Source organism: Mytilus californianus, unplaced genomic scaffold, assembly GCF_021869535.1.
Source record: "Mytilus californianus isolate M0D057914Y unplaced genomic scaffold, xbMytCali1.0.p SCAF_4, whole genome shotgun sequence".
In the NCBI taxonomy this organism is placed as follows: Eukaryota; Metazoa; Mollusca; class Bivalvia; order Mytilida; family Mytilidae; genus Mytilus; species Mytilus californianus.
This window is the reverse complement of record NW_026262690.1, coordinates 83,953,821-84,025,909: the sequence shown is the minus strand read 5'-3', so window position 1 is coordinate 84,025,909 and position 72,089 is coordinate 83,953,821. Positions and strand designations below refer to the sequence as shown.

General features: G+C 32.5%; 2 protein-coding genes across 3 annotated transcripts; one reads left to right on the top strand and one right to left on the bottom strand.

Moving 5' to 3' along the window:
• Window positions 1-13,832: 13,832 nt before the first annotated feature.
• LOC127737115 (solute carrier organic anion transporter family member 4A1-like) lies at window positions 13,833-36,044 on the top strand. Its single transcript, XM_052247648.1, has 14 exons — window positions 13,833-13,838; window positions 21,118-21,159; window positions 21,401-21,450; window positions 21,784-22,100; window positions 22,968-23,165; window positions 25,532-25,634; window positions 26,135-26,262; window positions 26,703-26,827; window positions 27,865-28,003; window positions 29,203-29,407; window positions 30,316-30,448; window positions 32,616-32,776; window positions 33,249-33,313; window positions 34,314-36,044. The coding sequence occupies exons 1-14, from the start codon at window positions 13,833-13,835 to the stop codon at window positions 34,679-34,681; spliced, it is 2,040 nt and encodes a 679-aa protein (XP_052103608.1). The 3' UTR covers window positions 34,682-36,044.
• On the bottom strand, window positions 35,720-60,845 carry LOC127738729 (solute carrier organic anion transporter family member 4A1-like). 2 transcript variants are annotated; one of them, XM_052250068.1, is made up of 15 exons: window positions 60,653-60,845; window positions 53,716-53,802; window positions 52,582-52,656; window positions 51,499-51,548; window positions 50,155-50,471; window positions 49,494-49,691; window positions 49,047-49,152; window positions 47,151-47,272; window positions 44,845-44,930; window positions 44,060-44,198; window positions 42,233-42,431; window positions 41,893-42,028; window positions 40,992-41,173; window positions 39,062-39,126; window positions 35,720-37,555 (listed from the first exon to the last, which is right to left on the bottom strand). In XM_052250068.1, the coding sequence occupies exons 1-15, from the start codon at window positions 60,659-60,661 to the stop codon at window positions 37,317-37,319; spliced, it is 2,010 nt and encodes a 669-aa protein (XP_052106028.1). In that variant the 5' UTR covers window positions 60,662-60,845; the 3' UTR covers window positions 35,720-37,316. The 2 variants fall into 2 exon arrangements, 1 of the variants encoding a protein (XP_052106028.1); XR_008000153.1 differs by lacking the exons at window positions 35,720-37,555; window positions 39,062-39,126 and having other exon boundaries at window positions 41,034-41,173; window positions 42,334-42,431.
• Between the last annotated feature and the right edge of the window lie 11,244 nt (window positions 60,846-72,089).

Here is a 72,089-nt window from a genome sequence, read left to right as displayed (position 1 = left end):
ACTGGTCTTTGGCTGTTTATCAAGAAGTTGAGAAATAAAAATAAAATTTCAAACAAAAGGATAAAATTCGGACGTGGTCTTGAACTTGTCTCTTTGGCACATTCCCCGTTTCCATTCTCAATTTCATATCTTAACTGGTCTTTATCATTCGTTTGATATGTTTGAGCTTTTGATTTTGCCATTTAATACTTTCCATTTTGAATTTTCTTTGGAGTTCGGTAGTTTTGTTATTTTACTCTTTATATTGTTACCTTCTCTTTTTACGCTCTTAATTTCTCTTTGTTGTTTTGTTGCCTCCTTTTTCAATGATCTTTGCTGGTCTTTGTATCGTTACTTCTCTTTCAACGCTCTTTATTTATCTTTTCCTTTTGTTTTGTTGCCTCCTTTTTCAATGCTCTTTACTTGTCTTTGTATTGTTGCCTCCTTTTTTAATACCCTTAACTGGTCTTTTTTGTATTGGTGCATCCTTTTTAATGCTTTTATTAGTAACTTATCTTTGTATTGTTGCCTCCTTTTTAATGCTCTTAACTGGTTTTTGTATTGTTGCCTCCTTTTTAATGCTCTTTACTGGTCTTTGTATTGTTGCCTCCTTTTTAATGCTCTTAACTAGTCTTTGTATTGTTGTCTCCTTTTTAATGATCTTTACTTGTCTTTGTATTGTTGTCTCCTTTTTAATGATCTTTACTTGTCTTTGTATTGTTGCTCCTTTTTAATGATCTTTACTTGTCTTTGTATTGTTGCTCCTTTTTGATGATCTTTACTGGTCTTTGTATAAATGTCTGCTTTCATATTATCTTTACTGGTCTTTGTATTGTTGCCTCCCTTTAAATGCTCTTAACTGGTCTTATAATTGTTGCCTCCGTTTTAATGCTCTCTACTTGTCTTTGTTTTGTTGTCTCCTTTTTAATGATCTTTACTGGTCTGTGTTGTTTGTTTCCTAAACTTTTAGACTTTTTATTACAATCTAAAGTAATTAATCAAAATGTTATAAAAATGCTAATATGTTGCGTTATTCACTATAGCTTGTGAAAGAGCGAAAGAATAGGTTAGAATGTCATACTTTTGAAAATTTTGTCCGGGCAAGTATAACATAAGATCTGATTTCGGTTTTTGATACCAGTCTTTTAAAAATCTCCACGGGTGGTCATGGATTTTTTTTTAACTATACACGTATAAGTGCACCAGGAAATCATAAATTATATTTAATGTTGTCTCTCTTACTGAATAAGATAAAGTAGTCGTTTAATCGCATGTTCAGTGGGGATCACTTCTAACCTCTCATCAAATCTGTCAGGAGAACTGTTCTAGGACAGTATGTAGAACTGTCATCCTGACAACTTTTAGACAGTTCTAGATAGAACAGTTCTAACCTAGAACTAATTTGGTCAGTTCTACCTAGAACTGATTTAGACAGTTCTACCTAGAACTGATCCTGACAGTTCTACCCTAGAACAGTTTTAGACAGTTATACCTAGAACTGACCAAATCTTTGTCAGTTCTACGACTAGAACAGTTCTACGGCTAGAACAGTTCTACGACTAGAACAGTTCTACGGCTAGAACAGTTCTACGACTAGAACAGTTCTACGATTAAAACTGATTTGGTCAGTTCTACGGCTAGAATTGATTTAGTCAGTTCTGTCCATAGAACAGTTTTAAGAACTCTTTGTCTTAAATATAAATAAGTCAAAAGAATATAATATATATTAAAAAGTTGCATTGACATCATTTAGAACTGTTCTACAATCCTGACAGGTTTGGTCAGTTCTACGACTAGAACAGTTTTAGACAGTTCTGCTGATAGTTCTACGGTTAGAACTGATTTAGTCAGTTCTGCTGACAGTTCTACGGTTAGAACTGATTTGGTCAGTTCTGCTGACAGTTCTACGACTAGAACTGATTTGGACAGTTCTACCTAGAACAGTTTTAGACAGTTCTACCCTAGAACTGATCCTGACAGTTCTACCTAGAACTGATTCTGACAGTTCTACTTGGAACAGTTCTAGGGTAGAACTGTTCTAGGTAGAACAGTTCTATGACAGATTATTCTGACAGTTCTAATGAGAGGTTAGAAGTGATCTCCACTGTATGATAGCAAGTAAAATTTTAAATCCGTCGTGTTCCATTAACCGAAAACGATAATTCTACATAAAGAAGCCAATAAATTATATCGTATTCTTGTTTCGTAAACTATGTATTTAGTTTTGTGCGATTTGAATTACTGTAAATTTATTAAACTCTGACATCCATACAATATTTTTAAAAAAGCTATCAAAACTTCTTATAAGTTTTGCAATGTAAAACTATCTGTAACAGGGTGAAAATGTGAATATAAAAATGTGGTATGATTGCCGATGAGACAACTATCCACCAAAGACCAAAGAACAGAGATTTGATCTACAAGTCAACTACAGGTCACCTTTTGGTCTTCAACAATGAGCAAAAACCATACCGTATAGTAAGCTTAAATATATTCAAATATAAAAAATATCAGAACTCAAACTCAGAAACTGCAAATTATCAAAAATAGAAATATAATTACTTTATACTTTTAAAGTCACCAAAAATAATATTAGGTGTTCTCCTCATTACAATTTTGCAATAGCATTTCTGTAAATAATAAAATGTTCCTTTATTTTACCACTTCTTATTTAGTAACGAGAAACGCAAAGAGGGCTGGAGTGGAAGACGAATTTTTGATACTATAAGTTGTAATGCTGTAAACTATGACAAAGCTTTGGTTCAAGTTTCAAATTTATACCCCGAATAGTTTAAAAGATTTCACTTTATTTTGGATAATAAGAATAACATTTTCTACCTTGCATATATTTTGGCCAAGGACAAAAACTCTTCGGTGCAGATAACTGTAATAGTTAAAAAAAAATAATTCATGGGTGCTTAAATTTATATTGATATTACCACGGATTGGCCCTATATGCAAAATATTTTACTACAAGCGACAGCGATGATTAAAGTATCGGCATAAAGGGTGAATCCGTGGTAAAGTAAATAGAAATTTCAACCCAAATGAATTATTTCTATTCTTATAGGACAATTACAATATTTTTTTTTATCGAACCGCTCTAGATAAATGCAATTATTTGCTGTTCTGGTAATTTTTAAATGAGTGTCCTTTTAAATGCGGTTAGAATGTTCGTAGCTCACAACTACGGTTAATTACCAATTTCTTAAAATAAGAAACTTTAGAAGACTTTTACATAAGTAGCTAGTAAAAGACATTTTTGTTAAAAAATACCCTTAGTTTTAGTACATTTGTTCTACCTTATGCATTGTCGCAAAAATAGTCTACGACATTTAGTTCATACACATCTAAAACGAACGGTAAAACATCCCATCGCTTCCTTGGAATAAACGGATCTTCTTCACAGTTAGAACATGACATTGGTTGAGTATTCCTCTGTACGGCTGTATTTTGTTGTTTTTTTAGTTCTTTTGCAAAATATGCAAATTAAAAATCACCTGTTGTTCTACTAAATTTCAATTATCATTATCCTATTTAAAAGTTATGAAGATAAACGTTTATATATTATCTTTATAGTAGGTATATTTAAATATACATTGTCATCTGTATCTAGCTACTGCATAAACATAAGAACAATAAAAGTGTCAAGAGACGTGTCCTAGTGCTCTTGTGTCAAGAAGAAATAAAATCATTCCTACTTATGATAACAAACAATGCGCATAACTGTTTGCTTTAGAGAAATTAAATTCAAAAATAGAAATTGAATAACTTCTGCTACGTAGAAAAGTACACCCTTCAGGCCAAGTTGACCTTAAACGATCTTGGCTGCAGTTTGGTTTATGTGTTCTTAGGTTTTAATGTTCCTACATGTTTTGTTTTTTTTTTTACATTCCTTACCACACATTTGACATGAGTCCATCTGGTGCAGGTAGCTCAATAAATCAGGTTCCTTGTTTTAATTGAAATTGGTATTGTTCGTTTTTCTTTATAACTAAAAAGCATTAACTGCATTGGATAAAAGACCTCTCACATCAGCTTGTTGAATTTATGCTAAAGAGGGTCATCCGTTTGGAAGTGTAGGATGCATAAATACGCAGCCACGTCCGGTTGAAATGGAGACATTAAATCCAATTCTCTTTATAGCCTACTATACGGTTTGGGTTCTGTTCGTTGTTGAAATCCATAGAATTTTTTAATAATTTGTCAAAATTTAGTTTTTATCATGCTTTTTTCCAAAATATAATAAAAAGTATGGCTCACCAGATTTCTTTTCACGCTACAGGTTGTGTAAAATTGTCAGATTTTGTATAGATTATGCATTGAAAATCCAATTTTGTGTGATAAAAAGAAAGCTTCACCATATAATTTTAAGATTAAATGTGAGAAGATAGCTCTTATAACATGCTTTCAGATAAGAAAAAGAAAAAGAAACTAGAGGCTCTAAAGAGCCTGTGTCGCTCACCTTGGTCTATGTGCATATTAAACAAAGGACACAGATGGATTCATGACAAAATTGTGTTTTGGTGATGGTGATGTGTTTGTAGATCTTACTTTACTGAACATTCTTGCTCCTTACTATTATCTATATCTATAATGAACTTGGCCCGGTAGTTACAGTGGAAAATACTTTGTAAAAATTTACAAAAATTTACAAAATTTATGAAAATTGTAAAAAATTGACTATAAAGGGCAATAACTCCTTAAGGGGTCAATTGACAATTTTGGTCATGTTGCCTTATTTGTAGATCTAACTTTGCTGTACATTATTGCTGTAAACAGTTTATCTCTATCTATAACAATATTCAAGATAATAACCAAAAGCTGCAAAATTTTCTTAAAATTACCAATTCAGGGGCAGCAACCCAACAACGGGTTGCCTGATTGGTCTGAAAATTTCAGGGCAGATAGATCTTGACCTAATGAACAATTTTATTCCTCATCAGATTTGCTCTAAATGCTTTGGTTTCAGAGATATGAGCCAAAAACTGCATTTTACCCTATGTACTATTTTTTAACCATGTCGGCCATCTTGGTTCGCGGGCGGGGTCATCGGACACATTTTTTAAACTACATACCCTAATGATGATTGTGGACAAGTTTGGTTAAATTTGTCTTAGTAGTTTCAGAGGAGAAGATTTTTGTAAAAAATTACAAAAAATTACGAAAAATGGTTAAAAATTGACTATAAAGGGCAATAACTCCTTAAGGGGTCAACTGACCATTTTGGTCAAGTTGACTTATTTGTAGATCTTACTTTGCTGAACATTATTGCTGTTTACAGTTTATCTCTATCTATAATAATGTTCAAGATAATAACCAAAAACTGCAAAATTTCCTTAAAATTGCCAATTCAGGGGCAGCAACCCAACAACGGGTTGCCTGATTGGTCTGAAAATTTCAAGGCAGATAGATCTTGACCTAATGAACAATTTTATCCTCATCAGATTTGCTCTTAATGCTTTTGTTTCAGAGATATGAGCCAAAAACTGCATTTTACCCTATGTACTATTTTTTAGCCATGTCGGCCATCTTGGTTCGCGGGCGGGGTCATCGGACACATTTTTTAAACTAGATACCCTAATGATGATTGTAGACAAGTTTGGTTAAATTTGTCTTAGTAGTTTCAGAGGAGAAGATTTTTGTAAAAGATTACAAAAATTTACGAAAAATGGTTAAAAATTGACTATAAAGGGCAATAACTCCTTAAGGGGTCAAATGACCATTTTGGTCAAGTTGACTTATTTGTAGGTCTTACTTTGCTGAACATTATTGCTGTTTACAGTTTATCTCTATCTATAATAATGTTCAAGATAATAACAAAAAACGGCAAAATTTCCTTAAAATTACCAATTCAGGGGCAGCAACCCAACAACGGGTTGTCCGATTCATCTGAAAATTTCAGGGCAGATAGATCTTGACCTGATAAACAATTTTACCCCATGTCAGATTTGCTCTAAATGCTTTGGTTTCAGAGATATAAGCCAAAATCTACATTTTACCCCTATGTTCTATTTTTAGCCATGGCGGCCATCTTGGTTGGTTGGCCGGGTCACGGGACACATTTTTTAAACTAGATACCCCAATGATGATTGTGACCAAGTTTGGTCAAATTTGGCCCAGTAGTTTCAGAGGAGAAGATTTTTGTAAAAGTATACGGACGACGGACGCAGGACGACGGACGACGGACGCCAAGTGATGAGAAAAGCTCACTTGACCTTTCAGGTCAGGTGAGCTAATAATGGGGTCACCGGACTTGTTTTCTTGCTACATATTAAAATAGGTAAATTCACAACACTTTCTATTATAAAAATTACTTTATCTGAGTTATCGCCCCTACTATCTGAGTTATCTCCCCTTATGTGTCAAAATTGAAAAGAAATGAATCAAACAAAAATATTGTGTTTTTTAGAAAATACAGCCGTAAATATGATAAAACACATAATTTACTATATTAACATGGAAAGTCTTACACATGAATCATATTTGAATACATACTACTCTTAAATTTGCACATTTCATTAAAGATCTAGACCAATTGTTATCTGCTACTTCAGAATCCAAGATGGAGGAAGACACCCAAGCGACCTTAATCGCCCTAACACCTTCATCCAAGGGCAGTATGTTTTAATTATTATACTGAATTCATGATATAATATGATTCAAGTGTGCACTATTATTATTAAAAGGACAATTGTAAAAAAATAAAGTCATAAATTAAGATAGTTTATTAATAACTGTAATGACTTTAATTGCGCGTAACGTAACGTTATACTTTAGTGTTCCGTAAGTAATGTCACATCCTTGGTTACTTTATTATGCGTTCTTATATAGATTCTAATATACGTTCCACTGTCATTTTTTTCAATAAAAACAAAAAACGACGGAAATGATGTAGAAATAAGAATCGGTAAACCTTGACCGTAGCGGGTGTTAATAGTTCCGAATCGGCAAACCTCGGGCTCAGGCGGGTGTTAATTTTAGGCATTAACACCCGTTGCTAATATTATCACATGTTGATATGGGTGGGCGGGGCTTATGAAAGGTTAGTGAAAATTAACAAATGCCGCCTGTCCAATGAAATATATGGATGATATAAGAAATTTGCATAAAGTATAATAAGACAAGATAACTTCATTTTGGCACATCACATTAAAAATCATCCTTAGCAGTTTTTAATATAATTTACTTTGTGTCTAGGCCTAGGGATTCAATATGATCATTGGCAACTTTCGGCTACAAAACGTTTTGGATTCTAGATTGCGGCCAAGGGTTTCCTAAATCTTTTAGGTCCGAAAAATGCACAAAATCATCGTTTTGTGACAATATATCCAAAATGTGCTGAAATTGAAGCATGAATTGTACTCTAATGAAGATATTTGTTTAACGAAGTATTAATTTAAGACTTCTGAAATAAATCCATTTAAGAACCAAATTATGGCCATTTTGAAATTAAATGATAAAGTTGAAATTCAAGGCCATATTTGGTTTAAAGTGAACCTTGTCCTTTGCTGGACAGCGGATGCTATCTCGTTCTGCACACTTTTTTGTCTTGTTAATATATAATAGGCCTACTTAAATCTTTTATTGATGTGTGAGGAGCTTTAGTTTTTGTACAGTTTTTACCTACACTTATGTTTCTACATTCTTTCGTGGCAGGGGGGTATTTTGTGGATAAAACCTTCATTTACATCTGTTGCTACCTACCGATTATCTGGTTGTCAGCATATTGATATCAGCTGCGAGTCACAAATGAAGCTTTTTGACGTGTTCAAAAAGGCTTCATATTGTGTCGAGCAGCTGAAATTTTACAAAATAAATATGATGAAAATCTGATAACATGTATTTTGCATGATAGAAACAAGTGTTTATCTTTGTCAAACTAATCAACGTCGGTCCATTCATTACGTCGCTGAAATGTCCGGGTCAAAGCTATTTAGGCCGGGGTAATGTATTTGACGTCACAAAGCCGCGATATGCAATTTTATGAAGAGCTGAGCAGAGTGATACAGACAGGACAGTGGGAACACCGAGAAGCAGGCTTATATTATACGTCTTCGTGCACAATTATTTTCTGCATTATATGTGGCGGAATATTGCCGATTATTTCCTATCAAACTCCTTTCCAGAATTTTTTCTGTAAGTCATAAGTATTACTCTTTATTATAAGTACCACCATGCAAAATAATATAGTGTATCATGTGCAAAATAATATAGTGTATCATAAACAGATTAATGATTAAGAACAATTATTACAAGGTATCTATCAGTGGTACTTTCTCACAGAAGAGAAAGAGAGAATTCGAAGTTTGCAGAGAATATGCAACCAGGTCAGTGATCCCTCGTACCTGTCAACACTTCAAGTAATTCTTTAATAAAATTATATTGATGTAGTCGTCGTAATAAAGTCATTTATATGTGGTTTATGCTTGTCAAGAAAATTCACATAGATCAGCGAAATGTCCTCATCTCAAGTTCACCCCACTGATGAAGAGAACCAAGAGGTAATTATTTATTTCTGTTGCTGAAATTAAGGTTAAGTTTATATCTGTTAATTATTAAATCTTAATAAAAATCAATATTTAAATACTATTTCAACTCATTTAATCAAGACTGTAGTGGTTTTGGATTGTGTAATTATTTAATTACTTGGAACTAAGGTTCCAACTCTCTCGGGCAAAGGTGATATCAGATAACTTTGGCTATACAGATCCTGGCAAGCTTATATTTTTATACACCTTTGCTTTCATATGTTTGGGTTTGTGGTAAAGATAAACCAAAATCAGCGCTTCGGACGCATGCAGTTTATAAAATGTTCTTTCCGTTTTGGACACATGCAATTTCAAAAAGAAATCACCGATTTTCATTGCTACTGTCTCAATTTGATTACCAATAATTGTATTTATCAAAAAAAAAAAAGCTATTCATATAGTGCACACGGAGGAATTATGCTCCGTGGGAATCGGATCCAGATTTTACCTACCCATTATTACAAACTTTTAATTATTTGCTCCCCGGGATTCGGATCCCTCCGCGGATTAAGTATCGGGATACCTGGGGTGCGCTCGGTTGGCGTGTTCTGAACAGGTTCCATCTGTTCAGAATCCAGACGTCAATCGAACGATTTGGACCGGATGTATCTCACTGCTGGTGAACTCGGCCTAAACCAAACTCGGCCTATAGCAAACTCGGACCATAACAAATTCGGCCTGTTGTTATTCATTAACAAAATCAAAATGAACAACTCGGCAAATGAATTGTAGCTTGTGTTTTTTATTTTTTATTGTTTTATCTTTTATTTAATTTTACTTAATCTATAACAATATATACGAATTTACGAGATGATAATAAATAATTTGAATTTTCTATTGGCAAGACATAATTGCAACTGACTTCACTAATCCGTAGGCTGCATCTTTTGGCCTTTCCAATCAAAACATGACATTTTTTAGAGTCCAAATAAAAATTTCTTACTTCAAAGTCGTCATAATTATCAATATACGAAAAAGACATCTGACGGCCACTATAAAGTGTTATTCTGACAGAAAAAGAGAGTTTTATTGCATAGTTTCCCTTAAAATAATGCTTATATGATCAAATACGTTGATATATATTGAACCAATGATTTGTATAGTCTTTATACTATACAAATCCTTGATTGAACTGATTATCAATTTGCAGTTTTTATTTCACTGAAAGCTAAAGATTAGTGTATCTTTACCTTTCAGTTCCCTTCATCGCCATTTTGAATTCTGTCTGCACCTAATATATTTTTGGCACACTTGGAACGCGTTCAGAACACAGTTCTGTCTTGTTTTATTGAACATCAGGTTGATTCCTTGCATTCCGATCGTCTGGAACTCGCCAACCGAGCGCACCCCTGGTGTGTAGTGATAGTTTTCAGATTGTTAAACCATTATAATGCAATTGTTCATTAGAGTCTTAACCGAAAAATTTATTTTGTGGAAAATGCTGGAAAGTATATGTTCGATGAAAAACATTATTTATAAAGTAAACGTGTAAAACCGATATCTTCATTGCGCACGATAAGTATGCAAATAGGGATATGTGGTAACGAGATAACCAACCACCACTAAACAAAGAACGAGCATGTAAACAACAACTTGTCTCTCGTCTTAATTTTGAGTTTTGAATGCCACTCATGGTATCTACCGCTTCTTTATTAAAATGAAAAATAAACAATTCAAACGCGATAGCTAACGGCCTGATTTAAGTATATAACTTAAAACGAAAAACTAATATTATGACAAGCGGCAATCAAACGACCATCACTGTCTACAGTCTCCTGGCTTGGGACAGGCACGTTAGCGTTCACCAAGTAAGCGCAAGACCAATTTTTAGGGAAACAAGCAGATAAAACAGTAAAGAGCACCAAAAACTAGAATGGAGCCTAACAGAAAAAGTAAATTGTAGATGTCTTAGGTCAGCTCTGTCTTGGATTTTGTTAAATTTTTCGGTTGATTTTTTTTTTAATTTACGATAAAAATGTGTTATTTTATCATGTTAGTATCGAGGCAATGGCGTGATCTACTGTTGCACCAATATAGCGCTAGTAATGTACATGAAATTTATTAACTCTGGTATAAATTTTGTTAGTTTTTATTATAAAGGTATGCTTCGGTGGGTTTTGTGTTATCATTATGAAACCACAACGTCGTGTATGTAATAACATAAACGGTTAAACTTTTACTGCAGCAGATACGCATTTGGACGATTATTGTCTCTTTATTGATGCTCGAGACCAAAATAATTTGAAAATCAAAAACCTAATACAAAACAATGAGGAGCTTATAAATACAAAAATGACCAAAATTATACCTCAACCCGGACGACTTATCAAATTAAGCTATGCATTAGTTTAAATTTGTTTTAAACAATTCAACTGGTTCCTTTGCTGATGATTCGATAGAATCTTGGTACAAACACGTTATATAAAAATAAGATTTCGTATGATGCCAATGAAACAATATTTGCTACTGGACGTTAAGCAACCAACAATCAATCAATCAACCAATGAGACAACTATCCACCAAAGACCAAAGGACGTAAATGTAAGCCACTTCAGGTCTCCGTATACCTTCTTAACGGAAACTATTCTTACAACAGAGTTTACTAAAGCGTCTAATTTATTGGCCACAACCATGCATAATTCAACATGCCAAATATCATTATCATAATCAAAGACCAACGCAAATTAAAATAGTGTTTAAGGCCATCATACAATAAACCACAAGAATAGAATTATATGTCAATGTAAGAGCAAAACAACGACACCAAAAACCAGAACACTTGTAGAGATCAATGTATACAGTCTTCAACAATAAACAGGTGTCATTATAATGTATCAAGCTCTAAATTTGATGATTTTTTTCGCATCAAGTCTTAATAGTTCTAAATAAACTTAACAAAGATTGTCAAATATCTTCAATCAACACCATTAAGATATTACAGAAGGTAATCATTGACTATGTTCCTGAGTTAGGACAGGTACACGAACAAATGTCGGGGTTAAATTATGTGTTTTATATCTCAAACTTTCCTCAAATGTGGACAAATGAAAGGTAGAATGGTATATCAAAGAACAAACAACAAAGGTCAGTACAGGAAAAAGAAAACTGAATTCTATGATAGACGTATAGTGACAAGCATATATTATCAACTACCATTCATCGTTTTCAAGTTACAGCTACATGCAATCATTGATTACTAAAAAAAGCCAGAATTTTATATTCTTATAAAACTCTGAAACCTTTAAAGAAGTGTTTACATCTAAACACCACAAGTTGACTGAGACATTGAAATAAAGTCATACCCAGACCTCTCCCGCCCCGCATGAATAAACTTACTAAAGTGGGGCATCAGTTTAACTGTGACGGATGTAAAAAATACATAGTCACGTCCGGTCAGAATTGAGATCTTAAATTCTGTGCTCAATGTAGGGTTAGTGCCACATTCTCTTCACGTTTAAGAACACTTGCTACATTCATCTGAATGGTCCGTAGGAGACAAGTTGCAAGGTTAAATTTCTTACCCTATCCAATACACCTTAATTTTCCAGTGAAAATTCAAATTTCTAGGCCTTCTACCTAGTCAACCTACCTTTCAGACTCTACATTTTGATTTTTTTTCTCGTCATGACTAGGCATGAAAAATTTGCTATTGGACGCAAAGCAAGCAACGATCAAACTTTAAAGAAATCATAAAGATTCCTGTTGTATAATCAATATCAATAAAAGCACATGAACACCGTGTCCATAGAAACCATTTTTTTTTTAGATTGTGTTTATGATCTCTCTGTGTACATGTATATATCGTAGGTATACCCCTGGGTACACTGTCCGTGCTTCGGTGTTGGTTGTTGTCTCGTAATCTATAAATACTGTTTCTGGTTGAAGTTGTAACTAATGTAGTTGAGCGATGTAATGTATATGGCTGAAAAAGCATGAAATATTAAATGACACATATTTAATTCTTAGTTTCTTTATTTTACTTTTTACATATTTTTTTTCTGGAGATACCAATAATTTGAAAAATTTGTCGATAGTTTGTCAAAATAATAAACATTTTTGTATTCTATTTTTTAATATTTCAGTGTCAATTCAATACATTTTCCTGGTAAATTAAAAACAATTGTCTTTCATTTGTCAAATTAGGAAACATTTTTGCAATATTTTCTTTTAATATTTGTTAAATTCAATATATTTTCATGGTAAATTTATTAAAAATATTTTTGCACATTTTCCTCGATTTGATAGTAGAATTAAGTATCTTTTATAAAATTTGATAGGTAAATTAAGGTAAAAAATAAGACTATAATTCAGAAATAAACTATAATTGTTAAAGCAACAAAACACTTTATGTTTTTATAAACCTGCAATTAAATGTGGGCAAACCAGGATGACACCAAGTATACATACACCTGTTCCATTATGTAATTGTTATAGTATGTAAATGAGAAGACTTCATATTAAACTTGTGCCTCATCCTTTACTTCTCTGATTAATACAATAGTTATAAACAAATAACGAAACATCCAATACTGGGTGAATAATCCTCTCAGAGACCAAGTCAAGCAACATGCTGTATCCAACTGTAAGTTTTTACTTTTTCTTCTGAACACAAACTGAATATAAATATGCACTTTATAAAAAAAATGAAAACAACACCTTTTAAATTGCATGCGTCCGAATTGCTTTTCTTGACTAACCTTCATTATGAACGTTCACAGCCGAATATTTGAAATCCAAGGATGTAGCTAAAGTGGAAAGATCAACCTTTAGCTATCATAAACTCCTCGGTACTTTTCAATGTTAAAGTTGATTTCCTAAATGCGATAATATTAAAATAAAAAAGAGAAGTGCGAATTGGTAATTGCCACTAGTCAAATCAAACATTGTTGGCCTAGATTAGGGCTTGTGTTTATTTTCAGGGTATCAGATGCTTGAGTATATAAAGGAATTTTAAAATCGGTATAATAAAGATTTTTAGTTGTTTGAATATAAAAGCCTCCCAAAAATTATATGAGCATTTAATTATATTTTGACCACAAACCAAAAATTATTGTCCACTTAGAATGATACAGTGTACATTAAACGTAGATAATCAAATATTGACAATTTTACTTTGGAATTCAAGATTTTATGGACTCAGGCTATTCTTAAAGACATCGGTTTGTAATTAAATGATGAAAATAAAATATTTGTACAAATATACTAAAGAACGTATAAATATTTATCTATTCTGTACCTTTTGAATTTTGTATAAGTATGCAAATGAGACAACTCGCGAGGTTCACCTGTGATACCTGACAAATTGTAATTTGAAACGTCACGATGAAGGTAAGACATCTTTTTCTTACAAAACTTGAAGAGCATCAGATATTTCTCAGATTTCTTATGTTTACATTTCCGAAGAAAAAGATATAGAATTAATACATCGGAAATTCGGAAATTTAACACTAAAGATTTAATGCCCCCAAAAAATTTAAAAAAAATAAAACTATCTAAATGATATGATACTAAAAAGGAAATGACTCAAGTAATACGTTTTATGTTTAATATTTAATTACATAATTCTAGTTTAGGACAGACAGCTTTTATGATTAATGAAATATCATGTTATTTTTTTGATAAAATAAAAATCTTAAAAATGTATTTTACCTTTAAATTTATTTACTTTATTCTATCAATATCTTCAGAAAATTTGGATATTCTTTTCTAATCGTCCATATATTTGTGTATTTTGGCAATTGTAGTGGTGTTCAAGGACAAAAAATCAGCCTAACGGCATCTCCTCATTTTTATACTTATCAATTACAAAAATAAAAAAACATGTGACAAACCCCTTCTTGGAATGAGATGATGATTAATTACTCAATTTGGATTTATATTTTTTCGGTTCGAGTTAACTGTGTTCTTGCTAAAAGTGCTTCATTCGCTGCTATATATTGATATGTTTTCTCGTTTGGATTGTTTTACATTTGTCATTCCGGGGCCTTTTATAGCTGACTATGTGGTATGGGTTTTGCTTTTTGTTGAAGGCCGTATGGTGACCTATAGTTGTAAACTTCGATGTCATCTGGTCTCTGGTGGAGAGTTGTCTAAATGGCAATCATACCACATCTTCTTGTTTTCATATGTGACGTTTATGAGACTACACTCATACAGAAATGGTGAAAATTGCAAGGGTTGGAGTAAATTTAGATTTGCAAATTAAACAGTTGTTGTTATTCGTATATCTTCGAAAATTGTATTCTCAATATAAAAATAAGGAGATACGGAATGCTTGCCAAGGAGATAACTATCCACCACAGTTTCATTTCTCGTCACCGCATTTTCTATCCTGACAGATATGTCTGTTTAAATAACTTTCAATGCATCATTTTAAAGTATATGTCATAAATTAAGACCCATCATAAATGAAAGTACCACTTATGTTCAAGAGCAATTATTCATTTATATGTGCCATACTATCAGAATGTTGAATATTTAAACAATCACAAGTTCATTGCTTCTGTTTATAAAAGCTATCTTCGAATATTTTTGTGACCGCAGCTTCTCATTGTATTCATGAAATGTTATACTGACCCTTCTGCAAAAAGCTGCAAACAAAATAAGCAAATTCATAAAAATAAAAAAAAAAACATTATAAGGAAAACCTGAATCGAATTAATTCAGAAAATCAAATTTTATCCTCGTAAGTTACATCTGCAGTCTGAGCATCTTTGTGAATTATGCCTGGACCAATCAGAAGTCTAAAATAATGACAATCCCATAATGCAACATCATTGTTTCCGTTGCATAAGAAATAGTATCGATTGATTATTGTTTGCTAAACGTCCAGTGGCATATATTGCATGCATGTTTAGGACCAGAACAAATTACCAATACATACAATATTATAGGTATGTCATTTGACTGACCAGGATAAAGGTTGGGAAATATGGACTGCCACTAGACAATGTGGGTATATTGGATAAGGATAGAAATTTAGCCTTACAATAGTCCACCTACGGGCCCTTCTAAGAGCTGTTGCAGGGGTTCTTAACATGCAGAGATCATGACACTCTCTCTATTCGAGGTATCGGATTTAACGTCCCCATTCTGTCCGGACGTGGCTGTGAATTTATACATCCTGCACATCCAATACGGACCCCCACTTTGGCAAGTGTTTACTGCCGGTCGGAAGAAGACCAAGAGATGCTCATATTTCTATATATAACCAAAGCAACTTTACTATTTAAGTTGTTAATTTTTTTGTGTATAATCATTCAATAAAATATTTAACGTTATCTCTTAATATTCATATGTATTTCAAAAGTTGAATCATACTATTTATATCATGATTCCATTTTATTAAAATAAACAAATTTTTTTAAACATATAATAGTTGGTCCTCTTTAGTGGTGAAGAATGTTTTAAAGCAATTTATAAAATATTTGGAACATTCTCTAAAAAAGTTCACGAAACAGTAAATACGAAATACCTACATAAATTGACTCTATGATTACTTTTCGTATTATCTACTTGTTAATGATATTTCAGTCTGATAGTAATCACTGTCAATACAGCTGCAACGATATGCTTAGTTTCCGCTTGATAGTGAAACCTTCTTGCTTTAAGTCAATGGTCATTTGGCACTATCTATGAATAATATAGATTAAAAGTAAAGGTAAAGATCGTTCAACACCCACGACAATGTCTCACCGGTAAAACAGGCAAAAATAATAATTTTATATAAAGACTTGGCATATACTGTGATCTTATATTTTCTTATAATTTTTTGAGAAAAAAAAGGTTTTTCACTTGGGTTTATATTTTTTGAATAAAATAAAAACATTTATAAGCGTGTATATAATTAAAAAGTAGAACGATACCAGTGGTTTACGATATGGGCCCACGACATTTGATAATGATTGTTTTATCAATAAAGCAAGACCTAAGACTTTAAAGTTGTGTAACACCTACATTTGTCATGAAATAGCAGTTCCTTCATGATATAAGTTTCAAATGGAAAAAGTATTCTGTAATATTTCCACTGGTTGTTCCTGACGGAATGAAGGGTATAAAATATTTGTTCCAACATGAATAGATATGATGGCATTGTTTATGACAAAGTTTGCAGGGAAACTGTTTCTGATAAGCGGAATAAATATTCTTTGACACATTTACTAAAATGAAACTAAATGTTTGAAATGCATTAACAAAACACATTGTGCATGTTACTAGTACTCATACAGCCAAAAAAGACCCAAAACAAAATAAAACGAAAAAAATGTTATGTTAATCATACAAATGGAAAAAAAAGACTTGCATGTTAGTCGTCGATTTTTTTGTAATAATGCCGTTTTAATTGTAGCGTTGGCATATTCCATTCCATACACTGAGTACGGTATTGGATGCACAAAGATAGCCAACAAATAAAAGTGAACTGCTGAAATATGACTAAGAGTCATATTCCCAGTTACATAGGCTAACTATCCATAATCATAACAATATAATGAAACAGACTGTATAAGGTGTATTAAATTCATGATACAAAATCCATAGAAGGCGCTTTCCTGCTGTTTTTTCATCTCAACGTCACAGTGAAACCTGCTTGCAACACTGAGCAAAATTAAGCTCACACATCACGGCAAGTTCAAGATGGCCCATAGCACCGCAGTTTGAGCATAGGCCGATCATAATACAACTGTACATTGAAAAATTACAGATGCGACTTAATATTTACACGTTGCAAGCAACCTTACAACTTAGGTAAATAACTCTGATTCATCAATAACTTCAAGCTCACAAGTTGATTATTAGATTGTCTCTTTAATTGTTATGTTTATATTTAGGCATTGCATATAATGCCTCGACACATTTTAAGAACTTAATCTGTATATACCTTACATATTTTTGTAGATATCTTATATTGCGTAAGATTTAAGTATAATTAATGCATAATGTCACTTATTGCCACTGCGTAAGATTTAAGTATAATTAATGCATAATGTCACTTATTGCCGCTATCTATATAACAATGAAATAGAATTAAAAACTGCTTAAATGTAACATATCTGTATACAACTTTTTTTATTTTATCAGTATTTATTTATAATTCATTTAAAATGTATTTAATTTTGGGCGAGGGTGCACAATCCCGCATGTTTTGTTTCTCTCATTGTGTCGTGCTTCGCAATTGACTTCATGGAATCAAAATATTGAATTCATATACCGTCACCTGATTGATCAAAAAAGCAGTAATTTGTTTTAAAAAATCGTAATACAGATATCCGATACCATCGTTATCAACACAATAGTATCCAGCCTCCATAATAATATATTAAAAACAGAAGTATTTTAGATCACCTTTCGAATACATTTTTTATATTATATATCAACTCACTGAAAATCGCCATGAAGCAAAATCCAAAATTTTAATTACTATTATGTTTATACAGTAGATAGTATTTGTTCATAGTAAATTTGTGGGCAATTTTTCTTTAAAATAAATTTGACTTTCAACTTTAAGGTAACGCTAAATCAAATGACTCGAAGTGCGATCCTCTGTACATAATAATTATTCAAAGTAAATAGACTTGGTACTTTTATGTGTTGTTTTATATCTAAGATCTAAGTAAACAATTCTTTAACCAGACTGAATATCATTATCCTATGCAGGACGGATTTAGTCTGCATATGATCATGCATATATACATATATTTCGAAATCACATCAAAGATACACGGGTTAAAACTTAATCTACCGTACGCGCTTTTCGTCTACAAAAGACTCATTAGTGGCGCTTAATTTAAAACAGTTTGAAGGCTAAATCAATTAAGTCCATTGAAAACCAAGCATTCATAAATGGCTAAGCTCGTCCATGGTTTGAGTGTAGAAATGTTTTAGTGTTTTGAATGACATTAAGTTTTAGTAACAGTAAATTTACAGCAAATGACCTTAATAAAGGCATAGCATATGGTTCGGGGACACAGTTATCGTCCTTTGATTTTCGTTACAGTGTATAACTTGCTTATTTTTTATACACCTTTATATATTTTCTGCACGAAATAGTAAGTAGGGGGATGAAATTACATGTAAAAAAATTGTGGCATGCATTTTTAGGTAAAGTAGTGATTTGGTCCAGTTTGAAAAGGTCAAAAATGAGTATGTCTGACTTCAAGTCGCTATTACATCATTATATAATCTAGGGGGGGGGGGGGTGCATTAGACTTTATTCACCAAAATTTAAATGGTAAATTGATGCACTTCGATATACCAACTAGAGGCTCAAAATTTTGGTTTATTTTCACGGGATGCCATCCAGCATTAAAATCATTATTCAAACTAAGAACATATACCAAACAATCGTTTGAAAAAGAACAGCTCTATGAACCGTTATCCAATAAGGGTTACAGATCTATTAAGTCAAATCGGCTCTTTTAAAATTATTTTTTTCTCAATTTTCTTTAATGTTGTGCTGTTACACCACTGGCCCAGGTCCGCAGATGGGTTGAGTACTCAATATCATGTTTAACATTGCCAAATTCCCAATTCTGTTTCCTATTATTATTTGTATTGTATCATGCATAATTTGTGAAATTTTGTCACTTTGTTGTATTTTATTACGCCTTCCAAAACCACAGTTACGACATGCTGCCCCGCCTCATAAAAAACATCGTTCTTTCCGTCGATTATTTCTCCATATTCATAATTCCGTTAACTCCATTAGGTGTGCACCCCTTTTTGGTGAGTTGATGCTATCAGCAATTTGCCGTTTAGATTGCCTTGGAATCGAGATTCTGGGAACTCCTCGAAAGTTTATATCAGTAATCATGTATGTCTTTCATACGGTCCCTTTACGCGCAGATTACCACATAATTTTATGTACCGTAACTATCAAACTTCATTTCATAGATCTATAACTACTCATTGTCATTATATATGTCCTTGCGAAGGTTCTTGTACGCGCTGTGTGTTTCAATTATTTAATACCACTTGATATAAAGTATTTCCACAATAAAACTTTTAGATCTATCAAAGATCAGCAAGTAAAAAGACAATTAAACAAGACGAGATTGCTGATATTGTGTAATGTCACAATAAAACTGTTTTCATAGATCCTTAAACGAGACGAGATAGCTGTAAAATAAGTAGACCAAAGTTTATCCACAGTGAAAATCATGGGAATATTCATTGAACATTGAGATTGGTATATAAAGTTTTAACAATTGGTGTAATTCTGAAAATTACAAGCAAACAAAGACATACAATATAATCATTTTGTATTAAATGAAAATCTCTGATGCAACACATGGGCACCATTTATCACGGATGCACATATCTAAATTACTATCTAAAATCAATACTGTAATTTAGAAGAAACAGTTGCTAGTTTTAATTCAAAAGCATTTACAAGAAACCGTTATATAATATTTTATAACAATTAACTTACCATTTTATTACTACGTTATATCACGTTATACCATTATATAATGGTTTTACAAGTCTTTAAATATATTGTGTATTGCAATATACTCATAAGATGGAAAGTTAAAGTTAATTACACAAAGCGAGATTGATTTAAAAGAATTGTCCATCAATAGATACCTAAGTTCGTGCTTATAGACAGTACATTTTGAATTTAAAGAAAATAAGGGGATATTGATAATATGAAAATTATCATTGATATATCAAGTTTAATGCCTCCAAACTACATCCCATAAAATTGTATGACCTGGATTATTTGTACATATAGTGCTATTGACAGTATAAAAACAAAGGAAATATTCGTTTAAAACGCAGTTTGAAATATCACGTTTTAAAAGACAACGTAATTCTGAAAATTATATTCAACATTTAAGCAGCAGTTATCAGGTACATGTATACACATAACAAAATCTATATCTGAAAGCTTATTTAAAACTCTAATTAAGTATTAAGAACAAATAGATGCACAGTTTCAATTCATAAGGAATCTAAATACTTGCACTTCACAAGTAACCGGTTTTTGTTACAGTTGATTGAAGACTCAGTATCATTTTATCACTAGTACCTTACTTTCTACCAGAGACATATCATACAATTAATTATGTGATGGTTTAAACTTATATAAATTACACAAGGAGAGATTGATTAAAAAAAAGTCCATCAATATACACTAGTACATAAGGTGCGTGTTCTTACTTCTTTATGCCGTGTTGTGACAGACAGTTGTCCATTCAAAGTCTTAAAAGTACATTGTGTTGAAGATCTACAGGTCATTGTAGAGCCTGCAATAAGGAGTAAGGAACAACACTCTGAAGGGCATTCATAAAAAGCAAATGTGAAAGTGTGAACAATGTGATAAATGTATCCAGATCAGACAGGATATTGAGTGCTAATGTTCTGTAGTATGGTGATTGTTCTTGTATGCAATTTGCATTTTTGACTCCTTAAACATCTTATTTGCAAAAAATAAATATTGAAATATGAGTTCTTATCTCTGTATCGACTTCTTTGGTAAGAGAAAACAATGACAAATCGAAGTAACGAATAAAATAAAATACTCAACCCCGAAAAGGTTAAATCTTAAGGTAAAATATTTTGAAAATAACTTTCACAATTTGCTCAACGCGACTTTTTATATTTTCAGGGCACACGGAACGGAGATGTGTACAAACAGAAAGAATATTCGGTTAGTATAAAATGCTTTTATAAATCCACTATCATGCAAGTGTCACTCAAAGTTTTTCCTGAGAAAAAATAATCAGAACAATTTAAAAGTAAAATTCTACGAAGATCTACATACTCTATTTTTGTACTTTCTACACACAATTGTGTAAATCTGTTATTTCACAAACATCAGTTAATTGGCTGATGTCTTTTTTATTCCAATTCTTTCGCCGAAACAAAATCATTTTATTTTCTGAATACAGGTTACTGAGGTAGAAGATGAAAGCAATTTGAAGTGTCGATTTGGACCAAAGTAAGTTAGCTGTTAGTCTTAGCTACTTGTTTTGCTACTATGTAGTTTGCTAATAATAGAAGACACCACAAATTTCAAATAGATATAAAAAATACATTGCAATAACTAACTAATTGAGAAAAAATCCTAGCATTCAAGATAATAAAAAGGACAAACTTATAATTTCATAACAGAGACATTTCTTTTTCAAGCGAAAACTCGCACACAGAACATTTGGTATCTTTGATGTATTGTATCAGTCAAGCTTCACTTTGCTCCATTCAGGGAACAAATAATTTCATTTCGGATAAAAGACACGTAGAAAAGCATAACATAATGTTTTGATTTTTTCAGGGGCTGCTTAAATATAAAATGGGTAGTTTTCTGGTTGTGTGTGATCGGTTTTATAGAGGGAGCTGCTGTCAATGGCGTCACCAATATAGTGTTAACTACATTAGAAAGACGTTTCAGTCTGCCAAGCTCTCAGTCGGCTCTTATCGTCAGTTCAACAGACATTGGTGCTGTAATATTTGTACTGTTTGTTAGTTTCTATGGTGCTAAGAAGAATCGTGCTGTCGTTGTAGGTCTGGGAACATTAATAATGTCGCTCGGTTCCTTCCTATTTTTGATTCCACATTTTGCAACAGATCCGTACGATTATCAAGGGGCAAGTGAGTGATATTTCTTCTTACATGACTTGGTATACTTTGCTGTTAAGTATGATTTATTTTTTAAAAGAATTGTAAAATTCTCTTGAGGTTTTTAAAATTTCATGAAATATATGTGTAATTTTCCTGAATATGCTAACTGTATAACATAGTTTTCAATGATATCATTGTTCTTTTAAAGCTAAGTGAAACATTATAATAAATCAAATCAAATTGACATTGACATTGAAATTCTTGCTGATTATAAATTGAAGTTGTCACTTCATGTTTACTTAAAAGACGAGGATATTATCCAAGAGGTAATACAATGCAATAAAATAACAAAACGATGAAAGACCTGAAAAACATGTCAAATAATTTATAGAAAACATACTAGAAAGACGAGGATACCCAAGAGCAATAAAATAAAATAACAATACGACGAAAGACATGAAAACCATGTCAAATAATTTAAAGAAAACATACTAAAAAGACAAGGACACCAAAGAGCAATACAATAAAATAACAATACGGTGAAAGACATGAAAACCATAAAGAAAACATACAAAGTTTACAGTGTTTTTAATCATTGAAGAACCTTCTATTAGAAAAAATTAGAAAGATGATACCAAGGGATCAATCAAGTCGATATAAAACCACTACACAGAAAGTTAAAGCTAGAAGAAGAATAAATCCCACTAAAATATCGGGTTGTACTTGGGTGTTCCCGATGTGTAAGCAGCTCGTGTTCAACTATTGGTACCTGTCGTTTGAACTTTTATTAACAAACGAAGAACACTTTAAATGACATTAGTTTGTTCTTGTAGGTTACATTCCACATTATATGCAATTTAAACTGTTTATTTCCTTTTTTTATATATACATTTATAGATGTCAATTCAACAAGTCAGATATGTGAGATCGGCGGTGATGACACCTGTACTGCACCATCACAATCTGGAAGTGGCTTTTTATACGTTTTTATGTTGGCTCAGTTTGTACATGGTATTGGATTCACACCAATGTTTACACTTGGAACAGCATACGTAGACGATAATGCTAAAACAGAATCAACCGCTATTTATTTAGGTAATATATACCTATTATTGATATGAAATGATTACCTTTAAAATGACACATTTCTTGTACGCAATATCGCTTGTCATATCTTGGTTTTTTTATTATTGTGTGTATGTGTGTTTGTTCTGTTTGTACTGTGATGCCCTTTAAAACAAGTATTAATTAAAAAGTTGAAATGTCTCTTTTAAAATTTGAAAGTAGTCTCTGGTTATTTAGTGCTAGATGCATATAGTAAAGATATGCAACGTATATTGATCCCTTTTTATGTGGGTTTTTTTGTATGGTTGAACTCATTGGTTTTTGTAAAGTTGCTGTCTTATTGGCATGTACTCATACATCTCTTTTATTCATATAAACATGGTGGAAGGAATGATCAACTTACACATTATAAATAATCAACTACGTATCAGATGACCTCCGGGAATGTATTCTCCTTGCTCTTATTTTTTTTTATGACTTTTTTTTACGTCCAGCGGCAAATTAAATGCAAATTCAGAACTATAATATCTTAATGTGAAGTACATATGAACCCTGCTTTGCTATAGACCGACACGTTGCGTCGGAATTAAACGCGGTAGATGAAGTGCATCGATTAAAAAAATATCGTCTATTAAACAAATGAAGTATTCAACATGTATGCAAACTTCTATTTAAAAAACAACCTTGAAAGAACTTCAAATATGTTGATTTATGAATTGAGCTATAAAATAATAGATAGAAGCACGTTTTAGGGTTAAAACATAAGTGCGTTTTATGACAGCTATTCACATCAACTTTGAAATATTTACAACCTCTAAGTATCGACAAATACATGTAAAAACTCATCAAAGATACCAGGCTTATACATAAGACTCATCAGTGGCGCTCGCATCAAAACAGTGGGAAGGCCAAACCCAATACAAATTTGAAGACCATGAAAAAACGAAAATTCCGAAAAGTTGTGCCAAATACAGCTAAGGTTATCTTTTTTCTGGAGGAAGAAAAACCTTAGTGTTTCGATAGATGTAAAGTAAAATTGCAACAAAATATTGGTTTCGAATTGAAATGAGTAGGTTCGATAAGGTCCTAAAATGGCCCCTATTTCTGGCTTAAATTTAAAATTAGGATTAATTGACCAATACCAATCATAGCTAATACAATGACAATATCGAAAATATAATTTTGTTTTGAAAATTTACGTACTTGCGCTCTGTTCATGAGGTCACAAATAGCACTCATTTTGATTTTCCACGAAAATTCAATGAAAATGGATAAATTTCCATTGATTTCTTGGATAGGAAACATAGAGCGCATGCGTCGACAAAAAAGATCTTTTAACATAATCTCTGTTATGGCATTTTACATATCTGACACAAATATTTAGTTTGTCGACGCCTGCGCTTTATGTTTCCTAGGCATTAATTTGGTTGAAATCAGTACGATTTTGTCAATCTTTGCCAAAATCTCTGTTTTTGACCTATTTGGGATGTAAAAATCAACGCATCAGAACAAAACTTTGACAAAAATACTTCTATTTAACTTCCTCACATGTCTTTTCATCAACTTAAAACATTTTTATCCTGAAACATTGAACTTAATAATCGGGGCCAAATATGGCCCTTAATTACCGAACCTACCCCTTTCTTCATATAGACTATTTTTGATTTCGCACCAATGTACCTTGGGATAATAATCCCATTCCCCCGACCTGTTATTTAGGATCAGGGGGACCAATAGGTTGACCGAAAAGATTTTTCTGTTATCAAGGCTCGGTAGAAGTTTAAAAGTTTTTGCAACAATTTTGGTTAGATTACTGTGGATTATTTTTTATTGCCATCAATATAATTGGGTATTTCGACGTCAATCATCAATGTACAGTTCAGAAGCATAGGTTGGTCGTTCCGATTTTCTCAGTGTTTACCAATGCAATTAACATAGTTTAGTATTAAATAGGGTTTGGAGGATTTTGCATTACTGCAAATATAAGGGTTAAATAATGACATGCTTGTAAAAGAAGAAAAAATTGAACTCAGAAATATAACATTTTATCATACTAGGTTTGCATGTTGAATGGTCAGTTTATCGCTAAATGGATGTGTTAATCTGACATTTCAATGGTCAATATTGTTTCAAATTAACGTCAAACATATTGTAAAGACACATATCTATTAATAAAGACTATATTTAGATGTCTATTGGTTATTTTTGTCGCTCGGATGCTGTCTGTATGACGTTTACTTGGCATCCCCTTTAAATCAAACGTATTCAACCATGAACTAGTTTTGTTTCTAAAATTTGAACCTTTTTTTATCGTTACCCAAATCATTGATGCGACACAATTCACAAAAAAAAAGTCCAAATTAAGTGATTTTGATGTAGTATATTTTTATTTTTAGGTTTGATTTATGCATTGACAGCATTGGGCGTTGCCGCTGGATACATGGGAGGTGGACAGTTTCTATCACTTTGGGTAGATTTTGAAAGAGTAGATACCACATAGTATGTTTTAAATTCGATGCCATTTTCTCTATTTTCAATTTTTGCGGAAAATCTTTCTTGCATGTGTTTAAGACAGTGAAATTCAAATTATAACTTTAATCAACCGCCTAATAACTTAAGTACTCTTAAAAATTATCATCTGCATTAAACGTACCGTATAAGTCAGAACAAGCAAGAGTTCCTCATTAAGACACTGTTATGAGCATACATGAGAGTCCGAATGAGGATTATGGTCAAAGAAATAAAGAAAACAGAAAAAGCCCAATAAACAAAAGACAGGAAATATGGTTAAAAAATTTAAGGAATAGAGAATAAATACAGACAAGAAGATACATTCCCTCATCAGATCCTACCTACCGTTCATACAAACTAATTTGATCATATTTGAGAATTTTGTTTTGCTTATAATTCCTTTCACACGTTCTTATAATAACTTGATCAAACTTTGATCACTTTCTTGCATTTAAAAAACAAAGTACAAAATTAGTTTATTTTTGCAGTATTTATGACAACTTTACACCAATGGATCCAATATGGGTTGGAGCTTGGTGGGTTGGTTTTATTATAACCTGTGTAACGTTCTTCCTGTCAGCTATACCAATGTTTGCCTACCCTAAAAACTTACCAGGTAACATACTTCGTTGTAATATGTGCAGCACTATATTTTGAAATGATCTGGAGACTTCTATTATTGTACACAGAAAATATGTGCCAAAATTACACATTGGCAAAAATTATATGACTGACATTTGTTTAAACATAAAATTATAAGAAAATGTAATGAGAAAAGAAAAAATCCATGTGTTTTCCCTTCTTCTCTGTTTAAATTTCTAGCCATGTTTTGATATATATATATACTTTTACTAATATTTGAACATTGAATTTAAAGAAAATGACAAAATTGCCATAAAAAATTGTTAATTACATTTGAATACGGTTTATTTAAATTTGTTTTAATAGGTAGGCCTCTCCCTCTTTTTCGCTATGCTTGCGAAGTGAATTTGATCTAAAAGTTAACCTATGTAGTTTAAACGACTGAGTTAATGCAGAACTAACTTTAAATTGCAGGAAGTGCTGCCATTAGAGCTGCGCGTTTGACTGAAGAAGATAGAGCAAGAATAGCAAAGCAGAAAAATGACACTAGGTCACTAAAATTAAAGATGCTGGATTTCCCAAAAGCTATACTGATTCTTGTAAGTATGAGGATTCGTGCTGAAAAGTTTTGTACTATTTTCACTACTGGAAACGGATCTTCAGGATACACTGGAGACATCGGCTTTTAGACTGATATCCATAGACTAGTCTGAACGTTAGACTAGTCTGAGCATTAAGAGCAAATTTCCTAATGCTGGAGATTGAGACTTTGGTTAGCTTGGTTGCTTTGTTTGTGTACACGTTTGCTCAATCGTTGTAATTAAGATTGACATCGACAACCAATACAAAAAGGCGGAGTTAAACCTGTATACATTATACTTAAATTTGATTGGATGTTATCCTGGAGGTTAGGAATCTGAGTATGCAGGTTAAACTCCACCTATTTATATTGATTGCTGATGTCAATCTTAATTACAATGCTTGAGCAAACATTCATACAAACAAAGCAAGCAAGCCAACCAAAGTCTTCGTCTACAAGCATTAGGAAATTAACTCTAATCTTTCTTATTTTCTTCGTGTTCTGTTCTGTTTAATTGAAAACTGATCTTTCATTTTTACTGTCGATTTTTATACATCACGGATCCACAATATGTTCATATGAATACCAATTAAAATGAGCTTTAAATTGTTGATTATTTTTGTATATATCATATATTCAAGATAAAAAAAAACCCTTCACATTTGGCATTATTCAACATAATGACCATGTAGTTGGTGCATCTGGATTTAGATATCGATGTTTATTTCGTAACCGGAGGTAAACTTAAGCCAAAGGGAGGCAATTCGTTCCAACAATTAATTAGTGGCATTTTATGATCTCTGTGATAACCCTTGATTTTATATGTGACCAATTGTTGCTTACATTCACTTTCTTTGGTATGTTTTCGATGATTGTCCCTATTGACAACCATACTACATCTCCTTATTTTTTAATTAAAGTTTTCCAAAGACTTTATGTACATGTTAAGTTCTAATTTTGCAATCCTTTAAAAAAATTATGTTCGGTTGCTATCTGATAGATATCAACTACACAATTTCCCATTTATGTACATACTAAATTGTTTTTATACTTCAGATTAAAATACCATGCTTTGTAATTATTACTTTGGCTGCATGTGCCGAGACTTTGATCATAGGAGGTCTGGCAGCGTTTGCACCAAAAATCCTAGAGGAGAAGTTTGATGTTGTTCCCAGTAATGCCGGTCTTATCATGGGTAAAACATACAACAGCAATTTTATTTTAAGTATATAGCTGTGTGGAACGCTGCTGAATTACTAGCATTCGCTTTTGATTTATGAAAAAAAAAATGAAGACAACACGTTATAAATTTCATGCGTCCGAAGCGCTTATATGGATTTACCTTCATCAGGAACGCTCACAGCCGAATATTTGAAAGCCAAGGATGTATAAGGATCTAAAACGTTGAAGAGCTAAAACCAGAAAGGACATAAAAAAATAGCCAAATCCATCTAAGGCCAATTTTGCCTGAGGGAGTTGAAACCTTAGTTTCTTTATAATTTCAAAATTTATAAACGGGCAATTTAAGAAAGTTTGTTATAAATCATGTTAGTACCGAAGTACAATGTACTGACTACTGAGCTGATGTTACCCTCGGGGACTGATATTCCACCAACAGAGTTATCCACTCAGTGCTGTAAAACATGAAAACAACACGTTATAAATTCATACGTCCGAAGCGCTATTCTGGATTTAACTTCATCAAGAACGCTTTATTTGTCCCAAATTTTAGTGAAAACAGAAACTAGCAGTTAACTGCTGACGTTAATCTTCGTTAATGATTTAACACAACTTGACAAAATTTAAAAAAAACTTTTTGGAGTAAACAAAATATCCTTGCATTGGTTACCTATGCGCAGCTTGGATAGGTAATACTAAGATGAACAAATTTTAGAAATAAACAAATCTCTGGGACCTTCAACCAAATTTGATTTACGATAGAAGACATAAAAATTGAACAATATAAACTCAGAAAAATATTGTTACAAGCCTGGAGGTGCCAACAATGGGTCAGAATAATGATTCTACTTTGAATAATATATCCTTTAAAGTATGCAATTGTCTTCCCCAGTATACTGAAATTTGGTATTAGAAGTGGTAATGTTTTAAACAAAAATATATTTTTGAACTAAAACCTTACGTTATGTTACGATAGAGCTGCCATTTGATGATAAACGTATGAGAGTCTGGACGGGGAGTGCGAAAAAATCTACAAAAGCACAGAATAAAGAATAATAGACAAAATATATAAAGAATAGAAAAGATGGCATAAAGAATTCAAGAATTGAGACATATATGTGCAGACCATCATGTATTACAAGTGTAATTTGGTTCGATTATGTGTTAAATTACGTCAAAATGGATGTTATTATTAAAGAAAATTTTGAATTACAGGTGCAGTGACTTTGTTAGGTGGGGCAGGTGGTATGGTTTTTGGTGGTGTTTTAATTAAATGCTTTAGGCTGCAAGTTCGTGGCATGACAAGATTGTGTTGTCTGATGGCTTTATTATCGCTAGCAATCGGAGCAGGATTCTTTATCAACTGTGAAGAAAAATCATTCGCTGGTTTATCAGCTACCTATTCAGATGGAAGTGGAGGGTAATTGTCAGATAAATGTTTAAGATATCTTAAAACTTATGAAAAAATGATATGCAGTGTATCATCGATGAGGCAGCAACGAAACAACACAAAAAAAACCCAAAAAGTACCTAGAGGTCAGTTTGCGAGCACCAGGATAGACAGAAGTCTATACAAAAGCTAAACCTACTTTCAAATCTAAATTATCCTAAAAGACAAAAACCTGAAATGAAAAAAAAAGATATATACCACTGACCAGGTTTCTGAATTGGGACAGGGACATGAACATGAGGCGGGCTTAAACTAAGGATTTTAAAGATGCGATACACCATAACCTTATTAGTACGACAAATAATAGAACTGAAATAGTACTTATGTTTGATCAACCTTATTTCAAATAGTTGTGGCCAAATTGAACCACATTTGTCAAAATAATTCCTTTTTATACGTTTCCATCCTTTTTCACTCAACCTTCAATGCAATGGGTCGATCATGTTAATGGTTGCTAAGATCCTCAACCACATGTCATTAATTTGTATAGTTTTATTTCCAATCCTCTAGATTCAAAAACTTATTTTCCCTTTAAGATGTTATAAATTACTTAGTATGGGAGAATAGAAAAAATAACATACTTAACTTTGTCGAACTTTCTATGTTATTCCGCAAGAAAAAATATTTTCTATTGCGGGTCGTGAAGCCAGAGTATAGTGCTGAGTTGTCTTTATTTTATCAAAAAAATACAGTTTGAGATCTTTCTAATACGAAAAAGATATTAAAGCTGTAAAGTCAACAACATTTCAAAATGTCCCTGTCGAAGTTCGTTATGAAAATTTCTTCAAAACTGACCATTTTGCTATGTATTGTATTTTTCATACATTGAACAAATACATATTTTAAAATTTGAACCACATATCTATTTTTTTTATTAGGATTGGAAATATTATATCAACTTGTAATGTGGATTGTGGATGTACAACCTCAGCATTTGAGCCCGTGTGTGGATCAGATTCCGTAACTTACTTTTCAGCCTGTCATGCTGGATGTAATATAAGTGATACAGATGTAAATATAATTTTTATATAAGAATACTTACTATAAACCAAATAATTTTCGCGGAGACGTTTTTCTCGAGTTTGTCTCTTTCATGCTATCTATGCGGTGAATTATTTTCATGATTTTCTATTTTTGTTTGTGTATTCATAGGAAAAGTTTTACATATAAATGGCGACTACTTATATTCGTGTTATTTTTCTACTCGCGAAGATAAAAATCCGTCGCAAAATAAAGTTGGTTAACAGTAATTTCTTGTAATTTCATATATATACAAAATGAGTCGTAATAACTTTTTACAACGATGATTTAAGACAGAGATGTTCTAATATCCTGACAAGTACACCCAAATTAACATGACTTGTACCTAAATTGACCACACCCTTTAACAAAAGAATTAACATACTGCATTATTTCTATGACGTTTGCTCTTAATTAGAAATAAGATGATGTGGTATGAGTGCCAATGAGACAACTCTCCATCCAAGGCACAATGTGTAAAAAATAAACAATTATAGGTCAAAGTACGGCCTTCAACACGGAGCCTTGGCTCACACCGAACAGCAAGCTATAAAAGGCCCCACAATGACTAGTGTAAAACAATTCAAACAGGAAAACCAACGGTATAATCTATATAAAAAACGAGAAACGAGAAACACTTATGAACCAGATCAACAAACGACAACCAATGAATAACAGGTTCCTGACTTAGGACAGGTGCAAACAAATTTAGCGGGTTTAAACGTTTTAACAGGCGCCAACCTTCACCCTAACCTGAAATAGTAGTGTAACATTTCAACATAGAAACACACACTATAAAATATCAATTGAAATGGCATATCTCAATCAAAAAGACATTTTAACAAAAACAAGTAAACATACACTGAACGAATAAATTTTATCTATGACACAATATAAATACAATATTAAATAAAAGGGGGGGGGGGGGAGTGAAACAATGTCAAAAACACAACTATAACCTTGGACAAAATGACGTTAAAGAAAATAACGTACTCAGGTATTTAAATAAAATAATTTGGTTGTTAGGAGTACGTAAATATATTTTACAAAATAAATAAATTTGCTGTTCATAGTACGAGAACAGAAGTGAAAATTTATCGTATTATTTATATGTTTATGCCCCGCCGTAGGCGACGGGGGCATTAAGTGTTACCCTTGATCGTCCGTTCGTCCGTCTGTCCCATTTTCGGTTGTTTGGAGCTTGAGCTTGGGCATTCGTGTCAGACACTTACTTCTTTTGTTTTGTTAATGATATTGTTTTTGTCCGTTTTTTGCATCTGTACAATGTGTAGCCTCGTCACAAGTAATGTCTCTGTCGGATTCTTTTTGTGTTTTTTTTTTTTTGGTGGGTGTTTTATTAATTTTTTTTAAGATATTCGTTTTGTTTTGTTGTTATTTTCATTATTATTATTAAATCATTTAATTTATATCGATGCTTCGGATTCTGAAACTCTTAATTTAACATTAATTCTTTTCTACTCGATTTTTCATGTATAGTTTAATAACTTTCTTGCTATTGGTTTCAATTAAAATGGTTGAAATTTGCCATGTCATGCACGTAACATTATGCATAACTGAAGACATTTGTCCAATCATAATCCAAAAGAGTTTAGTCGATTTAAATGTTGACTGAGAGTACATGTAATAGATCTATATCCAGCAAGTACCTACCGTGGTACCATCGGTTACTTTCAATACCACGATGTTTTTGAATGATAAACAGTACTCCTGACGAAATTGTATTTTAATTGATGCTTTCATTTAGATATTAACATCGAATATTTTCTAACACGAGACGTATCACGAAACGAGAGAAAAGTACCAAGAGGGACAGGCAATCATAAAACATAAGTCTGATGAAAAAACAATCAAAAACGGCGAAAAGACAAACCACAATAGCGAAAAATTACACATGAAACCAAAGAAAAATAAACACGAACCTATGTGTCTGTACCCGAAAAAGTCAGTTTACAGGAAAGACGTCAATCCAAATTTAAATGTTAGCGCTGTACCTTATTGATTATTCCAAAACGAAAGAAAACATTCACCATTCATTTTAATGTTCATGACATGTGTTTATTTTGATAAAAGTCATCGTATAGACTGATAACCAAAAGGTTAAAATACGATTTTATTTTGAAATGTTTTGTTATTTTAGTTTTCACAATGTGGCTGCATTGGATCCTTTGGTAATGGTACAGCTACAACTGGAGAATGTGGAAGTAGCTGTAATAGCTACATTGTGTTCATTATTCTTTTATTTCTTGCCATGTTGTGTACATTTACGACGGTTACTCCGGCATCCATGGCTATATTGAGGTTTGTAACTTTATAACGAACACAATAGTTAGACGATTCCAAGGATACAATAACAAAGCAATCTGAAAAAAGACAGATGAATGGGGGCTTAGTGCTAGCATGTGTTTCAAGTAGCTTCGAATTGTCTTACCTACAAAACAAACACTTATTGTTTCGGCTAAAAATATGTTAAAAAGATACCAACGGACCAATGCAATTCATAAATTTAAAAAAGACAACAACGTTGTTAAAAGAATTTGACAAAAAGAGAAGCAACAGTCAAGAAAAAACCCTGAAAATCGAGCAAGTAATTATGGTTTACGTGAACTTGTCAAAACATCTTTTTGGAATGTATTTAAGGCTACACCCTTTAGTTTTGTATCAGTGTAGAAACTTTCTACTTTTCTACATTTTAAAATTCAACTCCTCATATTATATTAAAACTTGTGCCAAATATTTATGCACCTTCACATTCGTTTATTTTCTATCGCAGGTGTGTACCCGATGAACATAGAGCAGTTGGTCTAGGTTTGCAGTGGGTATTACTTAGACTTTTAGGTAAGCAGTGACGAAAAGAAATTAAACAAAACCAGTGACATCTTGTAAAATGTACTATCGTTTGATAAGTTGCGCTCTTAGACCCTTTTTTCAATTTTCGTCTTTGGATCTTATTGACCTTTGCCTCGATTCTCTTTATATTCATATAGAAGTTTGCAGTCCAATGTCTACATAAACCTAAGGAGATGTAGTATTATTGTCAATGTAACAACTACCCACTTCAGTCCAGATGTCCTGGATGAAAGCAATTATAGGTCACTGTACAATCTTTATAGTATGGTTTCCATCTGTTCGCGATATTAAAAGTAAAATATACCTTAGATGATATATAAAACCAAAAGACTCAAATTGATTTGTTTTACAGCGAGACATTTTAAACTTGTCCTCCGATTTACTTAAAAGACTTAGTTTGAACTAATATTTTGACATTTGGCTATTGTTGTGAACAACTGTTGACTAAATATTTGAAAACCAAAACCTAATATAATCATTGAAAAGATGATAGAATCGAAAAAGAACAAAAGTATTGCCAACCCAAGTCAAAGAATAAGATGATGTTATTCTATATCTCATGAGTGATATCGAAACACATTTAAGTTGATTCTTCCAAAATTGCAATAGTATATTTTCTCTCTTCAAGATCGTATGTTAACTAAGAGCAATTTATTTTCCACATCGTAAAACTCATTAGTCCTTCCAATATTGTGTTGATTCCATATCCATGCAGATTTGACGGAATGATATAATCTGGTCTTTTTAATTCAGGTATCACTACCGTCTAACGTCGTACGCATGTTAAGATGTTTATTACTAGTATCGAAACTCGAAATACTTATATCTATCCACGATTGAATGGAAAAAACTTTCCAGCTGCATACAAAATTCAAGGCTTAATGTTTTCTGTTTAATTTGGAAAATGTTTTAGATGAAAATGATATTAGTTTTCAAGTAATTAACATGATTGTAAAATCTTATTTCCTGATTTAATTTGTCTTTTAAGGAACAATTCCTGGACCTGTCTTAACTGGTTCCGTACTGGATACATCGTGTGATGTTTGGCAGGACACATGTGGCACCAAAGGTTCCTGTTGGGTTTATGATCGAACTGACATGAGTTGGAAACTTTTTGTTTGGTGGTGCGCTGTGAAAGTAGCCAGTTCCATTGGATTTTTTATTGGTGGTAAATTTTATAAGGCGCCTTCACAGACCACCTTGGACATAAAACCGCCAACTGACACAAACAATGTACCTAATGGCGATTATGACGTGAACTTTAGCAAGAAACCATATGATAACATGGCGTATTTGTCAAGTGAAGCGCCACCATCTACCTCCAATAATGATGTTGTCTTATCGACGCATATATGAGCAATAACTAATTTATGCATTAACTACGAGCAAAAGCTGTGATTAATTTGATTGCATGTTACTTCTACCTAACATTATTCATTACACTCATTCTAAAGGTGCGTTTACACGATACGATTTTCCATCCGATTTGAGACCGTCACCCAGGTAAATCGTACAACGATCTGTTCACATGACACAATTTTTCATTCGGTTAACTAAACAACATCCGATTTTAAGTGTTCACATGGTGCGATTTTTGTCGAACCGACATTATAGGTAAAAAATCGGTTGGAAAATCGTGCAGTGTACCCTGTTTTATTGTGATAAATGAAATGAACTTACTTGTTTGTATATATCCTTGGATTATTGTCAAAATTTAAGACCTCAAATGACAGGTTAATCGAGACAAAAGAAACCCGGTTCCTTACGAATTTAAAATCTTGATGGAGATAAATTTTCAAAGATAACGTAGCGTTTATTTTAAATTTTAAATCAAAAGATTAATTACATCTTTCAATTTTTCGAAATTTGTGTCTGTGTAAGGAAAAATTATGAATTTTGTAGATAAATTTTTTATTACAAAAAACAAACTTCATAGACGCCATTGAATTATGGTTTACGTAAAAACGCATAAATAATGGGTCCTATCGCAGGTCGGTGGTTCTCTCCGGTTTCCCCCACCATTTAAAACTGACCACCACGAAATAGCTCAATAGTGTTGAAATTGGCGTTAAAAACCAATTAATCAATCAATCATAATTAATTGGACAATGTATAAAAAATGAATCGGCTTTAAATCATTTTCTAAATCATTGCTAGAAGATCGAGCAATTCTAGAAGTACAATAATATATGATGTTACCTATTGACTTGTTATTATATTCCATATGATGCAACATAACCAGATATGTGTAGTTTTTAAATTCCGTGCTTTATTTTAAAGTCTAATCACGTGATTCTATTATTATTCAACATGCATATTCATAATTATTATATTTTGTTTAAATTGAATTCCGTCCTTTTTTTGTGTATATTGTTTGAGCACTATCACACAAAGAACTTTTGAATTTTATTCATTCTTGTAAATATATGCATATATATAAAGATACATTGTATAAACATTGAATTAACAAATAAAAAATGTAACAATGTTATAAATAAATGTACATATGGCACTATAAACACTTGACATGACAAAAGGCAAGGACAAAATACATATGACAATGATATGATACATGATACTTCTTTGTGATTTAATACATACATGATACTTCTTTGTGATATAATACATACATGATACTTCTTTGTGATATGATTCATGATACTTCTTTATTGTATAATACATGATACTTCTTTGTGATATAATACATGATGCTTCTTTGTGTTATAATTCATGATACTTCTTTGTGATAAAATACATGATATTTCTTTGATTTAGATTTTTTTGTACAAATGCAAATGGACCGTCATTAGAATATTGAAAGGGAAGATAAATATTCCCAGAGCAAAACAAAATCAACTTTTTTTTCTTCCAAAATTTTATGGAATAAATAAATTAATTTTGTTTAAATATGATTATTTTTTATGGAATATATTTTATTCCATAAAATTAGTTATTCCATAAAATAATTTTTCTCTGTCTATGAAGAAATAACATCAAAAATGTGGTGCACACTGAATATTTTAAAGTGTGCACCACATTTTTTATGTTATTTCTTCAGTCATTCCTTATAATTTAATTCTAAATTCCATTTTAAGCGTGAGAAAATCATGAAAAAATGTTGATGACGTCACAGTCACATGACAAAATTATGTCTATGAGCTGATAAACAAAATCTGTCAGCCAATCAGAAGACGCGTTACATCCAGAATTAAATTATTTATTCCATATGATTATTTATGAAATATTCACCTTAGCACCAGATTTTGTTTATAAAAAGTTCTCGTCCGCAAACCCGAATGTTCGTTGTCGACTATAGAGATAACAAGTATATGCTACTTTTTAACAATTGTAACCAATAACTATATATTAATTATTCTTAGTTTAACATACATATTTATCACCGGTAATGTAAGCAATAAGCCAAGAGTTGGGAAGAATAAGTATACCCTTCTAGATCAGTCACGTGTTTTGTTTAAATTGGTTCTTGTTGCTTTCTGCGAGTGTTTTTGATTTGTTGGTTGATATTTCTTCTTTTTTCCATGGCTTTGTCCGTCTTTTTCGACGTCTGGCTTTAAATTGTTCCGTTGGTATCTTCTCCACTTTTTGCCACAGTACAAATACGTGAAATCTCTACTGTATTGAGTATTTTGTTGAGTAAACAATAAAAGCGAGGTAAGTTGAAAAATCAATAAAACCATTGTCCTTTTCATATAAGGTTATATAAAAGTATATCTCCGGAATGATGTTTTATATCCATTCAATATTCCTTATTAAAAGATCATATTACACAAGTTTGCAGTCTTTTAAATATGCCTGGTTCACTTGCATAAGAGCACTCAATTGAATATTACAGAATAAAGAATTCGAAGTTAGTCCCGTTTGATTACTAATACAAAACATGGTATTCTTCTTTAAAATGTCACATTTCAATGATATAAACTAAAACAAATGCAGTATTTACATAAATCACAGGTTCTGAAGAAAATTGTCTCTAATTTGATGATAATTCGAACGAGTTACTTTTCCCAGATCTGGCTTCAAATAAAATGGCGAATAGGTAAAATATTGCCGACAACAATGACACAATCAGCCACCAAATTAATATCCCTGAAGCCATATCATCATGGCTATAGAGCAAACAGTTCCCTTTATTACCACAAGTTCCGTCTAAAAATATCAAACATGCGTTATCCAGAACCCAACCAACCAGAAGGGGACCTGGAATGGTTCCTGCAAAAAATAATTCTAAGGTATACATTATGTTTGCATAGACAACCAAACTGTTACAGAAATGATCCCTAGAATATACATTAATCAGCTGTTTATGGAATGGTTCCTGCAAAAAAATAATTCTAAGGTATACATTATTTTTGCATAGACAACCAAACTGTTACAGAAATGATCCATAGAATATACATTAAGCAGCTGTTTATATTATCTTTACCAGCAATGGGGTCTTGTTGTGATTCGACCCGATTTGTATAAAACATAGTCAAACCCCATTCAAACGAAATCAGATATATAGTTTGATTATTTCAATTAACAATTAACAAATAAACAGGTAACATGCTTTCTGAAATCTATAATTTAAGAAAATGTATGCATTATTTATCATCTAATTTTCCGAGCATGTTAACCGGGAAGGTTACGATAGTAAGCAATCAGGCAGCATATTTTGTCTAGCACTCAAGTCTCATTTTCAACCCTAAATCTGTTTCTTTTTTTTCCAATGTTTACCTTGATTTAGATTCACCATGTTCGTTTAAAGACAGAAATATGATTCGCTTGACCCGTTATATATATATATATATACATATATAATATATATGCATATGCTTAGTTGGCCGAGAGGTGGCATGGACTAAATAAGACTAATTTTCTTTACCTTCTAATCTCTTGGTCTTATTTTGTCTCGATCGTGTGTGATGTTCATTTGATTTTGAATTCATTTTGTTTCTATATTGATGTTGATGGTATCGGTGGCGCTACAGTGATCTTCATTAACATAGTCTACGTTTGCAATAGCGATTTGGCACGTCGAGGACTGAACAGAATTTTGTATTCTAATTATTTTTCTTCGAGCAATTTAAATTCGATTAAGCTTTAATTTTACCGAGAAGCCTCAAAATTATAACATGAAAATGTTTTAAAACGTCAATCATTTTCATTAGTATCAATGAAGAAGAAAATTATTTCTTGTTATGCTCTATTTTCATATAACCATTGGTAGGCATAATATTTGTAAATAGACTAAGAGATGCGTAAACTGTTGTCAAATATAATGCCCACCAATGTAAAAATGAGCACAGAGCACGAAATGAGTGAACTATTTCGATTCTAATTAGAAAATTCAGGACTTTTTTTGTTCGGGCCGAGCATATAGGACACGTTTAATAGGCAACCATTTTTACTTGATAAATTGTTCTGAAAATATAACCGTTTAACAATTTAAAAGTGTATACACTTTGAAAAAAAAATGTATCAAATTTCATGACAACCAACTCCCGTAGAAAAGTTTATATTGATTTTAAAGGTCGTTCAAAATATGACTGACCTTGAAAATTCTATTGTTACTTCAAGCACGTTAAGTCATGATTTATTTTAATTGGAACATGTATGTTTATAAAACGAAAGAACGGTGTCTAGAAGAACAGGAAGTATCATTAAAATATTTTTAAATCATTTTGAACTGAAAGAGAAATTCAATGATCGCAAACTGTAGAAAAGCACACTTACCAAGAAGCCTTATGAAAACCCACTCCACACCCAAGGCAAACGGTTTAACGTCTTCGTCAACAACTCTGAAATGGTTTAAATCGTTTATTCATTAACAATTGTAATGTTCAAATGAGCAATCAAGAACCAACTCTTTATTACTAAGACTGTTGCTCTTCTTTAAAAGCATCACACGTGTCATGATCTATCAATTTCTTTTTGCCTCTCCACGATATAGTCATTATGTGTTTCGGGATCGCTAAAAAAACAATCAATCAATTTTATTTTTTCCGGAATTCCCAAACGTCAGTATGTTATGGACATTGATATGGTAGTTCTTCTCTAAATTTTCTGTTTATAAAATTTTGAGTTTTTCGAAACACTAAGGTTTTTCTATCCCCAGGCATAGATCGTATTTAAGGCTTCTGAGGCTCTTTAGCTTATTGTTTTATTTGACCTCAAACTATTTTTATTCGAGCACCACTAATGATTCTTGTAGACTAAACGACATCTGGCGTAGCAATTTATTAGACTGGTATCTTTCATGCATTTTTGGCTACGGAAGCCTATTGTTCAATATATAGAACAAGGTAAGAAAAATGCTTTACCGTGCCTAATTTTTAATGAATTTATATTACAAAAACAAATATGATATACAGCAACAAACGACAACCACTGAATTACAGGCTCCTGACTTGGGACAGGCACATACAGAATGTGGCGGGGTTAAACTAGTTTGAAGGCGCGCCAACCCTCCCCTAACCTGGGACAGTGGTGTAACAGTAAAACATAAGAACAAACTATAAAAATCAGTTGTATGTCTTTTTTTAAGTCGAGGAACACAAAACAAAAACTCGTAGTTTACTTTCCACGATTCCAGAATATAAATAGTTGTGGTGTCGTGGAAAAATTCCATTAACGCAAATTTCAAATATTGTTTTTATTCAATCTTTCAATAGTTTTCTAAGCCGCAAATGTAAGTTTCAGCTGAATATTTAACTATGATGTTTGTCTGTATGAATAATTCATTTTTGTGGAACTTCGATATGCTCAATATTTTCAATTCATACATTGGTTTTCCCGTTTGAATGGTTTTACACTAGTAATTTTTAGGGCCCTTTATAGCTTACTGTTTGGTGTGAGCCAAGGCTCCGTGTTGAAGACCGTACTTTGACCTATAATGGTTTACTTTCATAAATTTTGACTTGGATGGAGAGTTGTCTCATTGGCACTCATACCACATCTTCTTATATCTATATATGTCAAAATATGCAATTTTTGTCAAATTTGTAGAAAAGAATTAATTCATGCCGTCGTTTGACAGTAAAATCTCGTGAAATATTCATAATCTTGAAAGATCTTGATACGGTCACACAACAGGAGACTATAGAAAATACACTTTATGATCATCAAGTGTTCTTAAATTATTAATTATAATGATGCCCCCCAAAGGAATAGCCGTGTTTGGCACAACTTTACGGATTTTTTGGTTTCTAATGCTCAACTTCGTATTTGATTTGGCATTCCAAACGTTTTGATTCGAGCGCCACTGATGAGTCTTGTGTAGATGAAACGGCGAACCAAACTATAAGCCTGGTCTCTTTGATGATTTGTACTATATATTCATTTGTCCAATTATTTTCTTATTCCGTTATACATTATCATACATGAGAGGAGATAACTTATCGAAGTCGCTACAACTAGATTCAATACTGTTTATTCAGAAATGATTGCGAGATTTTTATTTATGCAAATAGTGGGACTGGGTAATAATCACAATAACAAGACCTCGGTTTCTGATATCTGATACATATTTCAGTAAGCAACTTTTTTCTGAAATTGCAAAAAAAAAATCTCTAATTTGTCATGGTAATGTCAAAATCACATTAATAAAAGTTCGAAATAATTTCTGAATTTACAGTATGTGTTTACTATCCAATTAAACAATTACCTCATGATACACATTGAGTTTGGCGTAGTTGATATTAGTACAAAGATGATTGCTAAAAATATGCATGGTGCGACGTAATAAAGTTTATCGCAGTTGTCATCACAACGCCCATAAAAGGCTCCTGCATTTGCCTGGCTTATATTCAGATTCTGAGCAATGCAACTACAGTTACCCCATACACCCTGTAAGTATAAACTATTTTATTTCATTTAAAAAAAAATATATAAGAGGAAGTATTAGAATAATTTTGAAAACAATTAGCATCTTTGAGAAGAAATATTAAGATTTTAGGCCATACTGAGTTGGAAATTCTTCAAAATTGTATTACATAGGTATCGATTTATACATCGTGTGACATCGTTTTTGTGAGAACAACACTACTTTCGAATGTCTTCCATTCTTAAGCTGGTGGTCTTAAGTTTGGAAAGCCTTAATTATAAAAAAGAAGATGTGGTATGATTGCCAATGAGACAACTCTCCACAAGAGACCAAATGTCACAGAAGTTAACAACTATAGGTCACCGTACGGCCTTAAGCATTTAAGAGCACAAGAAAACAACTATAACAAATCAATTAAATATAATATTAATCAATTTAGAAATTCATCGATCGCGACAAAATTGTGAATAAGATTTCTTGTTTCAATAAAACATGAAAATATTTAGCATTCAAATCGGTAGCGGAAAAGGACTAGTTTTCGAGTTTTAAAGCTAGTCACCAAATATGCAAAATTTGCCAGCATCCTTGTGTCGTTGCGGTAAATTAAAGACTTTACTACATACTACTTTAAATAAATTATTCTTTTTAAATAATAAGACGACGCGTCGCCTTTTTTTCCATTTGTATTAAAGACAGGATGGACAAACAAATACATTACATGCTAGTTTCTTATGAAACGTACCATGCCTGCAACACTTGTACATCCAGCATGACAAGGAGAATAATACACCACGTTATCTATACCACAAACAGGAGTAAATGTTTCGTACTGACACTGGCATGGTTTCTGACAGGCGTCTGAGTATCCATTTGACACGCTGAAAAAGTAACAAAGTAACAATATTTTTAAAATCATTGAAAGTATTCCAGTCATGGCCATCAGATGTAGTAATTTCACATCCGCTGATAGTCGTATATATTACTATCATTGGGTAATATAAAGGTACTAAAACATGTATCTTTATTCGTTTGAAAATATTCCTTGTCACTGTTTCGTTAAAGTAATTTTACTTATTACTTACTCAGGGTGGTTATGATAAGGAACTTCAAGCCCAGCTAGCTTAACATCTGGACATCCGGCTATGAAACTGATGCCCATTAAAGATGACACCAAGCAACTTACAAAAGCCAGTCTCAGCATTCCACGTAGTTCAAGGTTAAATATTCTTATAATCACACCACCGCCGAACGTTCCAACAACACCAACCAAAATCATACCGGCTACAACACATAAACAAGTTAGGATAATTTCAGAATAAAGTTTAAAATTTTAAAAATAAAATTTGTGTTACAATTTTTTAACCTAATTTTTTTAGATCGATAATTTATCATATACAGCGACAGTTAGATAGTTGTAAAATTCAAACAGGAAATTTCAACAATACATTTTTATAGCTAAAACAGTGTCTCTTGAATTATATTGATTAAAAATAATTATCAACATGGACTTAATCATGAATTATCCAGATTATGCAGATAATAGTCACCATTAGTTAGTGCGATTAATTATCAATATATTCAATTCGTGTCATATTTGGCGCTTGTGACGTCACTACGCAGAAAGCAATTAAATTAATCAAACAATTTTGTATTTCGTCGCGATAGGAAAATAACCGGTTTGTTTGTTAAAATACAAATTATGTTTATAGTATTGCGTTTTGTTTTTAAGTTGTATATTGTTTGGAATTTATTTGATACACTCAGCTTACTAAGGTAAAATAAAAGTTAACTTAAATTATCTATTTAAGACGGACGGACGCACAGACCGGAAACGTAATGGACCCCATATTAAAGTGGGTGGGGTATATAAATGTGATTATTTATTGGCAATGCATATTACATCATAAATGATAGGGACAAGACTATATTAGTCTATTTGTCTTGCGGTTGGGTGATCGCCTAGAGTGCTGAGGGTTAGGTTTCTATCCATCGACAAATCAATAACTTTGAAATTGCTGCTTCTTCTTCAAAACAAGCATGTAACATTTAAAATTTGCAGTAAAGCCTGGTCGGTTCAGAATCCGAATAATGTGAATAAAATGGCTTGGCGGTTTGTCGCCAGCGAACTGTAACCTTGTGATCTTAAAATCTGACTCTCGTGAATGCTTTTTTTGTTTTTATTTTATTGGGTTGTGAAAGCGTTGACCGAAAACATTTTGGATGAAGATCATCTGACTAAAATGTGAACACGATCAATGCTTTTATAACCTTTTAGAATAACAAAAGAGAGCTATTCAATTCTTATAACTACATTTTACTGCTGTCTCCGTGAAATTATGAGTTGAATCAAGCTTTTCGCTTGATTTTTAATACATTGTTGCATTTTATTGGGAAATAAAACATAATTTTTGAATGCCTTGTGATAGTCGTCTGCAAATCAAAATTACTGAATCTGACGAAACATCAGTACGTCATGCAATTATCACACAACAAAGTTGTCTACCACCTTGGTATTCTCTTGCTTACTTCGAATATTTTAAGTTGTGTTCGACCCGTTTGGGATTAAACCAATGACAATAAAACTGAAACTTGCTGTTTTCCGCCAAGCTCATGGCATTTACTTATACCTAATGGGCTAGCATTCTGTAAATCAGACTCAGCATGTCGGTCTAGTAAAAAGCAGACTATATTCATAGGGCTTCTCATACTTTGTGAGCTTACGTGTTGTAAATTTGGTTTCAATTGCATGTCGGTCTAGATCAAATCAGATTATATTCATAAGGCTGTTATATTACATCAACATGACAACTGTGTTCGTGCTGAATCTTGTAAGCAATACTTATCATTGGATGTTAAAAGCCGATCAATCATTCAAGATATAAAGTTGTCTACCAGAATAGAAACATTACCTAAGAGATACCCAGCTGTTTTGTAATCCAGATTGTACTGCTCCATCAAAAACTTGTAAGCAAATGATCCGACACCTGATACAGCAAGTGTATTAGCAGTTCCAGCAAACGTAACCATCATAAATATAGGGTTCTTAATCTGTAAAAGATATGTTTTGATTTTTGTTGTTGAATTTTACGATGTAAACTTGATAGTTTGTTTAAAAACGCACAATGTCTGGTCTTTTCGGTTCCTATCTATACCTTTACCAACCATGGTAGCGTTTCGTTAACTGATATAATCGATTAGTTTATTGGAGTTAGATAATATTTTGTTTAATATAAACACTAAAATAAAAATCCCAGATACTTCCATGTATGTTTTAAACATGAAGTTATACTTTACCGTTAACAATTTCTTTTTATAAAATCTTAAGTAATTAATTGCATTCCGTGTCTGATGTTGAAATAGAGAGATCGTTTTCTAACCTTTTTTTAAATTTTCATATTTTTAGCTAAAAGAAACAAGCACACGGACCTATCACCATTATTTCATAATTTTTATCTTGTAATTGTTGAAAAAGGCGTCATTTACGAATGTTTTGTTATTTTGAAATGCAGCAGTATGCATTCTTAATATCTTTATCTTTATAAGAGACAAACAAATACATGTCCCTAAACATGTTTATTTTTTTAATGACCATGACATTAATTCGACTACATTTTACTGATGCAGTTTAAAGTTTAAATCTTTTGTTATTTTTGATAGTAGAATGTTTCAGAAAAATGGAAAATAGTTGACTAACCTGTGTAATGAGAACAACAAAAAATTTCTTCACATTGAACATGAAAGAGTTTTCGCATTCTTTTTCATCTGTCCGCTTAGCAACACCTGTTAAATATTAATTTTATTATACAATTGATTGCTGTCTTTTTTTCTTTCACTCGTACGAAATTAAAGCAAGTGACGGTCACATTTTGCACGAAACGTTTCTTGCTTGAGAAAATGGTAAATCAGCACTCATACTTTTTTAATTTAGTATACATGGTAAATGACCTAAAAAAATCTTAACCAATAAAAGGAGACATAACAAATAGGCGAAAGAAAACAAGGGGACATTAAAAATTCACAAGTCAAGAGAAACTGACGACCATTTGACCATTATATCCGTGGTCATCTGTGACATATATTCCATAACGGTCAACCAAATCGTGATGGCGTCCGTTAACATTTCGTGACCTTGGACACCTAGAAAACCTTGGTTCAACAGCTTTCTTGTAAGCAGCAACTCTCTAAAGAAGAAATCATGCTAGAAAATGCAAGATCTAAAATATCGTATCAACTAGGAGACATATACTCCATATGCAGGTGCTGCTGAAATGTTGCTTCTTAGAAATTGAAAGTTCTAAATTGGAAAGTTGAAATTATTCCTTTTGTCGTAAAGTTTTGTCTCAACCGACCCTAATTGGCAACTTATGTGGCGCACTTCTCTGTATTTGAGGTATCCCATATTCCAAGTTCGATGGGATAGATGTGTACAACATAGTCACCAAAACTTTGAATAATTTAGTGAGAGGACATCATCTGTATGGCGGAACGTGAGGTAACAGGATAATGACATCAACTTTTTATTCTTCCTGAGAAGCTCCTGTTTGAATCTGCCTCAAATGAATAAAAACAAGTTGATAAAGAAGAAGATTCCCATATGAATGTGACATAAAAGCGAGACAGTCTGCTATAGAGTTCATTGATTAAATGGACGCAGTACATTTGCGCGCATTTGGGGATTGAATTTATTACCTTTTAGCGCAGCTTTTGATTACATTTGCCCGCATTTATTTTACAGATACCGCAGGTAAAAATAAAGATAATTCATAATAAATATGACTTAAGTTATTAATTTTGAACATATTTGTAAATTTAAATTTTATACATGATATATATTCTGAAAAAAAATAAAGTGATCATGATAAATCCCGTAACAGCTAAAGGCATATATCTAACTTAGAGTGTATAGTATTCTTTTTCCGAATTTTACCGAATAGTGATCGTTTTTAGTAAATGATTTTGTAAAGTTGCGTCACACATGGAGTTTCGATTGTCAGAAACAAATCGGGGAAAAGGTTGTTAGTATTAGTATACAGATTATCTTTGCGGTTGTAAAGAGAAAAGCACAGCCGATATAACTGCTAGGCCTATGAAATAAGTCCGTTGTGAGTTGATTAATGTAGAAGAAACAAGAATATGTCCATAGTACACGGATGCCCCACTCGCACTATCATTTTCTATGTTCAGTGGACCGTGAAATGAGAGTCAAAACTCTAATTTGGCATTAAAATTAGAAAGATCAAATTATAGGGAACATGTGTACTAAGTTTCAAGTTGATTGGACTTTAACTTCATCAAAAACTACCTTGACCAAAAACTTTAACCTGAAGCGGGACAGACGGACGAACGGACGCACAGACCGAAAACATAATGCCCATAAATGGGGCATAAAAACTCTAATTGAGAAAGACCTGAAGAGTTTGACAATGGCAATATCTCGTGAAAGGTAAGGAATATCCAACATTACCAAAGTCAAGAGCTTGCTTTGTTTTTACATTTTTTTTCTGTATATATTTCTAGAATTTAGTGCTTGTGCATAATAAAACAGACTTATCCTGCTCGAAATCCCCCTTCACATCCTCGTTGGTCAGCAGGGGACTTTGACTAACGAACGGGGTACTTGTACTTGTATATCGTTTAATCACGGAAGAATATATTCATAATACTTCCATGGTAAAATAAATAAATAAAAAAATATAATCTACATGTACCTGCATTTACCTGTATTTATCTGTAATGCACCGGATTAAATCATGAATAGAAGATAATAGGTCAAACGTAAATGCAAAATCAACATAACATCACAGAAAAACAGATTCAGTTTGTAATATAAATTCCTGATAACCAAGTATGATATTGCAAATGTGTTTCCTAGGTTCCACGCAGTACGGATCCAAATTATGCAACCTTTGTATGCACTTTGGAAATTTATAATAGAGGTGTATATAATAATAAAAATTCTGGATAATTAAATTACCTTAAGAAAAAAGTTTAATTTATTACCTGGAAGTCTTTTAGGAAATCCAAAGAGAGGTACAGCTATGATAGCAAATGCTACAATTGAGATTGCAAACCCTAACCACCAGGCACCTACCCACCGTTGATCAATGAACGTTATGCCGATACTGAAAAATCAAAGGTTAACCCAAGCATTTTTTTTTAAATTGTTTGATCTATACTACCGTGTGTGTTTAAATAAACATGCTTTGGTATTTGTGTATTGCTGGTCATTTGGATAATATTTGATAACCCACATACTGAATAAAATGTCAACGTCAAATCGTAACAGAATATTACAATCTGAGATTTTCATAAGAATAACCGATTTTTCAACTCTATCCCATTATTTATGATGTAACCCACTCTCGATTTTCAACTAATAGAGAACTCGCCAAGCAACCCCTTTTAAAATTTTAAGTAGATACAAATCATAATCAACTAGTATTGTAGCAGAATCTATTTTTTATAAACTTCGATTGTAATTTATTTTCTTTGTTATAATTTAAGTACTGACTATTAAAATAACTCAATTTTCAATTGATCTTTTTTACCCAAAGGCGACTAAGATATAGGAGCATGATAACTGGTCTTCTTCCGATCGGCAATAAAATCCTTGCCAAAGAAGGGCGTCCATTTGGTTGAGCAGGTTGTATAAATTAGCAGCAACGTCTGGTTATTATCGGGACCTTTATTTTGATGTCTAATGTCAAGAAAGTGCTGAACTCTCTTCGCGTCAAAGAACCCCTGTAATATCACTTTGAAGGGTCCGTAGGTGGCCTGTTGCAAGGCAAAGTTTTGTCTCCATCCTACATACTTTTGTTTTTAAGCGGCTGTCCAATTTCCTCCACCTTATTCCCTGCCGTCTCAACTTGCAGAACCTTCATATTGTATTAATTGTTAATAGTTTCTCGTCCTGAACATGCATTGAATAATTGCTACTGGACGTTAAGACAACAACAACAATCAATCAATCAATTGTCTCTGATCTATTTCGTGCAAAATACGGAAATGGCTAAACATGGTTTTTGAATAGGTCTAGTTTTATGTTGTGCCGCACACGTATGCGAAAATATAATACGTTTTAGTATCGTCCTTTCCTTAAGTCCTCCTTGCAATCAGAAGCTCTTGGGGCATGAATCCCATTTTTTCTTTTATATTTTTTGTGCTATTTTTTAAAGTAAATTTTCTTAAATCTTTTAAGTTATTAAATGTGTTCTTGCTTCTATTCATACGATATTTCTAAAGCAGTAGTAAATATTTTTGCTGACACTCTATTCTTTAGAGTGGCAGCATATAAAAACTACTGTTATTGTCTTTATGTTTTCCTGTGGTAGACTAGGACCTTGTGAGATACAAATCAGCGTGTTGGTCTTGTATAAATCAGCTGCAGGTTATATTCATTTACATGCCATTGTCCTGAATATACATGTAATATTTGCCGCTGGAAGTTTTGCAGTCATCAATCAACCAATCTAAAAGGTCTACCAGAACGACAATCGTGACCTGAGCAAAAAAATTTATCAAAATGAGGCGGAAGGTACCAAAAGGGGGAAAGGGGGGGGGGGATAACATATTTCTGATCATCAGGTATGATTGTGACCAAAAGTTTTGTGAATCCAAGAAGAAACAAAAAATAAAACAAAAAACAAAACAACTTAAATCCATAAAACGAAAAGGATCTTAATCGAAAATACAAAATTGTCTTTAGTCAACTTTGTCCGAGGAAGCTGCAAAAATAACAGTGGTGGACTCTAAATAACTGCTTACCTATTGTAAGAAAATACAATAGGTACACATTCAAATTACAAAGTTAAAATTTATACATTAACGATATTGACATCAACATAAAAAAATATCGGGAATTATGGAAATTTTTTGAAGACTAGTTAAAACAAATACCTGTCTGTATCCACTCTGTCGAATTCTACATAGTAATTTTGTGATATTTCTCCACCAGATAAAAATCCTACTGCAGTCCCCACTGCGGATGCAGAAAAGGTTAAGCCTGAAAGAATTCAAAAGATCATAATAACTATTAAGATACTTCCTTAATATATTTTTTCAATGATAACCGTATCCAGCTTTTAAATCTAAACTCATTGTTTTCCCATTTTTGACACATATAACATAAAACCGTCGATCTGGCAACATTCAACTACCAAAATTGGTATATTTAACATTAAAAGGAATGGAAAGCCTTAACCGTGCAAATAGTGTTTTTTATTCAATCGTTCGTTAGATTTCATTTGGCTGAGTGGTATATATTGAGATGACTGATTATCCACAAAATGAAATGACTAAAAGCGAAACCATTTTTCTTAAATATGGAAACAAAACTACACATACCAATATGAAGAGCAGCTTTAGCATTATCTTCATTGTCGTCTATGTATGCTGATCCTAATGTAAACATTGTAGTAAATCCAACCCCGTGAAGCATATTAGCTATCATAAATATAGCTAAATATGACTCGCCAACCGGGTCACATTCTGATGACCAGGAACTTCCGGCAGAACAGTTGTATGTGTACTCTGTGGCATATTCTACAAGATAACAATACTAGTATATACTATTGCCATCGGGAAATATAAGGAAAACAACTAATAACAGGTATAGTTGTGTCATCCAATTAAATATAATTGGTTTGCATGAAGATGCAAACGACAAAACATAAAATGAGAGACTAAAGTACTAGTACTTATGTCAAGTGACGATTTGTTTGCCGCAAGTTATCTTTTCTTTTGCAAGTACAATTTAATAATATCACCACAGATTGTATTCAAAAATTCCACACAACCAAAAAGAAACACCATCGTCAAATGTATTTTAATATTAGACAAAAAAATGCATACCGGTACACTTACTTACCACATCTATCATGGCTGTGCATGAATTTAAACCCGAATTTGAATGAAAGGAAATGTTGGATATTGTTATGTGTTATTCTTCATCTTTTGATCATTACAAAGATTTAATTGTGCATAAAAAAATAGCTAAAGTATTTACCAACGTAAGTGTATTGATCTATAAAATGTGGAATCAAAAACACGAAAGAGCCCAGTGCCATGACAACAGTTCCACCTGCTACTATTGCCGCCTTATTATATCGTCCGCCGATGAAAGTTACAAACAACACTACTATCAATGACCCTATATCCATAGAGCTTGGAATGAGCGCAGACTTCGTTGACGGAAGTTTAAATTGTCTCTCTAATGATGGTATTGCTGAATTAGCTATTCCATTTACTGCAAATCCTTCTATGAAGCACATAATGGAGACGAAGAGAATATAAAAATGCATTTTGTTGAATACTTGGAAACACCTGAAATAAAACATTTCATGTAAATTGCTGCAATAATTAGCAATCATAAGCCATTTTGTTCAATTTTTGTACATTAAATCCATGGTCGTCAAGTTAAAACAAACATTTCTAGCTTGTAGTCGTCTTCTCATTCGTAATGACGATATAGACAAGATGATGACAAAGACCATTGTGTTACAAGAACTCTTCAACAAATTTTTCAAGTTATATTTCAATCTCTGCGTTGTCGAAAGGTTAAGTTTCCGTGTCGACATGAAATATCATTGATATTGTCATATTTATGAATTAACTGTTTACAAAACTTTGAATCGTTCGAAATTCTCATAGATATACGAAGATGTTTAACCGCAGGAATAAATTACCTTAGCTGTATTTGGCAAAATATTTCGGAATGTTTGGCCCTTAATGCTTTTCAACTTTGTACTTTATTTTGCCTTTCAAGTAACTCTTTTGATTCGAGTGTCACTGGTGAGTCTTTTTTAGATGAAACGCGCGTCGTGCGTAAATATTTGTAAGTCTGGTATTTTTTTTTCATAGAATTTAGTTCTTTCGTTGACCAATGTAACATGACGATATATTATAAATTACGGTTGAATGCCACTCATTTTGTTGATTTCTATAGCAAATATTACATGACCGTGTAATTTGTAGAATATTTCTTTGTTTTACCTTGAATGTTACCGAGAAAGTACAGTCAACATAACATACACGTTTTTCGTTGTTTAACAGGAATCTTGTTTTTATGTTCTATTTGGACCTAGTTCCAAACGTCTTGACATATTTGGCTTTTCAGTAACATATAACAGAATTCACAAAAATGTAACGTGTTTTACTTCTGTGATAATTTAGTTATTTCTAAATGTCGTTTTCTTGGTATAACAAATATGAGAGTGTGCTTTTGTTGGGGGAAAAACGATTTGTATATTGAATATTTTTCACAACTCAATCACAAGATATAGTAATAGATTACACGGTAGTCTCGCCAAATATAATATTTTATATACTAATATAACATTTTAAAACGTACCTAGGCTTAAATGGACCATAACCCCAATCCAGATCTTCACTGATATCACGCTAGAATACAAAAAAATTTAAATTAACATGGCTTTAAATCTAATAATAATATAATGATAAAAAATTATGGAATTTTGACAACTTTTAAGAACAACAGTAAACCATGTCATATTTTCTGAGTAATATTTTATACATTGACAGCACAACTGCAAATTTCTAGATCTAAGTCATCTTATGAAACATACTTGACAGCTAATGTTGCTTTCATCTATTTCATTTTGGTCTTTAGCGGATAGTTGTCTAATTGGTAATCATACTAAATGTTCTTATTTTTATATTTATTGTATCTGTGGTATCTTTTATTGCAGGTACGATCAACATAGTCATCAAATATTAATTATTCAGCGACAGGACATGTTTAAAGGTTACATGAAGATAAAATGATAATGCTAGTTTTTTTTATTCGTGATTGCACATATCTCCGTTCAATTTATTTACAAATTTGATAGAATAGAGCAATTTAAAGCTTCACATAATGTATGGCCATGTTAACCTTGGTATCTTTTGGGTTTGTTTCGAGCACAAATTTTGTACTCCGAGAACTTTGTGACGTTTAATGAGTGAAACACCTGAACTGGAAATTAAACAGAATCAATTCTCTTGACATACAAATTCAAATAATAAAAAATAGGCATTATTTAGAATGTATATTGTTTATATTTTTTTCTTCTGATCCATCCGGGCATTTCTTGAAATACACACTTAAGCAATTTGTGCATGCTTTTCTGGATTTACCGTCATCTAGAACGCTCATACCAAAACATTTGAAAGCCAGAGATGTATTATGTACAAACGTTAGAAGCTATTCGAACAAGAGGGACATAAGTTCAAATTCATCTAAGGTCAACTTTGCCTGAGGGAGTTGAAACCTTAGTCTCGACATAATTACAGGAAGTTTTAGAAATATATATTATAAATCACGTCAGTACCGAAGTACTGACTATCGGTGAACATAGAATACCCACGGGGACTTACAGTCTACCAGAAGTGGTATTAACCTGATAATTGACATGGAAAAGTCCAACATAAATACCTTATCAATTTTCGTGTTTTCCGGATTGCTGGTGTATGTTGAAAGTGTTCCATTATCATGCGAGGGAATTCCATTCTACAATATCAGATAAACGTTTTCATAACACAAAATCATTTCAACACTATACTTTTTTTAGTACTGTAATTACAGAATTTCATATTGCATGATAGAGGTCTGTTATATATATAAGGGTGGCTGAATCTATTATACTAAATAAGGAGACATGTTTTAGTGTGTCACCTCTTCATAAACCAGATTAAACAAATCAGTTAGACTCCGTCCCATAGCTAGCATACACAGTAGTTTTTATCAATTATCAATGACTGCAGCATTTGCCTTGCAACAAGCAATCGTTGACAGAGATTTTGCATTACAGCTTGCCATAGAGTGGTTTCAATACGTGCAGAGAACGTAGTTGCGTATTTATACACCCCGCGCAGTCATTGTAATGGCCTTTGTGGGGGATCAGGTCATATTGAAAGAATTAAAGTTCAAATTGCATGAATCTTCGATATTAGCTTTCACTCAGTTGTAAACTGTGGAACTCTGTAGCACTGCTGTGTTACTGTATCAATGACACCATTTTCAAAACATTTTAACCTTTATATGACCCTGGAAGCAGTAATAAAACCAGTAATAAAATCTTGTGAGATTTAAATAAAACATAAATAAATTCTTTCCCACCCGGTTTTTCAAATGTTTGTGCTATCGCATTTCGTAATTGTCCAATTGTGTAAGTTATGGAATTAAAAGTAAGGATAATCATGGTCTTTGTTGTTATTGAAATGTGTTGAAATCCTTCTATAAAATAATCATTGAAGGATGACACCAAATTATACCATCATTGAAATAATGGCCTCTATCCAAAATGTAAATTGGACATGGGGCTCTTCTCGGGTTTAAACGTATTATGTAGATAATTAATTAAATTGGAAGGACAAACATCCATGTGAGAAAAAAAACATTATGCCTACTAATTATAAAATCCTTTTTTTTTTATAGGAGCCCCCTTATTTTTTTAGATTTGGCTGTTCCTCTTTTATTTATTGTCTCCAAAACGATTTTTCTCATTAATCACTCCTTTTTTTATACTTATTTTTTCATAACATGTTTTATTCATTTACATTTGTATACCTTCTTGGTGATATCTGTTTTCACTTCCACCGTGACATCATTACACCCGACACCATTTTCAAAACCTTTATTTTCAATTCCATTTAACTGAAAACAAATAAAATCACATTGCAGATTCGTGATATGAGAGTGCGGATGGGACAGAATAGAAGAGATTAATGGACAAAAAGCGGAGAATAATGGACATAAAGAAAAGTAGAGAGAAACAGGCAAAAAAAAAAAAAATAATAGAGAAAAATGGGGAGCTGATATATAAAGAATATAGAATAATGGGGAAAATAAAAAAAAATTAGAGAAAAATGGTATAAAAAATTAAAAAAATAAGTAAGGAAGGACCACCCACCCAGACTCTCTGATATGCTCTGCAAAACTCCTCTTAATATAAAAAAATAGTAATATTACCTTTTTTAGTAATTTGTGTTCCCTATTCACTTGAAGGAATTCAGCTTTGATGCGCTACAACTGGAAACTATTTATAGGAGAATTTTCAAACAGGCTCTTGATTTTTGTATAAATACGGTTAAAAATGTATGTTGCAATTGATACCATAGGCAAGCTCAATAGGAAGATGGTCTTCTCTTCATTTAAATTCAATTGACAAAACTGAATGAAACAGTGGTCATTTATTATAGTTATGTTCCATTACCTACTTTACTTTGATCAACATGACACTAATAAAATTGAGAATGGAAATGGGGAATGTGTCAAAGAGACAACAACCCGACCATAGAGCAGATAACAGCCGAAGGCCACCAATGGGTCTTCAATGCAGCGAGAAACTCCCGCACCCGGAGGCGTCCTTCAGCTGGCCCCTAAACAAATATGTATACTAGTACTAGTTCAGTGATAATGAACGTCATACTAAACTCCAAATTATACACAAGAAACTAAAATTAAAAATGATACAAGACTAACAAAGGCCAGAGGCTCCTGACTTGGGACAGGCGCAAAAATGCGGCGGGGTTAAACATGTTTTTTGAGATGTCAACCCTCCCCCTATACCTCTAGCCAATGTAGAAAAAACAAACGTACAACAGTACGCACAGTAAAACCCAGTTTAAGAGAAGTCAGAGTCCGATGTCAGAATAGGAAACAAAAGAAAATAAACAAAATGACAATAATACATAAATAACAACTACTAGCAGTTTCTGACATGCCAGCTCCAGACCTCAATTAAACTGATTAAAAGATTATGTCTTTATCATATGAATATCAGGCACAATCCCTCCTGTTAGGGGTTTAGTATTATACCATCATAAAATATATGAGAAGAACATAACCCGTGTCATGCCAACAACTGGTTTTAGAATAAATATGTTTAATTCCGATGCAAAGACCCTATAAGTGAATCAATATTAAAGCCAAAATATGCAATCTTTAATGACCTGACAACAGTATCGTAACTATATCCCTTCTTAATAAGTCTGTTTAAAGGTTTTGTTAGCTTTTGAGGTGAATACTGACAATTTTGTGCTTTGTAAAGAATATTACCATAAAAGATTGGATGTGAAATACCCGAACGTATAAGATGTCTGCATGTTGAGTTATATTTACGAATGATGTCCTTATACCGATGATAAAATTTAGTAAATGTTTTGACTAGTTTATGATATCGAAAACCCTGGTGTAATAATTTTTCAGTAATACATACATTTTTCTCGCTAAAATCTAATACGTTGTTACATACACGAGCGAATCGCACAAGTTGAGATATATAAACACCATAAGATGGTGACAAGGGAACGTCACCATCTAAAAATGGATAATTAACGATAGGAAATGAAAAATCATCTCTTTTATCATAAATTTTTGTATTAAGCTTCCCGTTAATGATATAGATATCAAGATCGAGGAAAGGACAGTGGTCATTGTTAGTATTAGCTGTATTTAAAGTAAGTTCAACAGGATAAATTTCTTTAGTATACATACTGAAGTCGTCATTATTGAGAGCCAATATATCATCCAAATATCTAAAAGTATTGTTAAATTTTTGTATCAGATGTTGTTTCGATGGGTCTTTGCTGATTTTAGTCATAAATTGTAACTCATAACAATGCAAAAACAGGTCCGCAATAAGTGATGCACAGTTAGTCCCCATTAGAATTCCGATAATTTGACGATATACGGAATCTCCAAAGCGAATAAAAATGTTATCAAGTAAAAATTCAAGGGCAGATATAGTATCAAAGCATGTCCAATTGACATAGCTCTTTTGTTTGTTGCTACTAAAAATGGCCTAAAAGAGTTTGAACATATGTATTCGCATTCCGACTTTTTAAATGCCCATTTAATTAGGTGTGTGAATTTGAGGCAAAGTGGTATATAGGGTAGAAAAATCAAAAGTTTGAACAGATTCAAAATCACCAATATATGCATGCAATTTATCAAGTACTTCCAACGAGTTTTTGACACTCCAAAATATGTAGTTAATTCCACTATTTTCAAAGGCCTTATTTGAACAATTTATTATCAGGTTTTTGATTGTACCAAGTGTACTAGTAAGTAGAATAGACAATTTAGTAGTGGAACAATGACTTGAAGACGAAATAAATCTATATTTGTAAGGTGATTTGTGTAGCTTCGGAAGCCAGTACATAGTTGGGACTTTCATTGTATTTGGCTCTGCTTGTAAAGAAGTAGCTAATAGTTTATGTTTGTTACAGATATCGTTTTCTGAAAATGAAGTCAGTTGGAATGTTGGTGAATTCGTGATTTCCTTTTGCAGAACCTCAATGTAAAATTTACGTCAAACTATAATGATATTATTAGCAGCTTTATCAGCCGGGACAAAAACAAATTCCTTGGCTAGTTCTTTTAGTTTATGTTTGATACGAGAAATAGGATTTTTATGGTTGTTGTTAAGAGTAAAATGTTCTTTAAAATGTTGTATACGTATATCAACTATCTTCATTACTGAATTAAAAAAAGAGTCCAAAGATTTTTAGTCAGCTTTTTCCCGTTTTATCCATTTCAAAGAGTAAGCACGAAGTGAGTCGTGGATGATATTACGACACTCATTCCAATTAATAATTGACGGGGGACGATATTTAGGTTTCTTTACTGAGGAATGATTTTAACTCTCGGTCGCGAACGATGTTAAGGTCTCCTGTTATAACATGGGAAATGGGGAATGTTCGTATTTTTTTTTCATCCGCCATTACCTTTATCAAACGCTGTCTCTTTATATCTGCATCGCAGTCTAAAAGGAGAGTAAATAATATTTCACGTTCTTCGATGGATCACCCGTCTATCAAATATCGTCAAATACTGGTATGTGTTACAATCCATAAACTCAGTATATATATATTAGATATTTAAAATTGTCGTCAGTATTTCGAGATTTAAATTGACAACCTCATTTATAAAATCATCCATTTCTTTTCTTGGTTTCTTAACATAAGATCTTTTTATCTACCATGATATTCGAATGATTGATTAATGGTTTCTTTACGTCCAGTGGCAAATATTTCATGCATATTCAGGACGATCATTATATTCGGAGTACTTCAGTATACTTCTATTGTTGCATTATATTTGTCATTAAGAAGTATCATCTCGAAAATTAAGACTGATTAGTAGCCCAGTGATTGTCGTTTAGTGCCGTCTGTCAGGATTGTTTCTCGTTCGATGTAGGCTTAGATAGTCCGTTAGTTTATAATTAACTATTGCTGTTTTGTTCACATTTTGTTATCTTGAGTCTTTATCGCTTACTTTACGGTATCGGTTTTGATCATAGTCAAAGGTCGTACTAATACTGTGACCTGTAGTTGTTGACGTCCTTGTCCTTTGATTTCTTGTGGATAGTTGTCTCCTTGGTTCATTGTTGTTAGTCGAACTATGACCTATAGCTATAGATTTTGGCGTCCTTGTCCTTTTATCTTTTGAGAATAGTTGACTCCGTTGCAATTGCGCCACATTTCCTTTCTCTGTTAGTTGTCAATGTTTCGCAACAGGAAATCTCGAAAATTATTTGGATAAAAACTAAAACTCGAAAAGGACAATGGTACAATATGAGATTCTGTGAAATAAAGTTATGAAGATACCAAAGGTAAATCAAAAACCACAAATAGAAGAAAGACAGACAAGACCATGTAAGAAGTTGTAATAGAACGTTATTATATTTCTGTTCCCCAGTAAACCTTGGGATTGGAAATAAAACAGGAGATGCACAATGTCAGATGTTTTTTCCGTTGATTTTAATGTTTTCTGGGTTATTTAACATGCAGAAATCGTGACTTACTCCCTACACAAAGCATCGGATTTAATATTCATATTCCGGCATAATCTAACGGAAACCCCTTTAATTTATTTCACACAAGGGACGTTTTCAAAACTTCTTTTAATCTTTGCTTAAATTCACAGTATCACAGCCCAATTTGTGTATTTTGAGATTCTTTCAATGTTATGGCCAATTTCTTTACAGATCACAAAACACCTTATTAAGATAGCTAAATGAAAATTGAATATGTATCCAAAAAATGTACTATGTCTGTGTTTATGTTTGATGTTTTTCTGCTTTGTATCGATCTGATGAGTTAAGCCTTTTTCAAATGATTTTTATAGTTTGTTCTTATGTTGTGCTGTTACACCACTGTCCCAGGTTAGGGGGAGGGTTGAGCGCTCACAAACATCTTTAACCCCAACACATTCTTTATGTGCCTGTCTCAAGTCAGGAGGCTGTAGTTCAGTGGTTGTCGTTGGTTCATGTCTGTCTTATTTGTTTTTCGTTAATTGTTTTGTTATAAATTAGGCCGTTCGTTTTCTCAATTAAATTGTTTCATATTTTTCATGTCTGGGCCTTTTATAGCCGACTATACGGTATGGGTTTTTCTCATTGTTAAAGGTAGTACGGTTGCCTATAATTTCTTACATACATTTTATTTGAACTTAGGTGGATAGTTGTCTCATTTGCAATCATACCTCATCTCCTTTTTTTTAAGGACATTCTTAACTAACCCCAAATTGTGTTAGCCTTAAAGTTGTATAATATGTTTTTTGATTTAAGAATGTTCGCTTCTCTGTTAAAATAACAAGCTTTTTAAAAGACTGTTATAAATTGATAGTATATAAATAAAGGAACTAAAAGAGCAGAAAAAAATTAAGGGTGCTTGTTTTCGAGATATAAGCCATTGAAAATTTGGCGAGAACTGTTTTCTCTCTAGATTATTCATATATTTTTTTCTTTCAAAAACTATGAAAAAATAACAAGGTTTATATAAGATTTTCAAAAACGGCTTTTTCAACAATATGTAATAAAATTATGAAAAGAAAAGTAAGGGTTAGCGGGGAAAATTTTTATTGGCACTAACATGGATAAAACTAGAGGATTCTGAATATCTAACAAAAAGTCAAAAACAAGAGTAGCGAACATCCTTAAATTATTTATCTTGTGTAGCTACGTACTCCGATGCAAAAGTTCACAAAAACATGTAAAATTTGCAATTTCGTATCAAAAGAGAGACGAAAGATACCAAAGGAACATTCAAACTCGAAAGTCGAAAATAAACTGACAACGCCAAGGCAAAAAAAAAGAAGAAAAATACCAAACAAGAGGCTCTCAAGAGCCTGAATCGCTCACCTGTAATTTTTTGCTTAAATCTTTCATCAATGATTATTTTTGCTTTTCAATATATATTAATGAGTGGCTTAAAAATGCCATTTAAATGTTCTTTGTATCTGTCATATTTTCACAAAAGCAAAAAAAAAAAGCATTTTACCCCTATGTTCCATTTTAGCCATAGTGGCTATGTTTCTTGACGTACAAGGAAATAAAATACAAAATGTATACTAGATACTCTAAAACTCATTCAGCCCAAGTTTTGAACAGTTTTACCCCATGTCAGATTTGCTCTAAATGCTTTAGTTTTTGAGATATAAGCCAAAAACTGCATTTTACCCCTATGTTCTATTTTAAGCCATGGCGGCCATGTTTTTTGACGAAACAGAAAATTAAACACAAACTTTATTCTAGATACGATAAGGTTCATTCAGCTTAAGTTTGGTTGGAATTGGTTCAGTTGTTTCAGAGGAGAAGATGTTTGAAATAGTTTACACCGGACGGACGACGACGCCAAGTGATGGCAAAAGCTCACATTTCCTTTGGAAAGGTGAGCTAAAAACAAACAGTTTACAAAAACATAGAAAAATAAAGAATGAGCAATACGAACCCCACCTAAAGCCGGATGCCTTCAACAGGAATATGTAGCGTTCACAATATTTAAGTTATGGAAATATGTAATATGTTGAAAATATTTCAAATACTGTATAAAGACTCTTTAATATTCCAATTTCATTAGCATTTGGCAACTTTTACATTTTGACCCTGTGAATGAAACAAATTAGGGGAAATTGAACCTACATCTTTATCCGATTTACCGGCGCTTACTAATCACGCTCTTTGCACCTTAAACTGAATGTCGAATATTTTAAGTAATCATAATTTTTATGTATATTGAACACAATCGGGATTTGCAATGAGACGGTGAACATTTAAAACGAAAAGATGTGCTGTATGGTTATCCAACATGAATAAACTATTACCACTTAAATACTTCTGTTGTATCTCTTGAATGCACTTTAACTAAACTGTTTTTTAATCTATAAGTGTAGATATTCACTTTCCCGTTTTTTTATTTTGCTTTTGATGAATATTTGTTTTACATTTCCTATGTCTACTTGAAATATCCGTAAAATTCAATAACTGGATGGTTTATGGCAGACCTCCCAGTGCTCACAGTACAGTACATGCAAAAAAATTCAGAAACGCAAATCACGATGTGAAATACTTATCTATATATCAAATATAATATTCAAAGACTTTAGGTTTTTCTTCTTGTTAAAATGAAATTTTGTGTGATTTCTTTGTCAAATGATATGATGAATTGATCTCTATAATTAAGTATGTCTGAAATAACGGGATAAATAAAATGTGTCTTACCTGTTCCATTGCTACTGTGTATGTACAGACTCGTCACGCCTCGGTGAATTCTATATATTTTATTTACCAGACTTTTGACCTTATAAGACCTTAATGTTTACTTGTCCAGAGTTACTACTTCTGACCACATTGTGAGAAATTTAAAGTGATCATATTATTATATATACAGAGGTGTGATAAGTTTGATGTCGATTGTTCGAATACCAGGTGTACAAAGATGTTTTGTTATAAAAGAAATTTATAAGTAAGACATGGAAAATGAAACCATCAGGTAAATGTGTCGTGACCTCAGAATTTAAATGAAATAAATTTATTTTTAAACATTTAAATTAATTTAGTTTTTAAAGAGTTGATTGTACTGTCTTGTATTTGCTTTAGAAAGGATAGTAATGATTTGTAGAAAAAAGATACAAGTTATCGAAGAATTTAAGAGAATTTGTCCTAATTTTATCTGTACTATAATTTGTCTATTTGTCTTTTTATTTTTGGCCATGGCGTTGTCAGTTTGTTTTTGATCTATGAGTTTGACTGTCCCTCTGGTATCTTTCGTCCCTCTTTTTTAGTATAGCTCAAAAGTATGTTTTATCTGTATATATTTTAAATTCAACGTTTAATGTGAAACTATATAATTTAAATCGTATTTGCTAATACAAATATTCATATTTCATGTAAAATTCGAATTTTTAAATCAATAGTGGAAAATATATTATATTAAATTATCTCGGCAACGGACATAGAATACCTTAAAACTAGAAAAAGGAAGAATGTAAAATCAATATGAAATACTAAAATCAATGCTAGAAGAGACTACTCAAAATTAATATATCCAGATGTAGTAAAAACAATACGTAAAAGAAAAGAACACATTGTAGTATGAAGGTTAATACGAACGTGAACAGAAAGGATATGTGGTTGATGTAGTTTCGGAATTTTGGGTCTTCAATGCTCTCAAACTTGTACTTTATTTTGCTTTTATTTTGCTTTTATTATTCGAGCGTCAGTGATGAGTCTTTTGTACACAATGTTAAGCCTAGTATCTATGATGAGTTTATTTAAAATTAAATGTTTTTAATTTGAAGCTTTATTGGAGTAAAATAAAATTGACCGATGCGTAGGAGCCCTTTATACTTTAAATGTTCGCACTGTGAAAAAATAAATTTAATCCGTTTGTTCCCGATTCTCTCTCATAAATGATTTCCCCTTCCCTTCTGCTGTTAGTTTTACAGTTTTAATTATGTACGAGGGGATTGCCGTTAGTCGTTCAAAGTCCTACATTGTGCGAGCTGTGTCTGCTGCCGGGTCATCCAAATTTGTGGAATGTACAAATATGCAAACACGTCCTCGAGATTGGAACAGTGAATCCAAAGTCCCATCAAAGAAGAGTGTCGCTAATTTGCACATGAAAGAACCCTTGCAGTAAATCTTTGAAGGGTTGTATTTGAACTACTATAAGGAAACTTTTTAACCATAACGGTCTAAATTCCAGCCCTTCATCCCCGTCGACCAATTTTCCAGAATCGTACTATAGCGGATTTATTTGGTATAAACGGTATAAACGGTAGGAGTAATTTCTCCTAAATTTATTTCAAATGTATAGTTATTTTAAAACTTAAATTAACAGAATGACAGCTTTTTTGTGTTCTTTGAGGATCAACATGTTGTCGTAACATTGAACATGTAATCAAATGCATTAATTAGCAATTTAAAATGTAAATACATAGAGCGTCAAAATAACATTTTATAATCACGTATACAAAACAAAACTTGAAAAATCTTTATATTGTGATAAGTTTTACATCCAAAAGACTTCTCCAACTTTCAAGTATGGAACCCATTAGTGAAACAAATGCAGCAGAAATTTGTAATATCTCCTGGTCGTCCTGCATATGTCTAAAAAAAAAATCCATCAGGATGTTAAGCTAACCACAATCAATAGTTATAAAGTTATAAAGATGGTTCGTGTAAAGGTTTTCATATGTCTGACATACTCAAGCGACCTAAGAAAATTTCCAGACTGTAAAATATTTTATGTTTCATAAATAAATTCCCCAATCAAAACAAAGCCGATACTATCAAGAAAAGTCATCATCTCATTAACATAAATTATACAAAGTTGTGAATTGCATTAAATATTTTAAATCCTTGAACTTGTTTCGAACTGTTCACATTACATGTATATGAACAGGTTATTCACCTCACATACCCCGATACATCTCAGAGACATATACATCAAGGTAGATCTCCACTTTATACCTATGGATTATTTACTGAGAATGTAATTAAGGTTATATTTAAATTTGGAATATTACATAAACGTAACATATGCCTGAGTAATAATGCATTCGTAAACAACTATTTCGCAATACTATTGAAATACTTTATAAACATGTTTTTTAAAACTTGCATTTACCCTTTTAAAGAACAGGTAAGTCATGTCATAGCTTGGTGATCTGAATAGTGGACAGTGCCTGTTCACAGACAGAATGAATGAACCCGAACTTCCATTTATTTATTAAATGTGCGTGCATTCGGGTAGGTTATGTCATAACTGGTGATCTGAATAGTGAACAATGCTTGTTTACAGAAAGAATGAATGAAACCAGAACTTCTATTTATTTAAATGTGCGTGCATTCTGTTGAGGTTAGTGTCGAACAACAACATCAACAAAACTTTTTAACAATTAGCAGAAGTGCATACTAGTTTATCATATCCTTTGCACCAGCTTGATGTGGATAAATATTATTTCACTTGAATTATTTAAAAACTCAAATGTGTAGATAATCTTTACTTTCTGACAGGGTTAATTAATTAAACTTTAATAATAATAATAATAATAAATTCTTTATTTAAAGAGGGTAAACTCAGTTAGTTACAATAGACTAATCTTCCCTGAGGCCCTCACATACAAATTACAATACAATCAAAAACAGATATTTACACATAGTTAATTTACAGTCAATTAGTTCAATGTAATATTACTAACATGATAAGATATAAGGCTGTTCAAGATGCACATGTAGTCAAAAAATCAAATAAAAATAAAAATAAAAGAATATACAAATACATTGTAGAAAACATAATCTTATCAGGACTGTGTTAAGTACTTCTTGATACTTTGTTTAAAAGTATAAGCGTTTTGAGCTTTACGCATTTTGTGTGGTAGTCCATTCCATAACACTGATCCAGAATAAACAAAAGATTTCTTAAATAGCTCAGCTTTTGGTTTAGGAACTATCATATTACCTTGAGTGACACCTCTCAAGGAGTAAGGATTATTATCTGATTTCAGTTTAAACTTTGAACTAGGTACATTGGAGCTTCCATACGCATACATTTATATAGAAGTAAATATTTGTGGTATTTGATTCTATTGTCAACTGTCATCCACCCAAGTTCTTTAAATAAGGGGGCTGAGGGGGATAAAGGATCTGCATCTAGAATTAATCTTGCTGCCCTTTTTTGGAGTTTTAAAATTCTTGTTATCCCTTCATTTTTACATTCACCCCAAATAATACAGCAGTAGTCAATCAGGGGCAGAATATACCCATTGTAATATGTTTTCCTTGCATTTATATCTAAAAATTTCTTTATTTTAGAAAGAAGGTATATTCTGGATGATATATTAGCACAAACTTGGTCAATTTGATTTCTCCAGCTAAGTGTGCTGTCAATTTTAACACCTAATAATTTTTCACATGAAGAATTTTGTAATACTTTTGAATTTATTATCAAGTTTGGTTGATAAGTCTGAATTGATAGTTTCTGCTTTGTTCCAGTAACTAAACATTTTGTTTTGTTTGCATTAATGAACATGCTATTCATTTTGCACCACTCTTCAACCCTGTATAAATCTTCTTGAACATCATCATGTATATTTTCTATGTTTTTCCCTGATTTCTGAAGAGTGGTGTCATCAGCATATAGGTCTGTTTCACAATTTTCAATGCATAAGGGAAGGTCGTTTATAAATAGCACAAACAATAGAGGACCAAGTATAGAACCTTGGGGTACACCAAATTTTACATGTTGTTGTTTAGAGTAAACATTACAAATGTTTACCTGCTGTTTTCTGTTATTCAGGTATGACTTGAAAAAACTAACAGTAGCCTCACTAAATCCATAAATTTCAAGCTTTAAGCAAAGAATGTCATGATGTTGCGAAGTCAATTAAGTTAACTAATACTTGTCAATTAGAATTTATTGCTTAATTTACAAGTATTCAAAGAGCGATTAAAAGTTCAAATAAATGTTTTTCACTGAGACACTGGCCGAGATCTGACGAATTCTGGTGTGATCGAATTGTGTCTTGAAGTCCAAAATGAGAGATCTTATATAGTCTAGTGGTCCATACAAACGGTCCATAGCTGTAGGCCGGTTACGTAGTAGTCTGGTTGTGGAGTAATACTAGTCTGTGGTTAATTGTCAAACTATGCAATTAACCCCTGACGGATACATGTTATTTCACAGTAGACATGGTCATTTAGTGGCTGCAGGATATATGTCAATAATATTCGTACAGATTGTTATTAAGTGTCTAAAGGTTACATGTAATCGTCTCGGTTTTGCTGTATGTAGTTACTTCCTGATGATTATCGTATGGAACACAATTGTGTTACATAATGCCCTCCCTCCAAAATAGAACGAAAGTTCAATAAAATACGGTATTTTTCTTCCTGTAGGTTATTCTAATAGTTTATTGTAAGGTTTCCGGTAACCATCACCACATATCTAAAGTTTATAAAGTTCTACGAGTCCAATATCATGATATAATAAGTTCATCACATTCATCAAGTCTAATAGCTGGATATATTTACACATAGTTCATTCTAATCATAAGTTCAATATTTCGGTATACATAGTTCATGTTTTATTTCCATCACCATCATAGTAAGTTGTTCCTCAATACTGGGTAAGAACGCAAATGTTTATACAATTCTATTTACACAGTTCATAGGGTCACTTTTAAAATTATTTACACGGTTCGTCTTCTGCTAGTGGATTCGGTCGTCTACGTTGTATGGTTTACAATCCAGTCCTTTTACGAAGTAGTGGACGTATCTAGCTCTGGGTACATCTTTCTCAAGAGACTGGTAGCATCGGTCTTCGGTCTTGCATCGTCTTTGAGTAATGGTGCAGAGGGAATCTTCTCTCTGGAATCAGGTACTTCTGTCCCAACCATTTGCGTTGTCACCATTTGGTACCCATCGTTCGTGGCATTAGAACCCGAACTCACACCTTTCTTTTTGGCTAACCAAGATTTGTTTCTAAAAAACTTACAGTACAAAAATATAGCTATTCCAATGAATATCGCACCCAAACCCAGGGATAAACCTACTCCCCAATTTGGAAATTCAAAATCGTTTTCAATTCCCCTTAAATTTCTAAGTTTTTCAATCAAAGCGTTCATAGGAATTTGTTTAATCGCCTTTAGTTCTCTTGGTAGTTCAAGCTTTGTAAAATTTGGCAAAGCAGCATGAAAGGGTTCCCATAAACTTGTATTCAGTACTTGAAAGGTATTTAAGAATCTTTCGAACGTTTTTTCTGTTAAAAATGTACTTTCCATTTGATAAGTAGGTAATAAGGTCAAATGATCACTCGTAGCGGTACAAGTTCGCTTTAAATTAATTATAGTGGTAGGAGGATTAATTATCTGATCCGTCAACATGTTTGTATTGTCATCACATCTAATAGTGATTCTAAATTCATTAATGGTTGTAACTGCCCACATACTATCGGTCAAATAAGTTGCCATAGGCAAAATTGTGTTTGGTCGTACTTTCACTGTACATCTTGTTTTCCAATTTTCTTTATTGGCAAATAAGGCTATGATACATAATTTACTTAAATTAACTGGATAAACTGGACTTTTAATTTCACAAAAATTAACTAAAGGATTGGAACACTTGTCAATTTCATTGGTATTTAGCAGCATATATTTAGTTTTTTCTTGGTTTGCAGCAATAACTTCTGCTTCTAATTCATACTGAGCAACCATATTGCTCGAGTCAGATTGTTTATCAGTTATCGTAGTAGGAACAGGCAAGTTGTGAATCTTATAAATTTCATAAGTGTCTCTTATATCTAGTAATGGTAACGTAATGATAATGATTATTTTGTTTTCGTCCAAAACTGTACTACAGGTCAAAAATTTATAAAAATTCCAAATATCTTTAACTTCGTCACCAGGTATCTTTAATGTCGCCGGTAGTCGTCGTTTTATGTCAGTCAATAATACTCGTAAATTACCGGGTGATATAAGACTGGGTGACATGTGTCCTAAGGACAACATGTTTAGTTGTAATTGCAAATGGTTTAAATAATCCCCGGCTATATTCATAAGGTCCTTTATTTCACCTATTATCATGTCCATATGCAAATAAGCTTGTAAATAACTTCCCATAACTTCAATTTGTTTTTCTAAATCCGTAGCAAAAGTTTGAAGTCTATTTCCAAGATCTTGAACACTTTCAATCAACTCATTAACCTTGTGTCTATTTTCAGAAACATGTGTTTGTGTAGTGTTTAAGATAGTTAACCCATCTTGAACAATATGACGAATTGCATCTTGATTTTGTGCCAAAGTTTTGATATTTCTTCGAATTTTTGACAGGTCGCTGTCTGATACAGTACCAAATAAAAAACTTAATGCTTTGCCTATAATAGGAAATAAGCTACGTTTAGTTTTAAACTTTGCCGTTTCGTCGTAATATAAAGATTGGTAATCATTGAATTGTGATTGTAAATAATCTTTTGTCCGATTTAATCCTTCAACCTCCCTTTGTAGACTTAAGATAGTAGCCAAAATGTGTTTTTTTTCTGGGGTGTAAAACATAGAAATTGTGTGAACTTTTTGTGTAGCGAGAAAAGCCTTGCCCAAGTCTTGTTCTATTTTATTAAGAAATAATTCAAAAGGATCCAAGTCTACGACAAAAGTAATGAGCCAATTTGACCTTGTGGTTGATATTTCCTTAATTTTTTGAAACATGACATTTTCCTTGACAATGAATTGGCTGGTTAAGCCAAAAAGAATAAGTGAGAACCACCACCACTTCATCACTGGTTCTCCCTAAAAATAATGATACATATATAAATTATCATAATATATTTTATTTATCTGGCCTTTATCAATTTTGGAATTCATATGATAGTCCTGAATAAAATGTTTGGTTGTTTTCCTTCACAGTCTCAAATTTAATGATCAGATCGAAAATGCGTATCCGGTGCATTTTCCTTGCCTTGTTTAGAATCACTTCTTGGTGGTAAACCCCAAAGCGATTGGATCGTTTTAACCATCCAATGGCTTTGAAGTTCTCCACCGTCCACTTCCTAAGATGCTCCTGATAGGATAAGTTATGTATTTCGGCAAATTGTTTCCGGCGTCCAATTATTTCTGCGAATTTTGTGGGTAAACCACAATAATTGTCAATTATAATTGGATCCGACAGGTTAATAAGCTTCTGTATAGCGTGGAATTCCTTAAATAGAGGTTCCCTTCTCTTTCTATCTAGTATTTCCCGGAAATAATTGATCTTAAATTTTACATATATGTCCCACCATAAATTATCAGGTAATAGTTTCCACAAATAGAGGGATTCTAGCTGGGCAAAGCTTTCTTCATTGTCTGCCATTCTGTAAAATGAGAATAAATACTAGTTTTATTACATAGTTTATAAGTTTTAGAAATTTTTAAATGATTTGCATCCTTCTTACGACCTATAAAGCCAATTGATACCTACATAATACCTATTAAAGCCCTTACTAAATTTTGTACATGTTCCTTGGTTACCAATTTTGTTTCGTTAGCCCCATTATCAGTTGGTTTCCGATTATTTTTTATTTTAACCCGGTTTACAGACATGTTATCTTCCATGTCGGAAATTTCAGATTCAACAGGCGAAGAGTGACTGCTGGACATTTTATCATCAATGTCAGAAACTTCAGAATTAGTAGACGAATTTTCTACTTCTTCTTTTATGATTTGATCATCACTTTCTATTTCACTATTATTGACATTATTTTGTTCTGAGAAAATTTTCTTCCCCCTTAATTTTTTAGATAACTCCATTAATGGTATATCATCTTCTTCATCAGAATTTTCCCTTTCTTTTTTATATCTTTTTGCAATTTGATTTAACGGAGTGTCTGAATCTATGCTTTCATCATCAGAGGAGTCTTCTGATTGTGACTCAATGGGAACTACATATGCAGCTTTACGTAATGTCCTACCTTGATTGTTGTTAGGAATTTCCCAATCTAACTTAGCCAAACGAATTTGTTCAGCATGAGCCTTTGTGGTTGTCCCATCTAACTGATTTTTTAAAATAAAACTAACAGGTGAAGTTTGTTCTATAATCCTATAGTACGGAGTCCATTTTTTTGAAAGTTTGCTTGCCCTTCTATGATTTTTATAAAAAACTGGGTTTCCTACCTCAAACCTTATATCTTTGCTATGTTTGTTTGCGTACTTAGCTTGTTTCTGCTTAGATTTTTTCATGGTTTTATGAACCAACATAAATGATTTATGTTGTTGTTGCAAGGCAATTTTATGATATTCTTCCCCATTGTATTTTCTCCTAGGCTGTAAAATGTTATCTAAAGGTAAAACTGGATCCCTGTTATATAATGCATAAAAAGGTGAAAGTTGGGTGGACTCATTGATATTGAATCTAATTGCTGCTAAAGCTTGGTTCAAGTATAAATCCCAAGTTGTGGAATGATCTTCTATTAATTTTGACAAAACATCATGTAATGTTCTATGAAATCTTTCTATTTTAGCATTACCCTGAGGGTGATAGAATGAAGTTTTAATATGCTTTATATTAAGTTCCTTACAAACTTCCTCCATAGCCTTAGAACAGTTTTCCCCTCCGTTATCACTTGTTAGAATTTGAATCCCAGAATGCCTTGAAGTAATTTCTTCAATCAAAAGATGTGCAACATTGTCAGTGCTTTTTGTTGCGACACTAAAAGCTTCTGGCCACCCTGAGTATAAATCGATAAATCCTATAATGTACCTGTTACCTGACATGGTAGTTGGATACGGTCCACTCAAATCTACCCCTACATGACAAAAAGGATAAGGCGGAATTTTTGTTTCCTGAATTGGCGCTCTAACCTTTTGTAAATTGCGTGATTGACAAGGTACACAAGTAGTGACATAATTATACAATTCCTTAAACATGTTTGGCCAAAAATATTTTTGACGAATGGAATCAAATGTTTTGTCAATGCCCATGTGCCCATTCTTATCATGATATTGTTCTACAACTGCTTGTTTTATATGAGATGGTATGTACAACCTTATAATAGGATCATTATCTACATTTGAAATGTAATAAAGTATGTCATCTATTATGATGTACTTGTTTTGCACTGCCTCGGGTACCTTATCGCTTACAAGTTGTTCCTTTAACTCACGTAATGTTTTGTCTTTCATTTGTTCGATTGACATATCAAATTCTTCAAACTGAAAATTTTCTTTTTCTGGAATATCTTCAACTAATTTATCATTATTTGCATAATCAGAAAAATGAAATCTATTTGAATTAATCACATTAATTTCGTAAGTATTGTCACTAATATCCGGATACGGATCTGGATTTTCGTTTCGTTTTTCATCTGAAGGTAATCTAGACATAAAATCTGCACACACGTTTTGGGGCCCTGGAATATACTGAATAGTACAGTTATAACCCGTTATGTTCAATGCCCACAGTTGAATTTTCTTATTTTGCATTGGTGATTCCAGAATGTATTTCAAAGGTTTGTGATCTGTTTTTATCACAAATTCAGCATTATACAAATAATGATTCAATTTTTGTAAGGCATAATGAATCGCAAAGGCTTCTTTTTCAATGGTTGACCAACGTGTTTGCGTATCACTCAATTTATGAGATAGGAAGTAAATTGGTCTTTCAACTTCATTTTCACCCTCTATTGGGCTGGCTTGTAATTGCGTTAAACAAGCACCTACACAATTATCACTAGCGTCCGTGTAAAGCACATATGGTTTATTCAAATCTGGATATGCCAATAAGGGAACTTTCACTAATTCACCCCTTAATTTTTCAAAAGCAACTTGACAAGTGTTGGTCCAATCAAAAACCTTGTTTTTCCTAGTTAAGGCAACTATAGGCTCCGCAATTTTTGAAAATGAAGGTACAAATCTGCGATAATAACTCAAACAACCTATTAATCCTCTAACTTCCCTGACATTCGAGGGAGCTTTCATGCCTTGAATGGCCTTAACCTTTTCAGGATCCGGTTTTAGTCCATCTTTACTTATTATAAAGCCTAAGTAATTAGTTTCATCTTGCATAAAATTACATTTTTTCAATTTTAATTTTAGTTTGTGTTGTCTTAATCTATCAAAAACTTGTTGTATGTGGCCTAAATGTTCTTCCACTGTTTCGGAAAATATCAAAATGTCATCTATGTAAGCAGTTGAAAAATGTTCTAACCCTTGTAGTACCTCTGTAACTAATTCACTAAATAAACTGGGCCCTGAGGCGAGACCAAATGGCAATACATTGAACTCAAATAATCCCTTGTGACATACAAAAGCAGTCTTTTCCTTATCCGACTCTTTGACCTTTACCTGATAATATCCTGACTTTAAATCAAGTGATGTCATTACTTTGGCTTTACCTACTGAAGCAAGCAAGTCATCAATCAGGGGCAACGGAAAGGAATAAATTTTACTGGCTGCGTTCAGGCTGCGATAGTCCACGCACATCCTTGATGTTTTATCCTTTTTAGAAACGATAATAATAGGCGCAGCCCAAGCCGACCTAGATTTCCTAATAATATTAGCCTCTAATAATTCCTCAATAGCCTTATCTATTATTTTTCTCTGATTGAGAGGGGCCCTATAGGGTTTTAATCTGATAGGTGGATGATCCCCGGTATCAATAGTCATTTGCACTGTATCAGTGCACCCCAAATCTTTGTCTGAAGTTGCAAAAATATCTTCATTATCCCTTAACATTCTAAGTATATCCTTTTTAAATTCTTGTGGTACACTTATTTCAGACTCATCTAACTTTTTGAGTTCCGAAGTTTCTTGTGATTGATTAACATTGACTAAATTTATTTCTTCTAAATGAGAAGCCTTACCTACTACACAACCTCTTCTTAACCTAATTGATTTGTTTGTGTTATTTACAATCATCAAAGGAAACTTCCTATTTTTATTAAAATTAACCACCGTATTACTTATCATTAAGCCTGGTTCTGTACTAACATACCCTGAAGCTACAGGTGAGATTTCTAACAATTTAGTACTTCCAAAACTTGGATTGTTCTTAAGGCCTACGGGACAAACATTAATTGTTTGTGGTTTTAATACGGCATTTACGGTTAATCTTACAATTGAAGCCACATTAATATCTTCTTCTAATGGAACATAATTTTTTTGAATTCTTAAACATCCTAAAT

Coding starts and splice junctions, on each gene's coding strand:
- LOC127737115 (XM_052247648.1), top strand. Junction 22,101..22,967: donor GTACGATTATCAAGGGGCAA/GTGAGTGATATT, acceptor ATACATTTATAG/ATGTCAATTCAACAAGTCAG. Junction 29,408..30,315: donor TATTCAGATGGAAGTGGAGG/GTAATTGTCAGA, acceptor TTTTTTTATTAG/GATTGGAAATATTATATCAA.
- LOC127738729 (XM_052250068.1), bottom strand. Junction 41,174..41,892: donor GTACAAGTGTTGCAGGCATG/GTACGTTTCATA, acceptor TTATACTTACAG/GGTGTATGGGGTAACTGTAG. Junction 39,127..40,991: donor AACTCAATGTGTATCATGAG/GTAATTGTTTAA, acceptor AAACCATTTCAG/AGTTGTTGACGAAGACGTTA.